Below are 72,089 nucleotides of genomic sequence, written 5' to 3' on the forward strand. Positions count from 1 at the left end.
ATATTTGAGATATTTTAATTTATTTTTTTAATTTTTTCCCTTAAATTGATGATATGATGAGTATTTCATCAATTAAGACAATTAAGAATACAAAAATATATTTAAAAAATAATTTATTTATTATACTGTAATGTATTCTTGTTTTTTTGTGTTTACGTTGATAATAAAAGGAATTAATCTTTATAAGAATTAATCTTTATTTATGCAGTATTTTTTTAATCACAGGGGATAAAAAATAATAGCTCTTATAATTTTTTTAACTGTTATATTTATATGTAAGTGAGATATATTTTAATTTTATTTTTAATTTTTTAAAAATATATATCATTACCAAAGCTCTAAAATATGAGAACATAAAGAATTTAAAAAAATTATATTAAAGTGTTGTTAAAAAATTTAATGTTACATTGATTTATTACTTTAATATATAAATTTTATTTTTTTATTATAAAATTATTATGATAAATTTTAATATAAGAGTACTTTTTATCATTAGTCTTACATGACATTATTTTTTTATTATTTTTTAATATAAATATAAATATATAAATATTATATATTACATTATATATTATATTATAGGATGAAAATGAAATAATAAAAAATTATTATTATTATTTTAACCATTAACTTATTTTTAAATTATTTTTATGGATGAATGATGTTTGAAAAAGTTGGATATCAAATTTTTAATGTTAACTTCATAACTTTATATATTGATTGATGTGTTGTTTGATTAAAAAAGACACTGCAGTATAATTTCGTGATATATATATAAAATAAACTTTGTATAGTAATATTAATTTGATTAATTTTGTTACAGAATATCAATGATAGAATAACAACTAAGTATATTATTTTGATTTCTGTTACTTGTGGCCGTTCTATTGTCATGCGTATTTTTGAAAAGTAAAATATAATTATTAAGAACTAATTCAATTCATAACAAAGAAATTTAAATTTAGTTATCGTGTTACCCGTAACAAATTGATGATAGGTGGTAGCTCTGACCATTTGTCTAATTGTAGTCAATCTTGCTATCCCTATGTTTGTAGTTAATCGGTACCTCCACCTATGTTTGGCATTGGAGTTGGAATTGGAGTTGTATCAGTTGATATGGTAATTTATTTTTCTTGTCGAATCATCTCCCGATAACTTCTACGTCTTCTAGCTAGGTGTTGTTTTTGTTCTTCGATCATGTTCTATCTTATTCGCCTATCATAATCTGTCCAAGTGGGTCGACATTGACGTGACTATTGATTTCGTGAAGTTTAAAATTTCTGTCTCTGTCTCTAAAATTTCAGTATTTCGGTACCTCCAAAAAGTAGGGACACAGGGGACTGAAATTTTTAGAGATGGAGACTGAAACTTTAATAACATTTTATACCCAAAATACTTTCATTTCAATTAATTAATTCCAATTTTACATTTTGTGCAAATTAAATTAGAGTTTCATTCTTGTTTCAATTCCTGTCTCCCATTTTGCACCAAACAGAATACTAAAATTTATTTTAATCCCTGTCTCTTAGTCTCTGTCTCTCAATTTCAGTCTTTCTGTCTCTGTCTCTCCACCAAACGCTACCTTATATATTGGTATAGATTTGATTAATGAGTGCACTTTTATATGTAATTTTTTTAAAAAATGTATATTGGACATAAAAAATATGTAAACCATGTGTTGTAGATTTAATTATTCCAATAACTTTAGTTAATAATGATTTATTTTTCTTAATAATTTAAATACTATTATCTCATTGAAATAACTATGAATAAAATAATTATATTATATATACTATCAGTTATTGTACTATAATGATATATTGATAACTTATATACTATTGTATCATGGGCTATTATGTATAAAAAATACTAATAAAAAATAATAAATAATTAATATTTTGTTGACGTGATTTTATTTATATCATTATTATCATTATAATATAATGTTATTTATATTAATTATTTATATTTTAATAATTTTTAAAAAATATTATAAAAAATTAAAAATAAAAATATAATTAATAAATTTAATTTCAAAATATCATATATCCTGAATATATATTACATAGTGTCAGTTTTCTTTATTAGAAGTGGTTCAGTTTTTAAATTCTGTCTCAACCCATTTTAAAAAAAAAAAAAAAACAGGGACAAAAAAAAGAAAGATTTGGATATTAAACCTGTGTATCTCCATTATATATTGGTATAGATAAAGGCAAATAATTAAATAATACATGTTCATGTTCAAAATATGAATCTAATGATTACTTATTACCTATAGTTAATTAACTGGTACATAACAATTCTTTTTCTATTAATCGACATTTAATAACCTACAAAATTAACTTCTCACCAAAAAAAAAAGTTTAACAAAAAATAACAACAATAAACAAGTGTCTGGGTAACAATAAATTGAACTGACTATATGTACTCGACATCTTTTATTTCTATTAAGCATACAGCACTTTCTTTCTATATAAACAAAAATAACCTAATCTTGACTTAATACCCTCACTAATAGTTATATTATATATATTGATTTTTTTGAAAACTAAAATTATATAACTAATAATATCATAAATATCAAATATTATTTTTAATAAAGTAAAAAACAAGAGACAAATATACATATGCCTATATATAATTTTTCCCTGTTTTACTAATTTACTGAAGTAACGAAATAAAAAACAATTTTAAAATAAAGTATTATTTTGATCTTGAATATGTAGTGATTAATTAAAATATGAAACAATACATGTTCAAATAAGACATGTAAAAAATAATTACTAGACTTTGAGTTCAACTACCTTCTTTTTCTTTCATGTTACCAAACTTTTATATTACTATGAATATTTAGTATTTTAATTATTTTTTTATTGTTTCTACCATACGTAATAATATATTTGTATATTTTTGCACGCAAGTATTATTCAAGTTAATGTAAGACTCTCATCCCCTAACCACGTTAAGAAATTAAATTACTAATAATATATTTTATCTTCATGGATTTATTAACAAAAGCTATTTGGTCTGTGCAAGATAAAATAAAATAAAAAATATCCCAATCATCCAATTTAAAAATATTGTTCTATAAATAAGATCTATAATGTCAAAGAGAAAAATATTGATTCAATGATATAAATTAAATGTTTCATGAAGAATTTTTTTTTTAAATTAATATGTTCGTGTCAATAAAAAATTTTCAATATGTGAAAAAATATTAAGAAATTAATATTGTCCATACCTCTTCAACCTTAAGAAGAGAATGACGTATTGGAATAAAAATTTTGTCATTCATAGCTCTTTCTTAGCCATAGTTTCCTTAAAGGAGGAAACACAAATTTAATCATCTCTCTTAGCCATCTTTATCAACTACTTCCTCAATCTCACAATTTGATACTTTAAAATCTTCAAGTTGGGCCATATTTGTAGCTATAGAGAATGGAAAGAGACTTTTCAAACATGGACAATGTACAGTCTTTTACATCTAACTCTTCCAAATTCACAAGCAGGCCAATTATATCTGAAGAAAATAGCACACCGGATAAAAAGGCACGTTTGTGAACTAATAGCTTCTTCAATTTGCTAAATATATTGTTCTGAAATCGGTCATATCATAATTCTTTTAGCTCAGAATACTTTGATAGATTCAAATTCTCGAAACTACAAAAACATACCTGTGTACGTTCAATAAAGTTTGTAAATTTATAACTGTGTGACTAAATGTTAATGATATTTAATATTACTATATTTTTTTTACTATTAAGCTATGTTTTTGAAAACAGAATACTAACTAGAATATACAACAAAAACTCACAACATGCCAAAAGAAGAATGCAAATTCAAAATGGTCAAACTGTCATGTACTTTTAGAATAGCAGATGTTATTTTAATCAAATTTTATTTTGACCTTTTTTTAGATGATTGGAAATGATGAAAATGAGAAGGTAGTGAAACTGAAAACAATGACCATTCATTCTTATCTATGCAATTTCAATATATTCATGTAAAAGTGTAAGCAACAAATTCACCGACTTGTAATAACTTATATCATAAAATCATAAATTTTTAATATTCATGTAAAAGAGAAAAAAAGAAGGTAGCCTTTATAAATCAATGTTAATATAATGTTTCATGACATGTTAATATGATTTATAATAAGGATTTATGCCCCTTAATTTATTGTTTTCATTTTTCTTTAGTTTCGGGCAAAAAAGGGATAACTAATATAATAGATAGTAATGAAGTTTCTTTTGTTTTTTAAAGTCACGAGTATTGTACAGCAACATTAGTCATCTTGCATCCAATTTAGAAAAAACAAAGCAAATCTAATCAATAAAATAAATCATACCTCATCTTCAAACATGTTTTTTAAGGTTCCATTCAAGTCTCCTTTCGAATAAAATTCTTTACTATTCTCTAGTGTTAACACTTTTTGAAGCTTTGGAGTACTTATTATACTGTTCCCCGGAAATACTTCATGTGAGCACATTCTCTAACTACTACATCCTCCAACATTGGAAACCTTAAGAAGCACTTTTGGGAGCAAAATCTACCGAAACTTGGTAAACAATCCAACACCAAAGTTTCTAAAGAGAAAAATGCAATGTCATTTGTTATCTCCTCTCCCTCGCTCTTTGGATAATATTTCCACAAGTGAATAACATTGCTTTACCTTCATTACAGCGAGCTTGGCCAGATTTCTTGCTATATGAGGAGAAAATAAGTATATCATCCTATAACTATTGCAATTTTCTACTTCAAGATAGGTTAAATGACAAAAGGTAATAGAGGAAGGAACAATGTTTATCAAACATGAACATCCATCAACATATAAATATTCAAGAAGTTAGAGTGTTGAACAAAAATTAGAGTGTGTTTCCTTACGGACAAAAGAATATATGCCAACCAAAATTCCTATCAAATAATGGAGGTTTTCATAATACCTCTAGAAATTAGGGTGGCTACTCTTGTATGTCGAGCAAAGTAATAAATTAGATTATCACCAAAATAAATTACTCATTGAAATAATAAAAATTAGTGAATGAAGACAGTTTAATTATTATTTGATGATAATTTGATAGTCTAGTAGATTAAACAAATTAAATCCTAGTTTTAATTTTAATAAGTACTAAAAGAATGTTCATTATATTATGTTCTTATGAGTACTTTCTTGGTAAGCAATAAGTATATATATATATATATATATATATACATACTATGATGCACGGACACGGGACACGTATATATATAAAATATAAAGTATCTTTTAGATAAATCGCAATGATATTTTGATATTTTACTGATATTAAAATAGAAATTAATTTTTTTAATTATTTTTAATATTTTATTTTAATTATATTAAGTATTTAAAATATTTTTTGTTATAATAAATAATAATATATACTATATCTAAATTTATTTTAAGAATATATGTTACGAATAAGACTGGACACGCTGACACGTAATGATATCTAGGTGTGTCCAAATATGTCCAAAAAAAAATTTATTTTTTATTAAGACACGATTTGGACACAACAGACACGCGTGTCGGACAAATGTTAGTGAGTGTCGTGTCCGAAATGTGTCCGACACGTGGACACGGCAACTCAGCGAAGTATCCGTACTTCATAGTGTGTGTATATATATATATATAAACAAACCACCGATATCAAGCATAATGCATGTATGGATCATATTCAGAAATTGAGGCTTGGTTCGATAATATTTTTTGTAGCGATGTTTGTATCGTTTTATGCTTGATAAATAAAAAATTATATATTTGTGTTTATAATTTTTAAAAATATTTAATAAGAATGAATTTTTTAAAGTTAGATGATTATTTATTAAAATTAAAAAAATTTAATATATATAATTAAATATTTAAATTTATTTTTATGTTTATATTTGTTATAATCTTTTTAAATTTTAAAATTTGTCATACATACCAAATGCAATTACTGTTCTTTGTTTTTATTACATGTTATTTTTTATTTGATTTACTAAATACAAATTTTATAATTTTAAGAAGTCATCTTTTAAAAGTTAATTTTGATAAACTATTTTTTTTAAAAAAATGTTATCAAACCGGCACTAACTAAAATTACTTTTATAGTGTGTAATGTAATGCATTGTCTTAGTAGGGATTTTTTTAAATAAATAATTTAATTATTTTATTTATTGAAATATGTAATTTATAACATATTTATCGATTTACATCACATTGATTTATCTCGTTTACACTGTAAACAAAATATATAGAATTTGAATGAATCTACAAAATGATATCGGTTAAACAAAATTTAAATATCAAAAGATCGTTAATCATATTACATGATACTATTTTCTTTTTATTTTTAATTACTAATCTATATTTTTTAAAAAGAATATTAAATAGAAAATTCAAAACTCGCAACATGCCACAATAAGAATGAAAATTCAAAATGGCCAAATTTTTATGTATTTTAATAAGCAGAAATTATTTTAATCAGTTAGATTATTGGAAATGATTACAACGAGAACGCAATGAAAATAATGACCATTATTCATATCTATGTAATTTAAACATGTTTACCTTTTAAAATATGAGTAACAAATACATCATCTTGTAATGTTCAACAATGCTAGGGAATCAAGAGAATATCAGCCAAAAACCAGCCAAATGTCTCTGGGTGAATCTAAAATCTCTACGTGGATGGTGCTTATACTAGGCATTAGGATGTTTCTTCTACTAAGTATCAGAATGTTTCTTTTTCATACTAAATGGATGTTCTTTTATATATTTTATAAATTTTTTTATATACTAAGAATCGGGATTGTTGGAAGTTTCGTGATCCCCACCCCTATTTCTCCAACGTATCATTCAAAATTTTAATTTGGGGTGAGAAGCAATTAATATCAAATATTATAAATTAAAAACAAATAAAATTAATTAAATATAATTATAAATTAGTTAAGTTGTTTACTTTTTGGCTGATCATCTCTTGGTTCCATATATTTTTCCATGTTAATAAGATTTTTTTTTCAAGGCATGGCAATGTGATTTAGAACAAGGATTTATACCCTGACTTTATTGTTTTCATTTTTCTTTTGTTTTGGCAAAAAAGGGATAAGTAATATAATAGGTAGCCTTGAATTCTCGTTTCTTTTTGAAGGCACAGGTACTATACAACAAAGTTGGCTATCTTCATCAAATTTAGAAAAAATAAAGCAAGCCCAATTAGTAAAATAAAAACATACCTTATTTTCAAACATGTGATTTATGGTGCCATTCAAGTCACCCTTCCAATAAAATTCTTTACTATTCTCTGCTGTTAGCACTTTTCGAAGCTTTGGTGTGCTCACCCTGTCTGAAAAGTCCTTCATGCCAGCACATTCTCTGACCACTACTTTCCTCAACAATGGGAATTTTAGGAAGCACTTTTGTGAGCAAAACCAGTCTTGGTAAAGAATCCAACTCCAAAGTTTGCAAGGAGAAAAATGCAATGTCATTTGTTATCTCCTCTCCCTCTTTGGACAATATTTCCTCAAGTGAATCACATTGTTTTACCTTCATTACGGTCTGTATGAGGAGAAAGTAAGTTTATCATGTTATTGCAATTTGCTACCTCAAGATAGGTCAGATGGCAAAAGGTAATAGAAGAAGGAACAATGTTTATCAAACTTGAACATCCATCAACATCTAAATATTCAAGAAGCTCGAGATCGGGGTGAATTTACAGTCCTTCTTCCACTATAAGGTTTTTTTTTTTTTTCTATTTGTGGAGGTTTCAAAGCCCCACAAAAAGAATTGTGACAGTTTTAAAAACTCCCAAAATTTGAGGTGCCATGAGTTCCTTTGTGTCAATTTTTCACAACTCCCACAATGTCATTTAGTGGCGGTTTTCTATCCCTTTTATGGGGTTTTGTGCTAGCATTTTGTAGCAGTTTTTGGTTAATGTTTGTGGCGGTTCAAAACCCCCACAAAAGAAATTTTCCATTTTAAAAAAAACAGCTATGCTGTGGGGGTTTCAAACCTCCACAAACCTGTCAATATTATTCTTAAAATATTAATCTGGATGTTAGAATCACATTATTATACTAATCATTTACTATTTAAAAGAAATACTTAAGCAAGACATTAAAAATGTAAAAAAAAATTAAAATATTACATATTTAAACAAAAGAAATACTTTAAAACATCATCAATATAATACATTACCATTATTTTTCAATCACATTAATTACAACAACAAAATATTAAAAATAACATGTATTAAACATATAATAATTAGAGAACACTATGTACATAAATATATATCTCAAGTGAACTAGTGTCCAAACCAGTACTAACCATTTCTGATTTTCTTCTATTCTTTTTTGAATCTGCAGATTACATATTTTCTATTTCAGCTACTGAAAAACAATAAAGAAACAAATACAAAAGGCTAAGAATAATTAACATTAAAATTGAAAAAGGTACAAGTACAAACCTCAGAGATGCATGTTGTTCGAACTCATTTTCAAGGGTTTCAGATCACAAATCAGTTGCATTTACATGTGATTAGTGCTGAAATAGATGTAGGAGGATTATGCATTAGCATTTGACTTATCATTAAAAGGCAAATAGATGAAATTATTTATATGCCGAAAAATGCATAATAATAAACATTGTGCAAGTGACACATTAACATGTGACTAGTGCAAACTAATTAGCATGCTCTGTTCAAATCAAGATATCAAATTATCATAAAACTATGCAAGAAAAGTATTGTCAATGAACTGTTTTAGGATCCAATGGTATAACACGAAATCTAGAAGGGAGTAGAAGAGCATCATTAGCAAATGATTCATCAGTAGGTGCAAATACCAATTGAGCACAAGCCCAAATTGCATTTTCATCAACCCCACAGCAAAGCTGCCAAATCAAATTGCATAATAGAAAGTTAAAATAAGAATCACTTACATAAAAAATATAAAAAAAAAATAAGACAAAAAAGAAGTATATTGGCTATATTATATTATAAGGGAAAATGCATGACCCTCTATCCGAACTACCTCCAAGAACTGCACAAATTAAAGTAAGTAGTAAATTAGCATACAAAAAACTATATTATATTATAAGAATACTAATTAAGATTTAAGATTAGAATAAATTTAAATTAATACCTCCTCATGCTCAATAGTTTCGAACAACAAAAGCTGGATTGATTAGTGTCTTATAGACACGAAAAAAAAAAGGCAAGCCTATCTTTCAGAATATTCAACACCTTTAGCAGCTTCTTGCATGTAGATATTCCATTTCTTGCTTCCTTCATAGGGTTCTTGAATCCAACCCTGCATTTGCCACAACTCTCCTTGGTTCTTATTTGATTCCCTTCCTATTGAACATTTCAAACATTAATTATTGGTAAGAATCTTCAATTATTGAACCAGATCTAGATATTTGCTTTTGCATCATGCTATTAGTTTTTCAATGAAACCAAAATTTCTAGTCCACACACTGAAAAATCGAAATCATGTGAATGGCATAGCTATTTTGAAACTGATGATTTTGAGACAAATTTGTTTGCTGGTACCTCAATGAAATTGAGAGTAGAATGAACATCATCCATGTCCTCCAAGAAGTAATTAGCCAAGTGAAATTGATGACATGAGGCAAAACTCTTCTTTGTGCCGGTCTGAAACATAAAAAGCATTCAACATTAAGCTGTACATGAATTGAAGAAACTATTATAGTACTCAATTAAAGAAGAAGAAGAAAATGCTAACTATGATGCTAATTGGAAAGTACCTTTAACATTCTCTTGTGTTAATACTGAATTTTTGGTTTCTTGAAGCCTATTAGAAACAAATGCACCATATAATCAAGGAAAAGAGATTTATTACTTGAAGGATTTAGCTAAAATTCTTGGTATAGGGCCACTGATGTTGTTGTAGGACAAGTCATTGAAATTGATAATCACAAAAACCAGATAACCATAATTAGAATAAGAGAAAACTTCAAAAACAGAATTATTAATACACAAAAAGAAACAAAAGAAAAAGTTCAATGAATATTACAGAAAAGCAAGTTGTGTCATATTAGCCAATGATTCTGGCAATTCACCATTAAGACTGTTATTATTGATCCTCCTGAAAACAGTTTAAGCAAATTAAACTCTTGAGTAGTTAGACATCAAAATCAAAGACTATTAAGCTTCCAAAAATCTTAGCTCATATTTAAATTTTATAAATTAACTATTAAGAAAAATTTTACAATCAAAGACTATAAGCTACCCCACCCCATGTGACTCACTCTCTTCCTCATTCCTTCCCTCTTTATTTCACTTTCCTCTGTTTCTATAAAATCATCCAATTTTTCCACTCCTTAGTTACACTATTAATTACACCTTATAATGAACACATTTTATATCAAATATTTCTAACACGGTTACCATGTTTGAGTGTCCAATTAAATTATAATTGTACACTGAGCACAAATTGTTCTGTACTTTTACACTTTAAACTATGAGGTGTACAGTACTATGAACTTAATGAAGATTGAATCCTATTAGTAACCAAAAAATGAAAAGTTCCTCTGAAAGAAGAACAAAATAGTTATAAAAAAAAGGGGACCAGAAAAAAATGCAAACAAGCATCAAAGAGGACTAGAATGTAAAATTCTTTTTCAAAATATGAAATTTAGAATTTAAAATATTATCTAGAATGTAAAATTCTTTTTCAAAATATTAACAAACATAACATTGATAAGAGTTCTTCAGCGAACATTGCGAGCTTTCTCTTCCCGTCCTATGCCCAATGATTTCTGGGCATTTGCAATACCTTCAGGATCTGCAAGTTTATTAAGTGACAACCATATTAACAAAAGGGATCAAAATCTCAGGTTTTATGGGTATTTCTTCTACCCAGTTAACAAATACTTAATGTGCAAGATAACCAAAGTATACTAATCCAGATAACAGAGCAGGATTGTCACCAGTAATTTTGATTTTGACAATGATACTATAGACCTCAGTTCACCATGAACTCTACACATATCATGATATTATCCATTGCTGTCTATAATATTGGCATACTTGTAATCATTAGAGAGTTTCGAATAGATTGTATCATGTCATTTGTAGGTTTTATGGCAACCCCTATTCAGCTACTCTATAATATCAGTACTCTTTGATTTTTGGCTATTAAAACACTACTATTGTCAAATGCTAAATATGACACAAAAATCTCACCTAATCAATTTAAATTATATATAATTAAGATGCAACAACAATAACATGTTTACAATAATCAAGAGTTATCCCATTAGATAAAGTCAACTACATGGATCAAACAATACATCAGTGCTTTATCATAAATCATATATGCGTTTAAACTATTTATACTTAATTACTTTTAATAATTTCCTCCAAAAATTTATAGGTCTTCCTTTTCCGCTAGCTACAATACTACCCTCTGTAGTATAATACAAGATTCTATCATGTTCTCTATATCTATGGTTGGCATTACCCCAACTCTCTCTCTAATGCAATCATTCCTAATTATGCCTATTTCCGAGTGAGAACCCATCCATCTAAGCATAATTGAGAGTATACATATAAACTATAAAGTAAAGTTTAGCACTGAAGAAGAGATGAGATGACTTCAAGGCAATTAAGGCAGAAGGGAAAAAAAAATGGAAATACAAAATGACAAGGGTTCTCTCCTGTGTCCTTCCTGACTCCTATATATCACAGACATCCCTTCTCATTCTAGTACAGAGTCATACACTTTACCTGCACAAATTGACACGGTACTATTCTTAGCAAGCCCCTTTCCCCTTCTAAAAGCGATCTTTACAACTAAAGCCTAAGGGCCTATCATAAAGAAAAAGGTTCAAGTTAAGCTGTTAAGGGAAACTAGGATGCATAAAAGCTGAAGCTAGAAGAGCAAAAGGGAAGAAAAACTGATATGGAGCTATATTTAATAAAAAACCCTGAAAACAATTGGTAGAGTTTTGATTTTATGCATTATTTTTCCATTTAATCCTCAACTATGGATAAATGTACGTTAACTCTTAACATACCAAAGAATTGTGTGAAGATGCGGGTGAAGAAGGTCAAGTTGCGAGAGACATCGTATGCCTTGGCAGGAGGAAGAGGTTTCACCAGAGTGTCGATGCTAAAAACCCGTTGCAGAAACTGCATTACAAGAGTTGAATTATATTTCAAACTTAGGGACTAGAAAATTATATGTACAAGCAAGAAGGAAACAATTAAATAAGTGATTTAATTCTATAATATCAGAAAAGAAAACATAAAACGAGGCAGCATAACATCGAATATCATCTTCGTATACATAATACCGAGAATGATACCAAGTTAACAAAGCAGTGAAGATTACGAGCAATCCGAAGCTCTGAACCGATCACTTCACAACAATAAAATGAACGAATTGCATGCATTAGATTCATACAAACTTTTCCCACATTAAAAATTGCCGAGCAGTATCTATGTATAGATTCTAGACAACGGGATTCATGTATTTCAGTCATAATACCTAACTTCATAAAATTGAACATAGCTAACAGTTGACAAAGACAATCTGTTTCATAATAATGTTATCTTCAGTGGCTCCTGCACCCTCTTCGAGCTTCACTAAGCCCTCATTCTTAATTTTTATATCATATAAATGCTCCAAGAACATACAAAGAGAAACTTTCAAGGGAAAGACCATAGTATTATAAACCCTACTTGCTTTTACATTTTTAGTACTTCTTTCTTTCCATTTTCATGATATCTGAAACCTTAGTCATTTGCACACCAAAGAGAGAACTGAATATTATTTATCAGAATACCCTTATTTAATTAAGAAACATATAGTGAAACCGCTACTTATTATGTTTAACATTGCTAAAAAGATAAAGTAACAAATATCATGAACTAGGGTTGGTAATCGACAAGGACATGAAACTCAACTCTCTTGGAGGCGCCACATGAACAATTGAACGAATAGGTTCTTAACAAAGATAAATGAAGTTGTAAATTAATAATATTGTCTAACTTAATCATCATCATTATGATTTGTTCAAAATTTGACTAGTGAAATTGAAAGGAGAAGAGGGGGAAAACAAGTAAACCTGAAAATTGCGCTGGAAACTGTAGCGAAGCTCAGGGTCAATCTCGATGGAATCGTCGCCGTCGTGGTGATGCTGGTGGTTGGACTTGGAGCGAGGAACGTGCATGGTGGAAGTGCCATTACCGGGCTGGGTAGTGACTTTGAGCTTAGCATCTTGGAATTCTGATTCAGTGTTGTTGTCGTCGCCCCTCCATGGCGCTGACGTCATCAGCTGCTTCTTCCCCTTCTTCGCCATTTCACAATTCTGGATTATCCTTCTTCCCCTGCCACTTACAAATAAGATAAGATAAATGGACCTCTTTTGTTATTCTTTAAATTTCACAAATAGTTTTTTGGTTTCCATTTTTTTTTTGGTCCATGGTTACTGCTTTCTGTATAATCGGGTAAGAAAATAACCAAAATATATAAATAGAAAAATATAAATTTTAATCATCCTGGAAATATAAATTTTATTAATGCCTGGCTTCTTCATTTTAATCTGGGTAAAACATGTAAAGAAACCAAACACATATTAATATTACCTGAAAAGTCTCAAAACAAAAAGCATTACATACAAGTCTCATTTGCAATTTATATGTAAATTGAATTTACTATATTCGATTTAATAGGTTAAGTGTAAAATTGAGTTAGATAGCTTCAATTTGGTTGGTTAGAAATATTGGTTTGACTAGCACATGGTAATTCGTATCGATGGGTTTCAAATTATACCCATAGTCATAGTTGTAAGAACCGAACTGGTGATCAAACCGGTCAGGTTACTGGTTTACTGGTTCAACTGATAAATCGCTGGTTGAACTGGTAAAACCGGTTTCACGTAAATAAAAAATATAAAATACTAAAAATAGTCATAAACTTAAAAAATTCAAAATACATATCTTCAGTTCTTCCCCAACATTTTAAAAACAACCAAGTTTTTGCTCTATTATTGTTTTTTTGAGTTCCAATTGATGCATCAGGAGTTGATCCTTGTTCTTGAAAAGATGGTGTTTCTAATGGTGTATTCAGAAGCCATTCTAAAAGAATATGGAGTAGCAAAAGTATAAAACAATAGTAATCCTAAATTCCCTATTTCCTATTCCCTATTCAGCAAGACAGCAACCTTAAAGGCTTAAATAGTGTTAAATTCACAGCAACCTTAAATAGTTAAATTCACAGCACAAGCATATTCATAGTCTCAAGCTTTCAACAAGCATATTGATCCCAGAAATTTCAAGTTTTCATAACAGAACAGAATAACATAACAACATTAGTCATAACAGCTTCTTAATTTCAAGTTTTCAACAAGCATATTTAACACAGAACACATCAACATAACAACATTATTCATAGTTTCAAGCTTTCAACAAACATATTCATCCCAGAAATTTCAAGTTTTCATAACAGAATAGAATAACATAACAACATTATTCATAAGTCATAACAGCTTCATAATTTCAAATTTTCAACAATCATAGTCATAGAGCAGAAGTGCAGAACAGAGGAGAACAACATATTCAACTAACCTGTTTGACACAGCAGAAGACCAAGACGATGGCAACGGCGACGGCGCGGCAACGGCGAGGCAACGGCGAGGCAACGGCGACGGTGATGACAGACAGGGACGAAGCGGAGCCGCGGGTCTGTTCTGTTCCTTCAGACTTCAGAATGGGTGTCCGGCGGTGAGACGAAGAAGACGACGGCGGGCGGCGGTGGCTCGGTGAGTGACAGAGTGAGGTGAGGAGGTGAGGGGGACTGGGGGAGGGTTAGCCTTTGTGGTTACTGGTTAGGGGATTAGGGTTGGGGAACGTGGAAAGTGGAAAGTGGAAAGTGGAAACAGGGATTTGGGGGTATACCGCATACGAGACTTGAGTTTTTTTTTTTTTTAAATAAACCAAAACGAGGTCGTTTGGAAAATGAATTAACAAAAAAAAGCTTCCAAACCGGTCGGTTGAGCAAAAACCGTCGGTCTCCGATTTTCATCAGAACCGGCCGGTTCAATCCAGATCTCAACGGTTCTCTTTTTTGTCTAGTCATATTGATCAACTGGATCGGTTAAAGATCCAGTTTACCGGTTTTTCAATCGAACCAGCCAGTCCGATCCGGTTTTTACAACTATGCCCATAGTAAATCGAAACTAGTCATCCCTACTAAATCGAATGTAATAGCTTCGATTTATAGCCATTGAACAGTATAGGTAAATCGAAGCTAATGATTTCATTGATGCAATTATGGGGTGGTGTTAGAATTTTCACTTGACCCTTTGTCATGTTCACAATTTCACTACTTCTTGTGATGAGAGTTTATACTTGGATCTTTTTCATACTTGGATTTGTTGAGTGATTCTGATTGGAAAGTGCTCTGAATTCACAGTCCCTTGACGTGCAAGTTATATGTTTTTTTTGTTGAATTTTTGAAGAGAATAATGTTGGGAGGATTCCCTGTCCCGCTATTTGTAATATTCTTCATAGTTAGATAAGGACTTGGTTGGTGTAAAGGCTCTCTAGAAATTATCAAATTTGATCTAACTTGTTTAGTTGTCTTTGTCAGTGTGTTCTTGAACTGAAAAGAATATGCAGATAAATCCTTTTGATTTTAACTTTCAGATCGGTTTTAGCTGAACCAAATCAATAATTTGACTCTGTTAGCACCTTTTTCGTCAACCAAGTGTGCATTGCTCTAATTTAATTGTTGTTTTGATCTTTATTTTTCTTAAAGTGGAAGAAAGTTGTGAAAACTTTGTAACCGATGACCTGAACAAGAGATCTTCTACAGTACTCCTGCGGAACGAATTTCGTTATCCAAAAAGTATCTCAACCATTGATTATCCTTTTACCCATTTTTATTTTCCCTTCCCTTTCTTTTTAGTGCTTATGGCTAAGATTTTTCCAATTCCTGCTTTTAAGCTGATATCTTTGTCAGCAAGGAGTGAGCCTTTTACAAGTTCGAATACATACTTGAATCGGAGAGTTGTATCATGGATCAAAATGCAAAGCTGATAAGAGGTCATGCTTATTTAAGTTTGCCCTTTCAACATCATAACTGCAATTGCAACACAAAGATAGATATAATTTGAAATAATATCAGATTTTTAATGATCACGGTTGGCGTGAATTTTTTTTGGTTTCCCACGGTATCCTCAAACCCGGCAGGTCAATGACTAATCCGTTGCGAATCGGAGCTCCATTTAAGGGTTTGTCCCTGGCCAATGGGTTGCTGCATGCACCCAAGGCGTGAATTAACTACATTTTTATCTGATATTAGCAGCTACTTATTCAACAGAACAACAAAAATTGCAGTTGTTGATCTTCAATTCATATCCTCTAGTGCTTGGCGACATTGGGATTTTCCTCTAATGTTACCGAAAGCTCTTGTTTATCTGTCTTTTTCCTTTTTCCTCCTTTAGTTCTAATAGCTTATAACCTTCAACTACTATTCACCTTCGTAACGCATAAACCTTCGTGACCAAGTCATCAAGAATTTGATTGTATAATAGAATCTCAAGATCTAAGTAAAGTTTGTTTTCTTTGTGTAACATGAGTAAATGTTAGCCAAATTAGTTTTGTAAATTAATCAAATTTTTACTTTCTGTTATGTCTCAAACTTATAGTCATGTCTAATGGAAATTGTTTAAAGCCAAATTCTCTGCTTTCTATTTATTCGGAATTTGATTATCATTTAATTCACATATTTCGCAGACATTGAGCTCTTAGAAAGTAGTTGTTTGTATCCAATGGGGGGAAGATTGTGACAAATATGGATCCTCAGGCCTTCATTAGGTTATCAATAGGCTCTCTTGGGCTACGATGTGCCGGAATTGAGGGAAGCAGCGGAAGATCTAGAACTCAAAAGCCACCTTCTCCTTTTGTTTGTGAGATACGGCTCCGGGGTTTTCCTGTTCAAACATAATTAGTCCCCTTGATATCCTCTACCGAAGCTATACTTGAAGTCGAGAATGTTGCTACTAGCTTTTACCTTGAGGAATCTGATCTAAAAGCATTGTTGGCTCCCTGTTGTTTCTATAATACTCATGCTGGTTTGGAGATTGTTATTTTCTCAGGTAGGAAGGGCTCCCATTGTGGAGTTGGCATCAAAAGGCAGCAAATTGGGATTTTTAAAATACAGGTAGGCCCTGAGTGGCGCGAAGGAAAGCCACTGACTCTTTTTAGTGGGTGGATAGGTATTGGGAAGAGAAAACCAGAGAACGGATGGCCAGTTGCCGAGCTACACGTAAGAGTTAAGCTAGATCCCGACGCTCGATACGTATTCCAGTTTGAAGATGTTACCACATTGAGTCCTTAGATAGTTCAACTGCAAGGGTCCATCAAGCAGCCAATCTTCAGTGTCAACTGTCAAGTTTACTAAGGACAGGTGAACTGAAAATTTTAAATTCATTTATGATTTATCTTTCACTTCTTTAGGCACTAATGACAATTCGTCAAATGAAATGCATCCCTTTTACAAAATCATACTGAATATCATGTTTTCAGAGAGCCATATCCCACCAAATCTCGGCCCCAAATAAATATTGCTTCAGGTGTCTGCATGAATTGAAAGTCTAGTTTGTTGCATCATAAATGGTTATTCATTAATTAACATGTTATTATAAAATTACCACTGAATATGGAAGGTTTTAATTTACAAATCTCCCCAAAAAAGAAAAGAACTATATGTTACATAAGAACTTAAAGCCCAAAATTTTTGCTAATGAATAAAATCTTTCTCCCAAATCGAATAGTCTTAATTGGAAACTGTAGTGTGTTAGCTTCACTATTTCTGTCTGTTGGATCTGAATCTACAAAATGTTCAGATTTCAGTAAATTTGTTCTGTTGTTAATAAAGTCTTTGATAGTTATGAAATAACAGGATTTCCCAGATTGATCCATTGAGCAATTATTGGTGTGGTTCTACAATTTCCGACTTGGAGATCGAGAGGGAGAGAGAAAAGGGTGGAAGGTGAAGATACATGATCTATCTGGCTCAGCTGTAGCTGCAGCCTTCATAACAACTCCCTTTGTTCCATCTTCAGGTTGTGATTGGGTTGCAAGGTCCAACCCAGGAGCTTGGTTAATTGTTCGTCCGGACGCTTGTAGACCAGAGAGCTGGCAGCCGTGGGGAAAGCTTGAAGCTTGGCGCGAACGCGGCCTCCGAGACTCTGTCTGCTTTAGATTCCATGTCCTATCTGAGGCTCGGGAAGGCGGTGAACTTCTCATGTCAGAAATATTTTTAAGTGCTGAAAAGGGTGGTGAGTTTTTCATAGACACTGAAAGACACATGCGGACTGCAAACGCCTCAGCAAATCCAGTACCTAGTCCACAGAGCAGTGGGGACTTTGGTGCGCTGACTCCGGTAGGCGGAGGCTTTGTCATGAGCTGTAGAGTTCAAGGGGAAGGGAAACGAAGTAAACCGTTAGTCCAGCTGGCATTGCGACACGTTACGTGCGTGGAGGATGCTGCCATCTTCATGGCACTTGAGGCAGCTGTTGACCTCAGCATTGAGGCATGCCGGCCGTTTCGTAGGAAGATTAGAAGAGGTTTCCGGCATTCTTTCTAAAGAGAGAACAATGCAAATGTAAAATAGTAGCTGTCAATCATGTGGATTCTCCAACTTTCTAACTCAAATAGCTGCAATAGTTGGAAAGAAAAAAGTGCACAGCATAAGTTGTTAGAGAATTCAACTCTCAATATTTGGATCTTTAGATACTTCATGGGATTGTGAAGGAACAAGGAAGGAAGTAAAGTTTAAAACGACAAATCAATTCAGTCATTGTAAGAAGTAAGAACTATATAAAATAAGAAAGCCTTTTAATTTAAGAAGTGTTCTTTGAAAAAATTGGTTTTGATTTGAGAGCGCAAAAGGCTTGATAGTTGATATTGAAGGATTCTTCAAACATTTAGATTAACACAATTAACCTAATTAATTGGGTAACACATGACAACTGAAATTAGAAAAAGGAAAGAGTAGCAAAAGACATTGTGTTTGAGTGCTCAAATAGCCACATATCTGATGAGAGACTATAAAAGACATGGTTTTCTATTAGGTTCAAGAGAAGTTAATGCAGGATCATTTACTAATTCACTAACATCTGTCGCCTCCTCATTTTGAAGATCTTCTTTAGTTTTGAGACTTTTTTATGAGTGTGCCGCATTTTTCTCAAAAAAATTACTAAGATGCTACCTTTCTATATTATTTTAATTAATTATAACAATTCTACCTATGTTACACTTGCAGTACATAGCTGGTCCCAAGTCCGGATAAAGGAGAAGGGTTGTGTTAAGCCTTCGACTGCCAACATAAAAACTTAGTCGAATCTTCATGATATGGATCAAAGACGTTATTACACTAAAGCTAGGTCGTTACCCGGAAGCAACGCGCTGTATGGCTCACGTATAGTGTCAAATGAGCAAGAGCCGCTGCATCGATGTCTGGGTGTAGTGTTAAATGAATAAGGGTTCCTGCGTTTTCGTGAACGAACGAAGGTAAATAAACTAGTTCACAAAGAAAAAGGTAAAGGTAAAGGTCAGCGCGACAGCAGATTGAGATATTACGGCCTCTAAAATAATTTTATATATATATATATAGTTGAAAGAATTCATACCTAGGAGTCTTGAAGAAAAGCTTAAGCAAAAAACTGCAAAAAGAAAAGCGCGTCGCACACGTAAATGTATAGCCTAGTAAAAAAGAAAGGATAAAGCTTATCAAATATACAAAATATCAAGCTCCAAACTTGACATGCGTAGCCAAGGCCGGCTGGAATATAAATACATATATACATACAACCCAAAATGTCCCAAAATAGAAAACTGACAACCTATTTTTCCATGTCAACCTCTAAGAGAGACAAACATAAAATACATATATATATATATATATATATATAGCATAAATACAAAATACAGCATCCCAAAACACCAAACTTCACTTGCACATAAAACTCTATATGTTCAGCGAGGTGCCTCTCGATCTGCATTTGAAAACAACAATATATGTATGGAATGAGAATCAGGAGTTCTCGAGAAATTCAGAGGTATTCCTAGAACACCAATGCTCAGAATTAAACTTAAGAAGTATACTAAACCAAAGTTTGGTAAGTTATCTAAGGTATTCTCGTCCTAATTATAACTTTAACCTAACATTTCACTTTCCGTCTCCTCCAACCCTCCGAAACACCGGTGGAACTACCATCATCACACCTTCGCCAAACAAGGGATATCTCAGATGCAAAGACATACAAGACAAGTAAAGAAAATACAAATAGGTTGTAATTACAGCAAGTAAAATAATTAGCAGTTAAGCATGGCTAGTCAATTAGGCAAACCAAATAATGCACACTCAAGCAAAACAGACAAAAGCATATGATGTGTGTCTGCCCTATTGTTGATGAGTCTCATATGTCGGTTATATAACCAAACCCGACATGTCCGGTAGCTAACCTTGGACAGTCCTTCCGTGCGTGCATCCCCAAGAGTCTATGCATATAATCAAAATCATTCTTTTATCATATCATTGGGAGAATTTCCGGAGAGTTGAAGTGCTCGGCCACATCTTGTGGCGTAGGGTCAACAGAGTATCGAGTCTCAAACCTGGAACGAGTGGTAGCAAGCCACTGCGTCTACCCAGAAAAACTCGTATCTCAGATAATAAAAGTGCATATGCCATTAGTCATTTAATATCAATCAATCATTATCAATACCACCTTTATTCATTTCACATTCAACATTTGTCTGCACTTCTCAAATATTAGAAATACAAATAGAACGATTTAAATGTTAAAAACACAAATAAAATTTATCTCAAACGTTTGAGACAAAAATAATACTTTACTAAAAAATAATAGAGTAAAGTATCGTTTTTGTCCCCAACGTTTGGGGTAAGTCCCAAAGTTGTCTCTAACGTTTCAATCATCCTATTTAAGTCCCTAATGTTTTAAAATTGACTCAATGTTGTCTTGCCGTTAGGGATCCGTTAACAGAATTGATGGCGGGACAAAATTGAGACGATTTTGAAACGTGAGGGACTTAAATAGGACGAAAACGTTAGGGACAAAAATGATACATAAAAATAAATTTTAATTTAATTTTATCTTTCAATAATATTAATTTTTTTACTGTACATAGTATTCAATTATTTTTTAATTACATCTAAATAAATTACACTTAATCACATTACTTTCATTTTAAATAAATTTATTTTTTATAATTTTAAAGAATTTTGATACATTAGAGACAAAAGGTATAATTTATATTTTATTGTATATATATTATTTTTTTCTTTTCTGCAAGTTTATATACTAGTCATTCTACAAACATTTCATGATAACTAAAAATCTTTAAGAATAAAATTATAAAAAAAATTAATTTATTTAAAATGAAAGTAATATGATTAAGTGTAATTTACTTAGATGTGATTAAAAAATAATTGAATACTATGTATAGTAAAAAATTGATATTTTTGAAGGATACAATTAAAATTTATTTCTATGTATCATTTTTGGCTCTAATGTTTTCGTCTTATTTAAGTCCCTAACATTTTAAAATTGTCTCAATTTTGTCCCGCCATCAATTCTATTAGCGGATCCCTAATGGCAGGACAACATTGAGTCAGTTTTGAAATGTTAAGGACTTAAATAGGACGATTGAAACGTTAGGGACAACTTTAAAACTTACTCCAAAAATTTAGAGACAAAAACGATACTTTACTCAAAATAATATGTGAAGATGTTTGCAAAGTAGTTAAAAGTTTCTTTGCCAGGAGATATAGCTTATAAAGTGAATTTGGGATCCCCCACACTTTTTTTTTATAGGAGACTCGAACCCGCAACCTCTTAATTGAGTATGGAAAAACTATGCTATTTAAGTTATAACTCATTGGCTTGCGATCCCCACACTTCTTTATTTTATTTCTGTCCTAAATTATGGACTACATTGTATTCCTTTGTTATTTAGAATATAATTTAATATGTTTAAAAAAAATATATGATAATTGGATTCGCATATAGATATTAAACATATTCTTCTTTGTAATCTTCTTCTTTTTTTTTTCTTTCATAAATTTACATCGTTTTATTTTTTGTTAGACTGGTGTATATTATATTAAAAAAATAACATATGTATTTAAATTTTTATTCTTTTAAATATTAAGAAAAAATTAGGAGATGAACTAAGATTTATAATTATTATTTATCTATAACAATATATAAAGAGAATACAGAGAGAATGATATCCAATTTTTGTATTTCCATTTTAACCTTATTAATAAAGAGTGATTGAATTTTAAAAACTGGTGTAAAATGTAATTATTATTCACTTTTCTTCATTCATATTGTGGTTACCTTTTTATTTTACGCACAACTCTCATTCATGGCGTCCTCTTCTTCGTTCTACTAAGTACAGGTAGTACTCTTTTTTATCTTTCAGGTAATCCTATTAGTCTCATATTTACAAAGTATAGTTATCAAATTCAGATCTCTTATTGTGAGAATAAAAGAAAGGCATAGAGAAAACAAAGGGAGGCAGACAAAGGATGGAAGAGAGAAAATGGTGGATAGTTAAGGAGTTTTTATAGGAAACTATTTTATAGTATGCTCTCTTGTTATTTACAGAAGTTAGGAAACTATATAAATGAGTGAAATTAAAATGTATTCAATTCAATTAAACTTAAAGGAATTCACATCCATAGTAATTATTCATTTTCTTTCTTTTTTCTCTTTAATAATTATATAGCAAGTGTATTATTATGAGTAATGTTCAATTTCATATTACTTTCTATCTATTAGAAGTCAAAATTTCGCTGCAGACTCAACAATTGGTATCAAGAACCAACGTTATATTATTCATTATTTGAGTGGTATAATTCAATTTTGAATATAATGGCTTCTACTAGTAGTAATGTCAAAGTAGGCAAATATGAAATCGAGAAGTTCAATGGAAAAAACGATTTTTCCTATTGGAGGGTGCAGATGAAAAATCTGGTTATATCACAAAAGTTACACAAGGCACTAGCGGGAAAAGAGAAAAAGCCGGAAGAAATGAAAGATGAGGATTGGGAAGAATTAGATCTTGAGGCACGGGCTGTAATAATCTTATGCCTTGAGAGGGATGTTGCTTTCTTGGTAAACGAAGAAACAACTACAGCAGGCGTCTGGACAAAGTTAGAGAGTAACTTCATAACGAAGACTCTAACTAACAGGATCTACTTAAAATCCAAATTGTATACATGCAAGATGGAGGAAGGCACCTCAATCCGAGAATATATCAATAAGTTTGATAGGATCATATCAAACTTAAAGGATATAGATGTGAAGGTTGATGATGAAGACCAGGCACTCATATTGTTACTTTCATTACCAAAGTCCTATGAAAATTTGGTGCAGACATTGATGCTGGTGGGTGACACTCTGACCATGGATGAGACGAGGGCATCACTTTTAGCGGATGATCTACGTAAGGTTGCTACAAGTGTAATGTCATCTTCAAATGGAAGAGAGTATAATGATCAAGCACAAGGATTGTTCGCGGCTAGAGGAAGGACTAATGAAAGAGGAAAAGGTAATAAGCGTGGAAAGTCTAGGCCAAAATCTAGACCTCACGCGGAGAGAACATGCTTTAAATGTGGTGAGGCTGGACATTTCAAAGCAAATTGTCCAAATAAGAAGATAACTTTCAAGAAACAGAACAACGACAACCCAAAAGAAAAGAAAGAAGCAAGCTACGTCTCAAATGATGAGGAGGATTGTTACTCCATAACAGAACAATCTTATGAAATCTCCAGTAAATGGATTCTTGATTCAAGAGCCTCTCACCATATATGTCCAAATAGGAAGTGATTTACTACCTATGAAAGCATAAATGGTGGCACAGTTTTAATGAGCAACGATCATGCTTGTAAAACTATGGGGTTAGGTACTATAAGAATCAAGATGCATGATGGAGGAGTAAGAACCTTAAAGGATGTGAGGCATATTTCAGACTTGCGGAAAAATCTTATCTCCATAGGTTTGTTAGAGAAAAATGGCTGCAAAATAGTTGCAAAAAATGGGGTACTAAAATTTGTTCGTGATTCTTTGGTAGTGATGAAGGGAGTTCGTCATGGTAATCTTTATTCTCTTTTGGGAACAACAGTCACAGGTGAGTTAGCAATTGGAATCGGTAGAAGTAGAGATCAAACAAATTGCACAAGAATATGGCACATGCGGCTTGGACATATGTCAGAGAAAGGTCTATCATTGCTTTGTGGACAAGGTTTGCTGAAGAATATGAAGAAACCACAAATGAAATTTTGTGAGCATTGTGTGTATGGAAAGGTACATAGGGTGAAGTTTTCTACAAGCAAGCATAAAAACAGAGGGTTGTTAGACTATGTGCATACTGATATTTGGGGCCCGGCTAAAGTTACTTCCAAGGGTAGTTCCAGGTATTTTGTTACTTTTGTTGATGATTATTCCAGGTATGTTTGGATTTACTTCCTCAAACATAAGAATGAGGTATTTGATACTTTTAAGCAGAGGAGAGCAATGGTTGAAAACCGAACAGGTAGGAAGCTGAAAACTCTACGATCTGATAATGGCACAGAGTACACGGGTGGGGCTTTCAAGGAGTTCTGTGACCGAGAAGGCATTGCAAGACATTGGACAGTTAGAGAAACACCACAACAGAATGGAGTCGCCAAACGACTAAATCGTACGCTACTTGAGAAGGCAAGGTGTATGCGCTCTAATTCCGGGTTAGGCAGAGAATGGTGGGCAAAATCGGTTGCTACAGCTTGTTACATAGTGAATCGATCCCCACATTCTTCTCTAGATGGAGACACACCTTATAAGGTGTGGTCAGGGAAACATGCAGATTACGAGAAACTCAGAGTCTTTGGATGCACAGCCTATTATCATGTCAAAGATAATAAGCTTGATGATAGAGCTAAGAGGGCAATCTTTTTGGGGTATCCAAGAGGGTTCAAGACTTTCGCCTTTGGAGTGTAAATGATTCTAAGTTTGTAATTAGCAGGGATGTTACCTTTGATGAACGATCTATGGTAGCTTTGTCTAAAGATATGGTGCCAAATGATGGTGATGTTGGAAAAAACTTTAAATACTCAAGTGGTAGAGATAGAGTCTAAATACCAACAAATAGACTCTAGTAATGCTCAGGTGGAGCATCCTAATGCTACTCGAGATGACGCAGAGGATGAACTTGATCATGAGAAAATTCAGCGAGAAAATGCACATGCATTACAACATCAGCAGCAGGATTCTTTGGCATCTACTAGGCCAAAGAGGAATTATAAATTTATTCAGAAGTTCGGGTCAGACAAGCCTTTGAGACATTATGGGCAGGTAAACTTGGTAGATTATGCACTCTCAGTGGAGGATGATGAGTCGGTCACCGTCAAACATGCTATCGAAGACAAAGATAGAGAGAGTTTGTTGGTCGCTATGGAGGAAGAGATGCAATCTCTTCATAAGAACAAGACATGGTATGTGGTCCCATTGCCCGTGGAAAAGACTGCAATTGGTTGTAAGTGGGTGTATAAAAGAAAAGAAGATCCTACTAAGTCAGATGGTACAAGATTCAAAACTAGGTTAGTAGCAAAGGGATTTGCACAGAAAGAATGTATTGATTACAATGAGATATTTTTCTCCTGTGGTGAAACACACTTCCATACGGGTGCTTTTAAGTCTTGTCGCTCATAGTGATCTTGAGTTGGAATAACTAGATGTGAAGACTGCATTCTTACACGGTGACTTAGAGAAAGAAATCTACATGCATCAACCTGAGGGTTTCAAGGTTGAAGGTAAAGAAAGTCAGGTATATCGCTTGAGGAAATCGCTATATGGATTGAAACAATCTCTTCAGCAATGGTATAAGCGATTTGACTCCTTTATGTTAAAACAAGGTTTTTCCAGAAGTAATTATGATTGTTGTGTATACATTCGTAAGCTTCCTAGAGGTGATTATATCTATCTTCTATTGTATGTGGATGACATGCTTATTGCCTCTAAGAGCAAGGTAAAGATAGATATGTTAAAGGTTCAACTTGGTAAAGAATTTGAAACAAAAGACTTGGGTGCTGCACGGAAAATATTAGGCATGGAAATTAAAAGAGAGAGATCAAGCCAAAATTGTTCTTGAGCCAAAGAGGATACATTGAGCGCGTCATTGAAAGGTTTGAAATGAAAAATGCTAAATCGGTGGTAACATCGTTGGCTCCACATTTTAGGCCCTCTAGTAAACAATCTCCCACAACAGCAGAGGATAAGGCTTACATGGAAAATGTACCTTATGCTAGTGCAGTCGGTAGCCTAATGTATGCTATGGTGTGTACACGCCCAGATATTTCACAGGCAGTTAGTGTTGTTAGCAGGTTCATGGCAAACCCAGGTAAGGCACACTGGGAAGCAGTCAAGTGGATATTTTAAGATACTTGAAGGATACCATTGACATAGGTTTATGCTTTAGTGGAAAATCATGTCAAATTAGCGGCTTTGTTGATTCTGATTATGCTGGTGATCTAGATAGAAGACGTTCTACGACTGGTTATGTATATAAAATACAAGGTGCTCCAGTTAGTTGGTAATCGATGTTACAAGCTACAATGGCACTATCTACTACAGAGGCTGAGTATATGGCAGTAGCAGAAGGGGTAAAAGAAGCATTGTGGCTAAGGGGTCTTCTAGATGATTTGGGGTTGAAGCAAGATTGCGTGAATCTGAGTTGTGATAGTTAAAATGTAATTCATTTGGCTAGAAATCAGGTTCATTATGCTCGTACCAAGCATATTGATGTAAGATATCACTTCGTGCGTGATGTTATAGAGAAAGATAACATTTCTCTTATAAAAGTACACACAGATGAAAACTCTGTTGATATGTTGACTAAAGTAGTGTCAGGAAACAAGTTCCAACACTGTTTGGAATTGCTCAATATTGGTTCATGTTAGGCATTACATGGAGAAATAGAGGAACTACGATTGGTTTGATCCTGAACAAGGGTACGTAGGCAGTCATTGTAAAAATGATGCAACCGGATATGAATACCACACTTTGATCTTCCAAAATTTGAGTAGATTTCAAATTGTGAACGAGGTGGAGAATTATGAGAATCAAAGAAAGGCAAAGAGAAAACAAAGGGAGGCATACAAAGGATGGAAGAGAGAAAATGGTGGATAGTTAAGGAGCTTTTATAGGAAACTATTTTATAAGGAGCTTTTATAGAAAACTATTTTATAGTATACTCTCTTGTTATTTATAGAAGTTAGGAAACTATATAAATGAATGAAATCAAAATGTATTCAATTCAATTAAACTTAAAGGAATTCACATCCATAACAATTATTCATTTTCTTTCTTTTTTCTCTTTAATAATTATATAGCGAGTGTATTATTATGAGTAATGTTCAATTTCATATTACCTTCTATCTATTAGAAGTCAAAATTCTGCTGCAGACTCAACACTTACCGTATCTAACACATAGTTTTTCATTGTGTCAACATTTACATAATTTTTTTTGTCTTCTTCTATCTGTTGGATTATGTAAGTTTTATTTTTTTTCTAACCATGAATATGAAACCTTCTCAATATTGGACGAGAAATTCTATGCCTATTATTCTAGGTCGTCATAAAACTTTAAAGTATATTCAGTTTGAATGGTATCAACAATTTGAGAAAATAGATTTGAACTTAAATAACTATTCTTAATGAAGAGTATTGCGTATATATTTATTGAATTATTTTAAAGAAAAAAATTTGTATATTTATATGTCATCTTTTATTTTTGTGGTGGTGAATAGCAGTAGTGCTCACATCACAATTTCAAAATTTGTTTTATATTTATGTCAATTTACAAAGTATTTTACAAAAATTATGTTTAAGTAAAATTTTATCTTATAATTATTTTATATTTTTGGGATTTAAAATTTTTATTTTTATTTTTATTCAAGAATTATTTTTGTATTTTATTTTAATTCTATTAGTCTAAAAGTACTAATATTAATTTTAATTTTTTTATTTTTAGAATAAATAAAAAGATGTGACTTTTTTTTAATAAATTAGATAATTCAAAAATTACTCATTATAAAGGAAGTTAACTTTAATTATTGACATGTTAAATAAAAGATAGTTTAATTAGATAAAAAAAATACAAAATTAATTAATAAGAAAATATAAGAACATATATCAGATAAAAAAATTTTTTTTACATCAAATTGATAAAAGAAAAAGACAGAACTATTTTTGACGTGAAAAGTTACCAATGAATTAAAAGGATAGAAGAATGACTAAAAATATAAATTAAATAAATAAACTGGAGAAAAGAAAAAATATAAGTGGAAATTATGCATGAAACCGAATGAAATTTGCAGCTGCAGTGGATGAAGGCAATGGAAGATGATGGACGCAGTGCAATTGAGGGTGTTGAAAAGAGGAGAAAGGCGATAGTAGGAGCGAGAAACACCAAAAAAGTGTGCGTGAAAATAAAATTGGTAGATTTTTCTAAAAAATTAAAAAAAATTCAATAAAATAATTAGAATGAAATTAAATTACTGGTGAGAGTACAACGTACTCAAAACAAAAGGATATAAACTAAAACTAACCTAGAATTAAACAAAAACATAAAGATGGTGAAAAATGTAAAGACATTGATAAAATAAAGGATATTAACTAAAACTAACATAGAATTAAACAAAACATGAAGATAGCGAAAAAATGTGAAGACATTGATGTTCACTTAGTCTATTTTCTGATTTATTAACAATTTGTAGACACTGCATTTTTTGTTGGGAGATGTGTTATAATGCTTAATTGACTATAGGATTAATAAAACTGTTTTTATTTTAGTGAGAGGTCATTGGATTTATCAAAATAAATTTTATGGCTATTTTTTCTTTATAATTTGTTTTATGAAATGGTTTGTTAGAGGGTAAATATAGTTTAAAAAAATTAGAAACTAAGTCATGGTCAACTCTTTGTATTGGCTTTATAGATTTTCACCTTTTGTTATATGGTACAAAAATTATATATAATATAATAAATAGTATATGTTCTCATATATAAGAATATGAGACTTAATATTACCATTTCATGGAATTTCTCTGCCTTATTAAAGAATTAATATCATTTAGACTTAACGTTTATTTTTGTACTAAATAAAAAAACTAATATCATTTAACTTTAATTTTTAGCTTTCAAGATACATGAAAAGATGTAACCTTCTATGGATTAGATAATTTAAAAGATACTTATTATATAGGAAGTTAAAAATATTCTAAACTTAAAAAAATTATTTAATAACTAAATTAAGTTTGTCAAAATCGTAGGGAGAGTTAGAGAGAGAAAGAGAAAGTTGAAACTTTTTAACTAATTACAAAGAATCACCACCATCAAAGCTATTAAATTTGAGTATATTAATTGGGCCAAGGATTTGTTACACCCACATTTTTGTAGGTTTATCATTAACCATCATAAAATAATTACAAAATGTACCCCCTTTTTTTTTTGAAAAATTTACTAATTAGATTTTGACCCCTCAAATTATTGGTTTTTAACTTTGTCCCCTTTCTCTTTCATTTTCAAATTCAAAGGCATTTAGAGAAAAGAGGTCTGCTAGAGTTTTTCTCTTTTTATCAATTTCTGCTAGAATTATCAATCCATGTCTCTCTCTCCCTCTTCCCCTACTCCAAATCTAAATAACTTCCTCTTCCCCTCGCTGTCGCAACCTGCGCCCGCCGCCGCACAAGACGACGCCGCCGCCGCCGCGCGCAAGACGCTGCATCAACACTTGATAAAATCTTGGTGTTTTCCTGTCTCCTTACTTTTGCAGCCTTCACCAATTAAATCTTGGTGGTTAAGTTGCTATTATCGTTGTGATTTTATTGTCGTTGTGATTTTATTGCTATGTTGAAAAGATTGTAACGTTTCAGAAGTCAGCTGGTTAGATTCTCTTGGATTCTCCCTCTCTTTATTTCTTTTACCTATTCGCTTTTCCACTCTTTTCTTTTGCCTTGGGCTTTAACTCGGTGGATGAGGAAATGGTACTTTAGAATAGATGAATACTTTGGTTGTTCTTTTTTGTAGGTCATTGGAAAATGATGGAAGATTGTTCATTAATATTAGCAAATTTTTTATGCTTCTGCAAATTTATTTTATTTTTAGCTTTTTTGTGTATTCTACTGTAAATTTCATCATGTATTTACAAAACTGTGTAGGCTTTCAGGCTCTCATCCAGTATCAATCACGTCAAAGTGCTGTTACCACTAGAAGTACACTTCAGGTTGTTTACAATTTACTAGGAGCTAGGCACTAATCAGCTTGTTAATTCTGATATTGCCTTGCTAATATTATGGTTATATTTCTGAAAAATTCTAGGGACGCAACATATATGATGGTTGCTGTCAACTGGACATTCAGTTCTCGAAGTAGGTTAAATTTATCTGAAGCAATTTTATCATTAATTGGTTTCTGGGTTCTAAAACTTACTACTTTTGGATGTTAAATTCATTGTTAATTGCAGCCTTGATGAATTACAAGTGAACTACAACAATGATCGATCAAAGAGATTTTGTTGGTTCTTTCTTTTTTAACATTTAATTTTTCCTACTTCAATATCTTTTATTTACATTTCGTATTCATTGTTTCTGTATTTTTTAATAATGTTCCGCAGGGACTTCACAAACCCAAATCTTCCAACAGAGCAGAAAGGCCGATCTTCACAAGTATGCTCTGCGTGACTCTTTTCTTTATCTATTTATCAACCAAAATTTCTTGTTAATCTTTTGGAGAGCCCATTCTAATATATTTTTCTTCCTTCATCTTCTACGAAATAGCCTAGATATGGTGATGCAGGGAGCATGTATGGTGTTCAAGGTTCTGGAGGTAGAGGAGGTGCTAAACCTTTTAAGTTGCTTTGGTTGGTTTGTCGTATTTGTATTATCTTTTTCTCTTTTTTCACAGCTGGAGGATATTCACAGGTGGGGTACCTTTCAAGCCAAGTCGAAGTCACTATTTGCTAATTTTAATGCACTATTGAATATATGAGGAAGTCATTATCCTTTTGGCATTTCATGCAAAGTAGCATTTGAAATGCCTAATGGTTTATGTCTCCTTTTTTTTTATTTAATTTTGCATTTGAAGAAACATTGGTGAATGTACTAAACACCAGGCTTGCTGGATTATTCGTAACTGATTTTGGAGATTGAGTTTTCTGATCTTGAAACTATTATTAATTTGAGTTTTTACCAATTTGTTTTGAATTTTATAGATGGCCAATGCTGCAGCAATTGTAGCTGCCTTTGGGGGAGGCTTGCCTCCTGGGGTAACCGGAACAAACGACAGGTGTACAATTCTTGTTGCAAATCTCAATCCTGATGTAAGCATGTTGTCCTGGAATTTCTGCGTTCTGCTATAAAGTTCTCTCTCTCCTCTTTTCCCCTTTTTTTCTTTAAAGTTGGCTCAAACTCTGTTTAAAATTCAGAGAATAGATGAAGATAAACTGTTCAACTTGTTCGCCATTTATGGGAACATTGTCAGAATCAAACTTCTTAGGAACAAACCAGATCATGCGCTTATCCAAATGGGGGATGGTTTCCAAGCCGAATTGGCAGTACATTTTCTTAAGGTTTGTTACTTAGGTGCTTATATCTTTACTAGAGGTTCTTGTGATTTTTATGGTTAATACTATCTCTCCAATGTAGGGAGCTATGTTGTTCGGGAAGCGATTGGAGGTCAACTTCTCGAAGCATCCGAATATAACCTAAGGTGCCGAAACACACGAGTATGTGAATTCAAATCTCAACCGGTTCAATCGCAATGCTGCTAAAAACTACCGGTATTGCTGCTCGCCAACCAAGATGATCCATTTGTCAACCCTCTCACAAGACATCACTGAAGAGGACGTTGTAAGCCTTGTGAAGGAGCACGGAACCATTGTCAACAGCAAGGTCTTTGAGATGAATGGAAAAAAGCAGGCTCTTGTTCAGTTTGGACTGAGGAGCAGGCTACCGAGGCCCTTGTCTGCAAGCACGCAAGACCACTTTCTGGCCCGGTGATTCGAATCTCCTTTTCTCAGCTGCAGAACATTTGATCGAGACTTTTGCTACCGACTCGAGCGCTACCGTCTTACGGTTCTTAAGCTTATTTGGGACAAGGATTATGAACTTGGGAAGGATAATATTTATGCAGATGATGCCACTTTCATTGTCTTGTAATGGTCGAATTGCTTATTAATATACAGATAAAACCTGTTCTCACTTCTCATTTCACTTTTATATATATTGCACTCACTTTTTAGGTTGAATTGGCATGATACTAGTAAGATCACTAGTTTTTGCACTTTCCGAAGATTGCACAACTACAGTAGGATCCAATATGGAACTACTATTTACGGAAGTTCTCTGTTGTGCCATGTTCACATCAATTTTTTAGTGTAGAACATGAATGAGCGACTCTAAGTTTTCTATCCTTTTTGTTATATCGTTAAACATACTCTTGACCTCCATATTTTTCATTGGAATAATCTTTTACTACTTACTCAAATAGTATTTTGTCTTGTACGGTACCATATAACCCCTTAAGATGAATATATAGTAAATTCGGTGATAAAAGATAAGATAAGATAAAAATAATACAAATTTTAAAATATTTTATTTCTATCTTTTTTTCAAAAAAAAAGTTATCTAATTAGAGTAAGAAGATAAGAAGTTAAGAATAATAAGATTATATAAAATAATCTAATTTTATCTTTTTTAAAAAGCTAATATTTAAAAAATAATCTCAAATTTATTATTATTTAAATACAAGATAAAGGGATAGTATCTTAAACGGTGGAAAGTTGTTATATTTTGGATAAATTTTTATTTTTAATTTAAAGTTAAATGACTAATTATTGATTATCATATTTAAATTATTAAAATAGGAAGTGAAATGAGAAGTGAGAACATGTTTTATCTGTATATTAATAAGCAATTCGACCATTACAAGACAATGAAAGTGGCATCATTTGCATAAATATTATCCTTCCCAAGTTCATAATCCTTATCCCAAATAAGCTTAAGAACCGTAAGACGGTAGCGCTCGAGTTGGTAGCAAAAGTCTCGATCAAATGTTCTGCAGCTGAGAAAAGGAGATTCGAATCACCGAGCCAGAAAGTGGTCTTGCGTGCTTGCAGACAAGGGCCTCGGTAGCCTGCTCCTCAGTTTCAAACTGAACAAGAGCCTGCTTTTTTCCATTCATCTCAAAGACCTTGCTGTTGACAATGGTTCCGTGCTCCTTGGTGCACGAAATTGTGATCTCCAGGCTTGAACAAATCCTGGTAATGGCTCCAGAGCTTGGTGCTCTGATCTTAATTCATAATTGTCACAACTTCGATACAACTAACCAGCAAGTGCACTGGGTCGTCCAAGTAATACCTTACGTGAGTAAGGGTCGAATCCCACGGAGATTGTTGGTATGAAGCAAGCTATGGTCACCTTGTAAATCTCAGTCAGGCAGATATAAATGGATAATGGTGTTTTCGAATATTAATTAATAAAATAGGGATAGAGATACTTATGTAATTCATTGGTGAGAATTTCAGATAAGCGAATGGAGATGCTTTTCGTTCCTCTGAACCTCTGCTTTCCTGCTATCTTCATCCAGTCAGTCTTACTCCTTTCCATGGCTGGCTGTATGCAAGGGCATCACCGTTGTCAGTGGCTACATCCCCTCCTCTCAGTGAATAATATGCTCACGCACCCTGTCACGGCACGGCTATTCATCTGTCGGTTCTCGATCATGCTGGAATAGGATTCACCCTCCTTTTGCGTCTGTCACTAACGCCCAGCACTCGCGAGTTTGAAGCTCGTCACAGTCATTCAATCATTGAATCCTACTCGGAATACCACAGACAAGGTTTAGACTTTCCGGATTCTCTTGAATGCCGCCATCATTCTAGCTTACGCCACGAAGATTCTGGTTAGGAGATCTAAGAGATACTCATTCTAGCTTATTTCATGTAGAACAGAAGTGTTTGTCAGGCACGCGTTCATAAGGGAGAAGGATGATGAGCGTCACACATAATCATCACCTTCATCACGTTCTTGGGTGCGAATGGATATCTTAGAAGAGAAATAAGAAGAATTGAATAGAAAACAGTAGTACTTTGCATTAATCTTTGAGGGACAGCAGAGCTCCACACCTTAATCTATGGAGTGTAGAAACTCTACCGTAAAAAAATACATAAGTGAAGGTCCAGGCATGGCCGAGATGGCCAGCCCCCAAAACGTGATCACAGGATCAAAATATAATCCCAAGATGCCTAATACAATAGTAAGAGGTCCGATTTATAATAAACTAGCTACTAGGGTTTACATGAGTAAGTAATTGATGTACAAATCCACTTCCGGGGCCCACTTGGTGTGTGCTTGGGCTTGGGCTTGAGTGTTGCACGTGTAGAGGTCCTTTCTAGAGTTGAACGCCAGCTTTTGTGCCAGTTTGGGCGTTCAACTCTGGTTTTGGCTCCTTTTCTGGCGCTGGACGCCAGATTTGGGTAGAAGGCTGGCGTTGAACGCCAGTTTACATCGTCAATTCTTGGCCAAAGTATGGACTATTATATATTGCTGGAAAGCCCTGGATGTCTACTTTCCAACGCAATTGGAATCGCGCCATTTTGAGTTCTGTAGCTCCAGAAAATCCACTTTGAGTGCAGGGAGGTCAGAATCCAACAGCATCAGCAGTCCTTCTTCAACCTCTGAATCTGATTTCTGCTCAAGTCCCTCAATTTCAGCCAGAAAATACCTGAAATCACAGAAAAATACACAAACTCATAGTAAAGTCCAGAAATGTGAATTTAACATAAAATCTATTAAAAACATCCCTAAAAGTAACTAGATTCTACTAAAAACATACTAAAAACAATGTCAAAAAGCGTATAAATTATCCGCTCATCACAACACCAAACTTAAATTGTTGCTTGTCCCCAAGCAACTGAAAATCAAATAGGATAAAAAGAAGAGAATATACTATAAATTCCAAACTATCAATGAAACATAGCTCCAATCATATGAGCGGGACTTATAGCTTTTTGCCTCTTGAATAGTTTTGGCATCTCACTTTATCCATTGAGGTTCAGAATGATTGGCATCTATAGGAACTTCAGATTTCGAATAGTGTTATTGATTCTCCTAGTTCAGTATGATGATTCTTGAACACAGCTTCTTTATGAGTCTTGGCCGTGGCCCTAAGCACTTTGTTTTCCAGTATTACCACCGGATACATAAATGCCACAGACACATAATTGGGTGAACCTTTTCAGATTGTGACTCAGCTTTGCTAAAGTCCCCAATTAGAGGTGTCCAGGGTTCTTAAGCACACTCTTTGTTTTTGCTTTGGACCTTGACTTTAACCGCTCAGTCTCAAGTTTTCATTTGACACCTACACGCCACAAGCACATGGTTAGGGACAGCTTGGTTTAGCCGCTTAGACCAGGATTTTATTCCTTTAGGCCCTCCTATCCACTGATGCTCAAAGCCTTGGGATCCTTTTTATTTGCCCTTGCCTTTTGGTTTTAAGGGTTATTGGCTTTTTCTGCTTGCTTTTTCTTTTTCTTTCTATTCTTTTTTTTTTTCGCCCCTTTTTTTTTCTGCAAGCTTTGTTCTTTGCTGCTTTTTCTTGCTTCAAGAATCATTTTTATGATTTTTCAGATTATCGAATAACATGTCTCCTAGTCATCATTCTTTCAAGAGCCAACATATTTAACATTCTCAAACAACAACTTCAAAAGACATATGCACTGTTCAAGCATACATTTAGAAAACAAGAAGCATTGTCACCATATCAATATAATTAAACTAAGTTCAAGGATAAATTCAAAACTCATGTACTTCTTGTTCTTTTGAATTAAAACAGTTTTTATTTAAGAGAGGTGATGGATTCATAGGATATTCATAACTTTAAGACAAAGTTACTAACTACTAATGATCATGTAATGAAGACACAAACATAGATAAGCACATAACATAGAAAACGAAAAACAGAGAAAGCAAGAACAAGGAATGAATCTACCTTAGTGATGTCCTTGAGCTCTTCTATGTCTCTTCCTTGTCTTTGCTGCTCCTCCTTCATTGCTTTTAGATCTTCTCTGATTTCATGAAGGATGAAGGAGTGCTCTTGATGTTCCACCCTTAGTTGCTTCCAATAATTGTGTGGAAGAAAATGTATCCCCTGAGGTATCTCAGGGATCTCTTGATTTGCAGTCAAATGTTCTACCACTGAGCTATAGACCCTTGATGGAAGCTTTTGTCTTCCCTTTCCTCTTTCTAGAGGCTTCTTTGGCCTTAGGTGCCATCAATGGTTATGGAAAAAACAAAAAAGCTATGCTTTTACCACACCAAACTTAGAATGTTGCTCCCCCTCGAGCAAAAGAAGAAAGAATAGAAGAAGAAGAGGATATGGAGGAGATGGATGGCTGTGTGTATTCGGCCATATGGGTGGGATTGGGTGGGGAAGAGATGTTGAATTTTTGAAGGTAAGTGGGTGTATGGGTGTGAGTGGTAAATGGAAGACAGAAGGGATGAGTGTTTATTGGGAATAGAGGATGATTGAGAAGAGAGAAGAGAGTGAGTGAAGGTAGGTGGGGATCCTGTGGGGTCCACAGATCTTGGGGTGTCAAGGCATTTACATCCCTGCACCAATTTAGGCATGCAAAATGCCCTTGCACACAACTCTGGGCGTTCAGCGCCAGGTTGGTGCCCATTTTGGGCGTTCAACGCCCCTTTGCTGCCATTTCTGGTGTTGAACGCCAGAACCATGCTTGTTCTGGGCGTTCAGCGACAGGATGCTCCCATTCTGTGCGTTCAGCGCCAGAACTATGCTCTGTTCTGGCGTTTGAACGCCAGACAGATGCTCCTCCAGGGTGTGATTTTTCTTTTGCTGTTTTTGATTCCGTTTTTGATTTTTTTTTTTTTTGTTTATTTTGTGACTCCACATGATCATGAACCTAAGAAAACATGAAAAACAATAAAAATAAGAATTAGATAAACATTGGGTTGCCTCCGAACAAGCGCTTCTTTAATGTCAATAGCTTGACAGTGGGCTCTCATGGAGCCTCACAGATGTGCAGAGCTTTGTTGAGACTCTCCAACACCAAACTTAGAGTTTGGATATGGGAGTTCAACACCAAACTTAGAGTTTGGTTGTGGCCTCCCAACACCAAACTTAGAGTTTGACTGTGGGGGCTCTGGTTGACTCTGCTTTGAGAGAAGCTTTTCATGCTTCCTCTTCATGGTTGCAGAGGGAGATCCTTGAGTTTTAAACACAAGGGAGTCCTCATTCCATTGAAGGACTATTTCACCTCTATCAACATCAATCACAGCTCTTGCAGTGGCCAGGAAAGGTCTTCCTAGGATGATGGATTCATCCTTTTCCTTTCCAGTATCCAGGACTATGAAATCAGTAGGTATGTAAAGGCCCTCAACCTTTACTAATACATCTTCTACTTGTCCATAAGCCTGTTTTCTTGAGCTGTCTGCCATCTCTAGTGAGATTTTAGCAGCTTGCACCCCATAGATTCCCAGTTTCTCTATTACAGAGAGGGGCATGAGGTTTATTCCTGAACCAAGGTCACACAGAGCCTTAAAGACCATGGTGCCTATGGTGCAGGGTATTATGAACTTTCCAGGATCCTGTCTCTTCTGAGGCAATGTCAGTTGATCCAGATCACTTAGTTCATTGATGAACAGGGGAGGTTCAACTTCCCAAGTATCAATGCCAAATAATTTGGCATTCAGCTTCATGATTGCACCAAGAAACTTGGCAGTTTGCTCTTCAGTAACATCCTCATTCTCTTCTGAAGAGGAATACTCATCAGAGCTCATGAAGGGTATAAGGAGGTTCAATGGAATCTCTATGGTCTCTAGATGAGCCTCAGAGTCCTTTGGTTCCCCAGAGGGAAGCTCCTTATTGATCACTGGACGTCCCTGGAGGTCTTCCTCCTTGGGATTCACGTCCTCTCCTCTCCTCTCAGGTTCGGCCATGGCGCTTATGTCAATGGCCTTGCACTCTCCTTTTGGGTTCTCTTCTGTATTGCTTGGGAGAGTACTAGGAGGGATTTCAGTGATCCTTTTACTCAGCTGGCCCACTTGTGCTTCCAGATTTCTAATGGAAGACCTTGTTTCATTCATGAAACTTACAGTGGCCTTAGATAGATCAGAGACTAGATTTGCTAAATTAGAAGCATTTTGTTCAGAGTTCTCTGTCTGTTGCTGAGTTGATGATGGAAAAGGTTTGCTATTGCTAAACCTGTTTCTTCCACCATTATTAAAGCCTTGTTGGGGCTTTTGATCCTTCCATGAGAAATTTGGATGATTTCTCCATGTTGAGTTATAGGTGTTTCCATAAGGTTCACCTAAGTAGTTCACCTCTGCTATTGCAGGGTTCTCAGGATCATAGGCTTCTTCTTCAGAAGATGCCTCTTGAGTACTGTTGGATGCAGCTTGCATTCCATGCAGACTCTGAGAAATCATATTGACTTGCTGAGTCAATATTTTGTTCTGAGCCAATATGGCATTCAGAGTATCAACTTCAAGAACTCCCTTCTTCATAGGCGTCCCATTACTCACAGGATTCCTTTCAGAAGTGTACATGAACTGGTTATTAGCAACCATGTGAATGAGTTCTTGAGCTTCTGCAGGCGTTTTCTTTAGGTGAATGGATCCACCTGCAGAAGTGTCCAGTGACATCTTTGATAGCTTAGATAAACCATCATAGAATATATCCAGGATGGTCCATTCTGAAAGCATGTCAGAAGGACACTTTTTGGTCAACTGTTTGTATCTTTCCCAAGCTTCATAGAGGGATTCACCTTCTTTCTGTCTGAAGGTTTGAACATCAGCTCTAAGCTTGCTCAGCTTTTGAGGAGGAAAGTACTTGGCTAAGAAAGCCGTGACCAGCTTATCCCAAGAGTTCAGGCTGTCTTTGGGTTGAGAATCCAACCATAATCTAGCTCTGTCTCTTACAGCAAAAGGGAAAAGCATGAGCCTGTAGACTTCAGGATCTACTCCATTAGTCTTAACAGTATCACATATCTGCAAGAATTCAGTTAAGAACTGAAAAGGATCTTCAGATGGAAGTCCATGAAACTTGCAGTTCTGCTGCATCAGAGAAACTAACTGAGGTTTCAGCTCAAAGTTGTTTGCTCCAATGGCAGGAATGGAGATGCTTCTTCCATGTAAATTGGAATTAGGTGCAGTAAAGTCACCAAGCATTCTCCTTGCATTGTTGTTGGGTTCGGCTGCCATTTCCTTTACTTGTTCGAAATTTTCAATCAAGTTGTCTCTGGATTGTTGTAATTTAGCTTCTCTTAATTTTCTCTTCAGAGTCCTTTCAGGTTCTGGATCAGCTTCAACAAGAATGCCTTTTTCTCTGTCCCTGCTCATAAGAAAGAGAAGAGAACAAGAAAAGAAGAAGAAATTCGAACACAGATAGAAGAGGGGGTTCGAATTTTGTGATGATGTGAGGAAGAGATGTTAGTTAATGAATGAATAAATAGAATAGAATGAGAGAGAAGGAGGGAATTTTCGAAAATAATTTTTGAAAAAGAGTTAGTGATTTTTGAAAATAGTTTTTGAAAAAGGTTAGTATTTTTTTCGAAATTTTTTTTTTAAATAAAAATAATTAGTTAATAAAAGAGAAATTTTTGAAAAAGAGGGAAGGTATTTTCGAAAATTAGAGAGAGAGAGTTAGTTAGGTGGTTTTGAAAAAGTTAAGAAACAAACAAAAAGTTAGTTAGTTAGTTGAAACAAATTTTGAAAAGATAGGAAGTTAGGAGGTTAGGAAAGATATTTTGAAAAGATATTTTTGAAAAAGATAAGATGAGAAGATATTTTTGAAAAAGATATGATAGAAATTAGTTTTTGAAAAAGATTTGATTTTTAAAATCACAATTAATGACTTGATTCACAAGAAATCACAAGATATGATTCTAGAACTTAAAGTTTGAATCTTTCTTAACAAGCAAGTAACAAACTTCAAATTTCTGAATCAAAACATTAATTGATTATGTTATTTTCGAAAATTTGGTATAAAAATAAGAAAAAGATTTTTGAAAAATATTTTTGGAATTTTCGAAAATAACTAAGAGTTTTGAAAAAGATTTGATTTTTGAAAAAGATTTTGAAAAAGATAAGATTTTCAAATTGAAAATTTGATTTGACTCATGAGAAACAATTTGATTTTAAATATTTTTGAAAAAGTCAACTCAAATTTTCGAATTTGATGAGAGAAAAAGGGAAAGATATTTTTTTGATTATTGAAATTTTTATGAAAAACATGAAAATTATGCAATGCATGAAATTTTTAGATCAAAACATGTGATGCATGCAAGAATGCTATGAATGTCAAGATGAACACCAAGAACACTTTGAATGTCATGATGAACATCATAGACACAATTTTGAAAAATTTTTAATGCAAAGAAAATATGCAAGACACCAAACTTAGAATTCTTTAATGCTTAGGCACTAAGAATTCAAAAATGCATATGATAAACATGAAAAGACACAAAACAAAAAATCATCAAGATCAAACAAGAAGACTTACCAAGAACAACTTGAAGATCATGAAGAACACTATGAATGCATGATATTTTCGAAAAATGCTAGATGCATATGCAAGTGACACCAAACTTATGATATGACTCAAGACTCAAACAAGAAACAGAAAAATATTTTTGATTTTATGATTTTCTAAATTTTTTTGGATTTTTTTTCGAAAATTATATAAAAAAAAAAAGAAAAAATAAGGATTCCAAAATTTTTAATATGAATTCCAGGAATCTTGCCATGTTAGTCTAAAGCTTCAGTCCAGGAATTAGACATGGCTCACTAGCCAGCCAAGCTTTCAATGAAAGCTCCAGTCCAAAACACTAGACATGGCCAATGGCCAGCCAAGCTTCAGCATTTAACACGAGAGTATATTGCTCTTTATAACAAATTGTAAGCCTCAGTCCAAATAAATTTAGACATGGCTTTACAGCCAGCCAGGCTTTACATGCTCCCTGAAACACTAGAATTCATTCTTAAAAATTCTGAAGAAAATTTTTGAAAACATTTTTATTATTATTTTTTTTTCGAAAACAGATGAGAAAATTTTGAAAATATTTTTGAAAAATTTTTGAAAAGAAAACGAAAAGAAAGTTACCCAATCTGAGTAACAAGATGAACTGTCAGTTGTCCAAACTCAAACAATCCCCGGCAACAGCGCCAAAAACATGGTGCACGAAATTGTGATCTCCAGGCTTGAACAAATCCTGGTAATGGCTCCAGAGCTTGGTGCTCTGATCTTAATTCATAATTGTCACAACTTCGATACAACTAACCAGCAAGTGCACTGGGTCGTCCAAGTAATACCTTACGTGAGTAAGGGTCGAATCCCACGGAGATTGTTGGTATGAAGCAAGCTATGGTCACCTTGTAAATCTCAGTCAGGCAGATATAAATGGATAATGGTGTTTTCGAATATTAATTAATAAAATAGGGATAGAGATACTTATGTAATTCATTGGTGAGAATTTCAGATAAGCGAATGGAGATGCTTTTCGTTCCTCTGAACCTCTGCTCTCCTGCTATCTTCATCCAGTCAGTCTTACTCCTTTCCATGGCTGGCTGTATGCAAGGGCATCACCGTTGTCAGTGGCTACATCCCCTCCTCTCAGTGAATAATATGCTCACGCACCCTGTCACGGCACGGCTATTCATCTGTCGGTTCTCGATCATGCTGGAATAGGATTCACCCTCCTTTTGCGTCTGTCACTAACGCCCAGCACTCGCGAGTTTGAAGCTCGTCACAGTCATTCAATCATTGAATCCTACTCGGAATACCACAGACAAGGTTTAGACTTTCCGGATTCTCTTGAATGCCGCCATCATTCTAGCTTACGCCACGAAGATTCTGGTTAGGAGATCTAAGAGATACTCATTCTAGCTTATTTCATGTAGAACAGAAGTGTTTGTCAGGCACGCGTTCATAAGGGAGAAGGATGATGAGCGTCACACATAATCATCACCTTCATCACGTTCTTGGGTGCGAATGGATATCTTAGAAGAGAAATAAGAAGAATTGAATAGAAAACAGTAGTACTTTGCATTAATCTTTGAGGGACAGCAGAGCTCCACACCTTAATCTATGGAGTGTAGAAACTCTACCGTAAAAAAATACATAAGTGAAGGTCCAGGCATGGCCGAGATGGCCAGCCCCCAAAACGTGATCACAGGATCAAAATATAATCCCAAGATGCCTAATACAATAGTAAGAGGTCCTATTTATAATAAACTAGCTACTAGGGTTTACATGAGTAAGTAATTGATGTACAAATCCACTTCTGGGGCCCACTTGGTGTGTGCTTGGGCTTGGGCTTGAGTGTTGCACGTGTAGAGGTCCTTTCTGGAGTTGAACGCCAGCTTTTGTGCCAGTTTGGGCGTTCAACTCTGGTTTTGGCTCCTTTTCTGGCGCTGGACGCCAGATTTGGGTAGAAGGCTGACGTTGAACGCCAGTTTACGTCGTCAATTCGTGGCCAAAGTATGGACAATTATATATTACTGGAAAGCCCTGGATGTCTACTTTCCAACGCAATTGGAAGCGCGCCATTTCGAGTTCTGTAGCTCCAGAAAATCCACTTTGAGTGCAGGGAGGTCAGAATCCAACAGCATCAGCAGTCCTTCTTCAACCTCTGAATCTGATTTCTGCTCAAGTCCCTCAATTTCAGCCAGAAAATACCTGAAATCACAGAAAAACACACAAACTCATAGTAAAGTCCAGAAATGTGAATTTAACATAAAATCTATTAAAAACATCCCTAAAAGTAACTAGATTCTACTAAAAACATACTAAAAACAATGTCAAAAAGCGTATAAATTATCCGCTCATCACTCCTACACAAGGCTTACAATGTCCTCTTCAGTGATGTCTTGTGAGAGGGTTGACAAATGGATCATCTTGGTTGGCGAGCAGCAATACCGGTAGTTTTTAGCAGCATTGCGATTGAACCGGTTGAGATTTGAATTCACATACTCGTGTGTTTCGGCACCTTGGGTTATATTCGGATGCTTCGAGAAGTTGACCTCCAATCGCTTCCCGAACAACATAGCTCCCTACATTGGAGAGATAGTATTAACCATAAAAATCACAAGAACCTCTAGTAAAGATATAAGCACCTAAGTAACAAACCTAAAGAAAATGTACTGCCAATTCGGCTTGGAAACCATCCCCCATTTGGATAAGCGCATGATCTGGTTTGTTCCTAAGAAGTTTGATTCTGACAATGTTCCCATAAATGGTGAACAAGTTGAACAGTTTATCTTCATCTATTCTCTGAATTTTAAACAGAGTTTGAGCCAACTTTAAAGAAAAAAGGGGGAAAAGAGGAGAGAGAGAGAACTTTATAGCAGAACGCAGAAATTTCAGGACAACATGCTTACATCAGGATTGAGATTTGCAACAAGAATTGTACACCTGTCGTTTGTTCCGGTTACCCCAGGAGGCAAGCCTCCCCCAAAGGCAGCTGCAATTGCTGCAGCATTGGCCATTTATAAAATTCAAAACAAATTGGTAAAAACTCAAATTAATAATAGTTTCAAGATCAGAAAACTCAATCTCCAAAATCAGTTACGAATAATCCAGCAAGCCTGGTGTTTAGTACATTCACCAATGTTTCTTCAAATGCAAAATTAAATAAAAAAAGGAGACATAAACCATTAGGCATTTCAAATGCTACTTTGCATGAAATGCCAAAAGGATAATGACTTCCTCATATATTCAATAGTGCATCAAAATTACCAAATAGTGACTTTGACTTGGCTTGAAAGGTACCCCACCTGTGAATATCCTCCAGCTATGAAAAAAGAGAAAAAGATAATACAAACACGACAAACCAACCAAAGCAACTTAAAAGGTTTAGCACCTCCTCTACCTCCAGAACCTTGAACACCATACATGCTCCTTGCATCACCATATCCAGGCTATTTCGTAGAAGATGAAGGAAGAAAAATATATTAGAATGGGCTCTTCAAAAGATTAACAAGAAATTTTGGTTGATAAATAGATAAAGAAAAGAGTCACGCAGAGCATACTTGTGAAGATCGGCCTTTCTGCTCTGTTGGAAGATTTGGGTTTGTGAAGTCCCTGCGGAACATTATTAAAAATCACAGAAACAATGAATACGAAATGTAAATAAAAGATATTGAAGTAGGAAAATTAAATGTTAAAAAAGAAAGAACCAACAAAATCTCCTTGATCGATCATTGTTGTAGTTCACTTGTAATTCATCAAGGCTGCAATTAACAATGAATTTAACATCCAAAAGTAGTAAGTTTTAGAACCCAGAAACCAATTAATGATGAAATTGCTTCAGATAAATTTAACCTACTTCGAGAACTGAATGTCCAGTTGACAGCAACCATCATATATGTTGCGTCCCTAGAATTTTTCAGAAATATAACCACAATATTAGCAAGGCAATATCAGAATTAACAAGCTGATTAGTGCCTAGCTCCTAGTAAATTGTAAACAACCTGAAGTGTACTTCTAGTGGTAACAGCACTTTGACGTGATTGATACTGGATGAGAGCCTGAAAGCCTACACAGTTTTGTAAATACATGATGAAATTTACAGTAGAATACACAAAAAAGCTAAAAATAAAATAAATTTGCAGAAGCATAAAAAATTTGCTAATATTAATGAACAATCTTCCATCATTTTCCAATGACCTACAAAAAAGAACAACCAAAGTATTCATCTATTCCAAAGTACCATTCCCTCATCCACCGAGTTAAAGCCCAAGGCAAAAGAAAAGAGTGGAAAAGTGAATAGGTAAAAGAAATAAAGAGAGGGAGAATCCAAGAGAATCTAACCAGCAGACTTCTGAAACGTTACAATCTTTTCAACATAGCAATAAAATCACAACGACAATAAAATCACAACGATAATAGCAACTTAACCACCAAGATTTAATTGGTGAAGGCTGCAAAAGTAAGGAGACAGGGAAACACCAAGATTTTATCAAGTGTTGATGCAGCGTCTTGCGCGGCGGCGGTGGCGTCTTGCGCGGCGGTGGGCGCAAGTTGCGATAGCGAGGGGAAGAGGAAGTTATTGAGATTTGGAGTAGGAGAAGAGGGAGAGAGAGAGACAGGGATTGAAAATCCTAGCAGAAATTGATAAAGAGAGCAAAACCCTAGCAGACTTCTTTTTTTTAAATGCCTTTGAATCTGAAAATGAAAGAGAAAGGGGACAAAGTTAAAAACCAATAATTTGAGGGGTCAAAATCTAATTAGTAAATTTTTCAAAAAAAAAACGAGGTATATTTTGTAATTATTTTTATGATGGTTAATGATAAACCTACAAAAATGTAGGAGCAAGGAATCCATGGCCTATTAATTGAGGTTTACGAAGTGTAACACCCTAATATTCAAATCCTTATGCTCGAGTCATAAGTCAATGATATTACGGTGGTACGACTCTCAGGTGGATTTTTAATATATAAATATAGGTAATTTTCGAAAGGAGTATTAATCGAGAAGCCTGAAAAGAATAGAAATAAAATCGCGAAGACGTATCACTCACGTTTCGACAACGAAAAGTTAAACTGCTAAGCCGAACGCAATATATGGACAAGGCATAAAGGAGATTAAGAGATAGATAACAGATAGATATTTATAGCATAAGTAAATAGCCACTAGTCGCGACCCGCGAAGTTTAGGCCGGCTAGGGTACAGTATGAAAGTAGATGACAACAATATATCCTAATCTCTCCCAAAGGAAACATAAGAGCCTCTATAGGCAAGTTCCAAAAGAGTTCAATATATAATATAATCTTTTCAAAACAAAGGTGTTGAGATTCTAAGCAAAACACAAAGTAGAGAAAATAAATATCTTCGCCGTCTCTCAGACGAACCACAGCTCACTTCTGAGCACCTGGACCTGTATCTGAAAAACAAGAGATATATACGGAATGAGAACCCCGGGCCCATGGGTTCCCAGTACGGTAAAAGTGCCAAATAAATTCAATGTACTGCAATAAAAACTCACTAAGCATCCTAAACTTCTTCACCAATTATTCATCCTAGGTTCTCGCTAATCCATGAATAGGCAACTGTCATAAGGGAGTGCTAAATTCAATTCATGTTTCACATGTTTCCCAACTCGCTGACTCTTCCACGAATCAAACTCGGAATTATAAGCAAAACCATCACCAGTTGTTCTGCCTCAGCAATTCTATATCAATACATCATACACTCGCCTGGAGCTAGTGAAACCACATCACTGCGTCTACCCAGGGAGCTCCAGTTATCTCATTCAATAATCATCATCATCATGCAATCGCATCATCAATTCATCCCATCAAGAACAGCCCTCACACCCACCGACACCAGCATGAGGGGCCTCTCAGTTGTACAAACACAAGCAATACAGGCAAGTAATACACAAATATGGCACAAGTAGAACAAGTAGCATATAGTTAGGTAACATGGCATATATGATGTAGAAATCCAAAACAAATGGCAAACCCAAACAATTCAAACATATGCAAATGATGAATGCCTGCCCTATGGCTGATGATATCATCTGTCGGTTATATAGCCAACCCGACATGTCCTGGTAGCTAACCATTGGACAGAAACACCCATTGCGGAGCAAGTAGGTTTGAGCTACAACCCCCTTGCTACTACCCGCTCAACCCAGAGCCAGTGGAATAACCACTACTGCGGCTACTACCCAGGCGGGTGTTTAAAAGCTCAACCTGGAGCGAGTGGATTCACCACTACTGCCGCTACTACCCAGGCGTCACAATCTCTGACCTGGAGCAAGTGGGACGAACCACAACCCTTGCTACTACCCAGGGTCTCAATCTCTGTCCTGGAGCAAGTGGGACGAACCACAACCCTTGCTACTACCCAGGATCTCAAAACATACCTTCGTTCAGTTTCGAAGTAATCATCACTATTATCAAATCTCAAACATTAACCTGGAGCAAGCGGGACGAACCACAACCCTTGCTACTACCCAGGATCTCAAAACATACATGTATTCAAAACTCCATAATTAAACTCATTTATCATAAACATCCTTTCCCGTCTCATACCCGGAGCAAGTGGACAACGCCACTGCCTACTACCCGGGGTCACACATCACATTTCAACCTTTTTCATTGTTATCCGTGTAACACATTCATTCATTAATCATATATGCATTTATACTCAGCCATAAACAATAATGGCTTTGCCCCGGCAATAACTCAGCCATCCGGCCCATGGTTCAATCAAGAACCGGCCATTTATCAACAAATATAGCCCTTCGGCTCATGGCATACACGGTACTCCCACCGTCATCCTCCATATCCCATATAATCATCCTTGATCATCATTGATCATAACTTTTTCCCTTGCTTCACTCGCAAGTTACCACATCCCCTAGCTCCTATCTCATTGCTAGGCATATCATAATGATTTAATACATAAGGGGTGAGATCAGAGGCTTAGAAGTATGAGATTTGGCTTTTAAAACTCAAAAATCAACTTTGGCATGAAAATAGGGCCACGCGTACGCGCACTCCACGCGCACGCGCGGATGGCCAAAAACTCATCGACGCGCAAACGTTATACGCGCGAACGCGCGGGTTGAAAAATATCCAAACGGCGCGCAAGCGTCAGCCACGCGTACGCGTGGGTGCTCTTGCGCCCAGGCACAAAACTGGCACAACTCTGGCACAACTCTCTAGAAAATAGCTGGGCATTGGGTGCAGCGCATCGACGCGCACGCGTGGATGGTGCCTTCTTGAAGAACGACGCGTACGCGCCAAGTGCGTCTACGCGTGGAGGGTCATTCTGCTAAAAATTTTCTAAGTTAAAAGCTGCAGAATTTACAGATTCAACCCCCAATCTTCCGATGGACATAACTTTCTCATTTTAAATCATTTTTCACCCGTTCTTTGAACGGCATGGACATCCCGGATCCAATTTCATTTCTAAACAGATTTGGCACAAAACAGAGATCCGTAGTCCAAGTTATGTCCCATCAAAGTGTGCCCAAAAACCATGTTTTCATACAAAACCACAAGGTGCCATTTTCAAAACAAGCCATTTTCAACTCTTTTCAAAATCAACCAAAACATGCCAATTTCAACCCTTTTTGAAATCAATCAAAATGTACCAAAATTCACATCAAGCCATCCTCAACTCACACATTGACACTTTACCAAAAATTCCCAAAACCACATCCAACCATTTTAACACTTCTCAATCAAATGGCTAAAGGACAAACACAATATCATGTCATACATCCTTCTTCATCCCAATTTCCAATAATACCATTTCCAATCAACCATCATTATACATAATCAATATCATACTCACTATCACGTGATTTCACCCACAAATCAACCTTAATCATTCCCCAAGCATATATCACAACATACATATCTCTAATGCATCATCATACCATCAAGGCATCAATAATCATAATCACATATATGATCACATAATATATCTCAACCGAACCAAACATACCTCATCTACATAAATTCACCCAAAATTACCAAATTCCACAATTCAACTTCTCAAACCTTATTATTCAATAACCAACCTAATCATTCATATATTCATTATCTGAAATTCATCCAATCACTTGTGCCATCATACAATGCACACATCGACTTACCTTTCTTACCTCTTTCCGGCCTCCGGCCCAAAATTCACGGCCTCCGGCCCAATTTTCACGGCCTCCGGCCCAATTTTCACAATTTAAATGCATAAACCACAAAATCAATACTCATTACCCAGTACATCAAATTCTCAATACACCAAGCATACAAGGTCACACAATTCTCAACCCAATCATTAATTCACGTTACATATCAACTATGCATATTAGCACCAACCATTTACATAATCCAAACTTAATCCTAGGGGCATCTAGCCTAGGAATTCTCATCACAACACATGGTACTTAAATGAAACTTATACCGTACCTCTTGTAGCCAAACCAATTGAGCCTCTTCTTTGGAATTCTTCACCAACCTTAGCTCCAAGCCTTACCAAAGCTCCTCAAGCAATATCAATCTCCCAATTGTGCACCAACATCACCAAATACACTAACATAACCAATATCACATACATACATCAACTTAGGGCTCATAAAAATGACAAATTACAAGGGTTTGAGCACTTCTTACCTCAGTTCATATGAAGTAGGGATAGAACCCACTTAGAATCCATGTTGGAGTATCCCTAAATACCCAAAATCATAAGATTTCAACACTAACTACCCAAAAACGTGTAACAGTGGGGAATTTCGAAAACTGGGCAGAGATGAATGGAATACTCACCACCAAACTTAGATAGAATTGTAGAGGATGAGAAGAGTGACGCGTGGCCGCAAACGGCTCGTCAATCGGAGCTCCGTAGCTCAAGTTATGGTGGTTTGAAGATCAAAGAGAGTTAGGTTTTCTCTCTTCTCTTCTCTCTTCTCAAATCAGCGCCCCAACCCTTCTTTTTAGGGTAAAATGAGCTGAAATGCTCACAACTAATGTTTATATATGTTGGGTCTTGGGCCCATTTAGGCCCGGTTCACTTATTTTTGCCCATTGGCCCAATTTTGGGCCAAAACCTTTAAGATTAGCGCTCTAAATCGCACTTTAAATATTTCTACCTTCCCTAATTATAATTCCTCATTTCTTAATCCTACTTACTCATAATCAATTTTCTCAGCTGCAGTACCAGACAGGTCTCAGCCGGTACTGCCGGTCAAAATTCCACTGCGCGCTTTTACGCAGAAAACTATGTCTTCCGACTCGGAAAAATTCACTGAATCCAAATATCATATTTAAATCATCAAATTCCAATTGCCAAATCTTTCAACCGTATTCGCTCCTATTTAACCTATTATTTAATTAATTTCGGTTAGACCGGGTATTACATTCTACCCCTCTAACAGAAATTTTCGCCCTCGAAAATTCCATCCATCACTACGAGTACGCGCACGTAGTTTGCCTTTATATCCAACACATAACAGATCCAAGGTCTTTTTACTCTGCACGCTTCCGTTGTCGCGCTCTGATTTCTCTATCCCTGAGGGTCTCGGTCGTTCGTTCAACGCCGACCAACAGCCTCGTTCCTTACTTTTATCGTCTCATCAACTCACACCTTATTAAATCTCGAATCATGTCATCAATAAGATTGCCATCATCGTTAATCATAGCCATTATCCCACATCACTATAATCAATCAAAGCTTTCTTCGTTTTTAGAATTCAATGAGTTTGGACTAACAAGCTGACAAACCCTTAAGAATCCGCTTTCCTTTAATAATCTATATAAAGCTTTCGAGACACATCTCTTTTGTTGAAGTTACTCAGATCAAAAATCATTTTCAAAAATATAACCAACACTCCTTCAAATTCTTGGGAAAATTTTTTCAGCAGCACCTCCCTAAAAATTGGAGTTTACCACCCGTCACGGGTTCCCTTAAACCAATCTCAGTACCGCATCAACATTTCAATTTAATGGTTTTCACATTCGTCTTTCAAAACCAATCATTATAAATCCCAAACTAAATCCAAGGTCACTATGACCAAACATCATAGTACTCATCTCTCAAACACGACAACTTGCACTCTCTCATAATCTAAATCAGATTACGCATCAATGATAATTTCCTCATCCGTTTCAGAACCATCAAGGCTCACAGTCACAATTAATTCCAATTATCTAGAATCATTATATGCATAAGCTCACTAAATTTTTAAGTACTCAAAGCATAAAGCATTTCTAATCATACCCCACTTTTCCTTATTATTACCATACTATGCTAATGCTTTAGCAAGCTTCCGCTATGCCACTTTGATTTCTCGTCAAGTATTAGTTCCATCACTTATTTCCTCAAGTACTCAACCACAACTTAGCATGACTGGCATTTCAAATCAACGTTTCCAAATCCATCATTTAGGACCGTACCATTCCTTATCTATTTAAATCAAAGGAACTAAAAGTCACAGGTTCAATCCATTTCACCAAGAATCCAGAAATCAACCAACTACATAACAAACACAACACATCATTCTCAATAGAAAATCATTTACATCTCAGGCATTTATCCATTTGTATTAAGGTAAATCCTTACTCGGACCATCTGGTTTGCTTCTCAGTCTAATATTAAGCTTGACATTCCCAGTTTTACTGTACAGGCGGTATTATAAAATCACGCACTGTCCTTTAAGCCTGATTATTGCAATTACCTCAATCTTACTGTTGCAATCGGCCCGCATCCTAACTCTTTCCTTGTTGGAAATTTCTTGATACATGCCCTGGTAACCCGCACTTGTAACATACACCTAACCCCAATCGGCACGGCCTATATGGGTGATGACTTCCACATCTCTGACAACTCGAAACATCAGAAGCAGCCACTGCCCGTTTTCCCTTACCGTTTCTTTGGGACTCCTCACTCTTCGCAAAGTTATTCCGTCCTTGGGGAAAGTGTTGTACATATCCTCTCCCCTTAAACTCTTGACCCCTTGTTGGGTATTCTTGATTGTGCTCCCTGCGGTGGGACTCCCGACGGTCATTCTTCGCCTCAACAGCCTTCCTCACACATTCTTCAGCAATACGGCTCTTGTTTACTAACTCTGAAAAAGTTCGGATCTCCATTGGTCCCACTGAACTTAAGATGTCGCTCCGGAGCCCTCCTTCATACTTAATGCATTTCCATTCCTCGAAGCCTCCCGGAGCTCCTTGACACATGCGGAAAAACCTGAATAGCTCCTCAAATTTGTCTGTATACTCAGATACGGACATAGCACCTTGCTTTAGCTGCAGTAACTCCAATTCCTTGGCTGTCCTGGCGGAATTCGGAAAGTACTCCTTATAGAATTCCACCTGGAAAGCATCCCAAGTGATATGATCATTCCCCTGTTGCAGGAGACGTCGAGCCCCTTGCCACCAATGCGATGCTTCCTCCGTGAGTAGATAGGTAGCAAATTCAACACGCTGCTCTTCAGGCACCAACTGCGCTTGCAGTGCTCGCTCCATGGCCTGAAACCAAGTATTAGCTTCAGTCGGATTGGTGGTTCCCTTGAACTTAGGTGGATTAACCTTTAAGAAGGTTGCCAGTGTCATCGGGCCCTAAATTTCCCTTCCGCCATTGCCATTATTGTTCATCTGTTGCCCAAGAGCCTCCGCAGTGGCCTGCATAGCAGCAACCATATTCTCCAACACCACCATAAGGTTTACCGGGTTATTCGGGTTGATTTCCGGTTCCTGCGCATTACTACGATCTCTTTCACGTCCCCAACCGGGTCCACGAGGTGCCATCTGGTTCCTATACATACCAAACAATCGATATCAAGTTGATCAGTCTCAATATCGGAAGTATAGTGCTTTAAAGTACCAAAGGTACACTCATGGACTTCATGCTAGATGTATCAGTTAGATACCCTAACTAGCACAAGCACAGACTCAGAGTATGCATTGAAGCATAAGCAGTTCCATCCCTCAGGCTCACGAGGACGAACTGCTCTGATACCATAATGTAACACCCTAATATTCAAATCCTTATGCTCGAGTCATAAGTCAATGATATTACGGTGGTACGACTCTCAGGTGGATTTTTAATATATAAATATAGGTAATTTTCGAAAGGAGTATTAATCGAGAAGCCTGAAAAGAATAGAAATAAAATCGCGAAGACGTATCACTCACGTTTCGACAACAAAAAGTTAAACTGCTAAGCCGAACGCAATATATGGACAAGGCATAAAGGAGATTAAGAGATAGATAACAGATAGATATTTATAGCATAAGTAAATAGCCACTAGTCGCGACCCGCGAAGTTTAGGCCGGCTAGGGTACAGTATGAAAGTAGATGACAACAATATATCCTAATCTCTCCCAAAGGAAACATAAGAGCCTCTATAGGCAAGTTCCAAAAGAGTTCAATACATAATATAATCTTTTCAAAACAAAGGTGGAGAGATTCTAAGCAAAACACAAAGTAGAGAAAATAAATATCTTCGTCGTCTCTCAGACGAACCACATCTCACTTCTGAGCACCTGGACCTGTATCTGAAAAACAAGAGATATATACGGAATGAGAACCCCGGGCCCATGGGTTCCCAGTACGGTAAAAGTGCCAAATAAATTCAATGTACTGCAATAAAAACTCACTAAGCATCCTAAACTTCTTCACCAATTATTCATCCTAGGTTCTCGCTAATCCATGAATAGGCAACTGTCATAAGGGAGTGCTAAATTCAATCCATGTTTCACATGTTTCCCAACTCGCTGACTTTTCCACGAATCAGACTCGGAATTATAAGCAAAACCATCACCAGTTGTTCTGCCTCAGCAATTCTATATCAATACATCATACTCTCGCCTGGAGCTAGTGAAACCACATCACTGCGTCTACCCAGGGAGCTCCAGTTATCTCATTCAATAATCATCATCATCATGCAATCGCATCATCAATTCATCCCATCAAGAACAGCCCTCACACCCACCGACACCAGCATGAGGGGCCTCTCAGTTGTACAAACACAAGCAATACAGGCAAGTAATACACAAATATGGCACAAGTAGAACAAGTAGCATATAGTTAGGTAACATGGCATATATGATGTAGAAATCCAAAACAAATGGCAAACCCAAACAATTCAAACATATGCAAATGATGAATGCCTGCCCTATGGCTGATGATATCATCTGTCGGTTATATAGCCAACCCGACATGTCCTGGTAGCTAACCATTGGACAGAAACACCCATTGCGGAGCAAGTAGGTTTGAGCTACAACCCCCTTGCTACTACCCGCTCAACCCAGAGCCAGTGGAATAACCACTACTGCGGCTACTACCCAGGCGGGTGTTTAAAAGCTCAACCTGGAGCGAGTGGATTCACCACTACTGCCGCTACTACCCAGGCGTCACAATCTCTGACCTGGAGCAAGTGGGACGAACCACAACCCTTGCTACTACCCAGGGTCTCAATCTCTGTCCTGGAGCAAGTGGGACGAACCACAACCCTTGCTACTACCCAGGATCTCAAAACATACCTTCGTTCAGTTTTGAAGTAATCATCACTATTATCAAATCTCAAACATTAACCTGGAGCAAGCGGGACGAACCACAACCCTTGCTACTACCCAGGATCTCAAAACATACATGTATTCAAAACTCCATAATTAAACTCATTTATCATAAACATCCTTTCCCGTCTCATACCCGGAGCAAGTGGACAACGCCACTGCCTACTACCCGGGGTCACACATCACATTTCAACCTTTTTCATTGTTATCCGTGTAACACATTCATTCATTAATCATATATGCATTTATACTCAGCCATAAACAATAATGGCTTTGCCGTAACCCGGCAATAACTCAGCCATCCGGCCCATGGTTCAATCAAGAACCGGCCATTTATCAACAAATATAGCCCTTCGGCTCATGGCATACACGGTACTCCCACCGTCATCCTCCATATCCCATATAATCATCCTTGATCATCATTGATCATAACTTTTTCCCTTGCTTCACTCGCAAGTTACCACATCCCCTAGCTCCTATCTCATTGCTAGGCATATCATAATGATTTAATACATAAGGGGTGAGATCAGAGGCTTAGAAGTATGAGATTTGGCTTTTAAAACTCAAAAATCAACTTTGGCATGAAAACAGGGCCACGCGTACGCGCACTCCACGCGCACGCGCGGATGGCCAAAAACTCATCGACACGCAAACGTTATACGTGCGAACGCGCGGGTTGAAAAATATCCAAACGGCGCGCAAGCGTCAGCCACGCGTACGCGTGGGTGCTCTTGCGCCCAGGCACAAAACTGGCACAACTCTGGCACAACTCTCTGGAAAATAGCTGGGCATTGGGTGCAGCGCATCGACGCGCACGCGTGGATGGTGCCTTCTTGAAGAACGACGCGTACGCGCCAAGTGCGTCTACGCGTGGAGGGTCATTCTGCTAAAAATTTTCTAAGTTAAAAGCTGCAGAATTTACAGATTCAACCCCCAATCTTCCGATGACATAACTTTCTCATTTTAAATCATTTTTCACCCGTTCTTCGAACGGCATGGACATCCCGGATCCAATTTCATTTCTAAACAGATTTGGCACAAAACAGAGATCCGTAGTCCAAGTTATGTCCCATCAAAGTGTGCCAAAAAACCATGTTTTCATACAAAACCACAAGGTGCCATTTTCAAAACAAGCCATTTTCAACTCTTTTCAAAATCAACCAAAACATGCCAATTTTAACCCTTTTTGAAATCAATCAAAATGTACCAAAATTCACATCAAGCCATCCTCAACTCACACATTGACACTTTACCAAAAATTCCCAAAACCACATCCAACCATTTTAACACTTCTCAATCAAATGGCTAAAGGACAAACACAATATCATGTCATACATCCTTCCTCATCCCAATTTTCAATAATACCATTTCCAATCAACCATCATTATACATAATCAATATCATACTCACTATCACGTGATTTCACCCACAAATCAACCTTAATCATTCCCCAAGCATATATCACAACATACATATCTCTAATGCATCATCATACCATCAAGGCATCAATAATCATAATCACATATATGATCACATAATATATCTCAACCGAACCAAACATACCTCATCTACATAAATTCACCCAAAATTACCAAATTCCACAATTCAACTTCTCAAACCTTATTATTCAATAACCAACCTAATCATTCATATATTCATTATCTGAAATTCATCCAATCACTTGTGCCATCATACAATGCACACATCGACTTACCTTTCTTACCTCTTTCCGGCCTCCGGCCCAAAATTCACGGCCTCCGGCCCAATTTTCACGGCCTCCGGCCCAATTTTCACAATTTAAATGCATAAACCACAAAATCAATACTCATTACCCAGTACATCAAATTCTCAATACACCAAGCATACAAGGTCACACAATTCTCAACCCAATCATTAATTCACGTTACATATCAACTATGCATATTAGCACCAACCATTTACATAATCCAAACTTAATCCTAGGGGCATCTAGCCTAGGAATTCTCATCACAACACATGGTACTTAAATGAAACTTAAACCGTACCTCTTGTAGCCAAACCAATTGAGCCTCTTCTTTGGAATTCTTCACCAACTTTAGCTCCAAGCCTTACCAAAGCTCCTCAAGTAATATCAATCTCCCAATTGTGCACCAACATCACCAAATACACTAACATAACCAATATCACATACATACATCAACTTAGGGCTCATAAAAATGACAAATTACAAGGGTTTGAGCACTTCTTACCTCAGTTCATATGAAGTAGGGATAGAACCCACTTAGAATCCATGTTGGAGTATCCCTAAACACCCAAAATCATAAGATTTCAACACTAACTACCCAAAAACGTATAACAGTGGGGAATTTCGAAAACTGGGCAGAGATGAATGGAATACTCACCACCAAACTTAGATATAATTGTAGAGGATGAGAAGAGTGACGCGTGGCTGCAAACGGCTCGTCAATCGGAGCTCCGTAGCTCAAGTTATGGTGGTTTGAAGATCAAAGAGAGTTAGGTTTTTTCTCTTCTCTTCTCTCTTCTCAAATCAGCGCCTCAACCCTTCTTTTTAGGGTAAAATGAGCTGAAATGCTCACAACTAATGTTTATATATGTTGGGTCTTGGGCCCACTTAGGCCCGGTTCACTTATTTTTGCCTATTGGCCCAATTTTGGGCCAAAACCTTTAAGATTAGCGCTCTAAATCGCACTTTAAATATTTCTACCTTCCCTAATTATAATTCCTCATTTCTTAATCCTACTTACTCATAATCAATTTTCTCAGCTGCAGTACCAGACAGGTCTCAGCCGGTACTGCCGGTCAAAATTCCACTGCGCGCTTTTACGCAGAAAACTATGTCTTCCGACTCGGAAAAATTCACTGAATCCAAATATCATATTTAAATCATCAAATTCCAATTGCCAAATCTTTCAACCGTATTCGCTCCTATTTAACCTATTATTTAATTAATTTCGGTTAGACCGGGTATTACACGAAGCAAACCAGAACGATAAATCTAAAAATTTTCTCTCTCTCTTTATATAGTGTTTCACCTTAAGTAACTCTTTTTTATGGATAGTATTCAAATGATGAACAAAATAATAAGAAGATTCTTATTAGATTATGAAAATTAATCTCATCCTTATAATACGATGGCATTATTTCAGAACATATAAAATGAAATAATAAATTATAGTTTAATTGATGTGCATAATAAAATAAATATAAAACTTATAAAATAGCAGTCAAATGTGGATAGCAATGGTTGCCTTCTGTCTTAAGGTACTATATTAACTGCGACTTAAATTTATAATTATTAGTTAAAAAACTTATAATTATGTACTATTTTTTATTATTTTAGTTGAAAATAATATATTTTGATATTATTTTTTAGGATTATTGACATCAAATTTGATAATTTCAAAAAATTTTAAATACTTTATGTCTTAAAGACAATATATAAAGGGAGTAGGGAAGTTTGGTGTCCAATTTCTGCTTTCCCATCTTAACCCTATTAATAAAGAGTAACTGATGTATCCTTTTATTTCGAATAAGGTCAAAAAAGTAAATTATCAATTAACTTTTTTTTCATTCATATTGCGGTTACTTTTCCATTCCACGCATAACTTTCCATCACTTTGTCTTCCTTCTTATTCCATTTTCTTCTTTCAGGTATTTGTCTACTTTTATTATTTTTTTTATTTCTTTGTATCTTTTTCTCTTTATTAAATTAATTATGTATTACTTTTATTTTTTTTTCTAAAAAATTGCAAGAAAAAAATGATTCATAATTAACCATACGAAAAATTTTTCCATTTTTATGATAACTATAAGAAAAGTGGTTATAACTTTTTAACAATTTGTGGTAGTATAAAAGATTATTTATACTGGATTAAAACACAGTCAAAGAAAAATTGAGAATAGATAGAGTATATATTTTTTTGCATTCATATGGTTTACATAAAAAATTAAGAATTGAACGATTTTTAAGAAAAAAAAAGTATACTTTAGAAGGGAGGAAGACAAGAAAAAAATCTTAATTTATATGGTTTAGTACTCACTACGTACTCTGTGATACACTGTACTCTGACTTGCAATTCGACCTCAATTTTTAACAAACATAAATAGAGAATTCATTATATGCATACATGCATTTTTTTAAAGATGATATTATAAAATAATAAATTAAATTTTTTATTTATAATATTATTTAATTGGTATATATCTAACTTTTTCTTTCTCATTCTTTTTACTATTTCAACTCTTAGAATTTACAATTATTTTTTATTTTTTTTATTCTTCCGTAATTACTTATTGACTATCCTAATGTTTATACTTATCTTCACATAATATTTTATGTACCTGTTGATTCACATAAGATTTTTGAATTTTTTTAGTTATTTTTAAAGTGTTATTCACTTTTAAATCTCGAATCACTGTGAGTGTGTTTGTGAAACACGTTGGAGAAGATAAGAGTGCGTTTCAGTGCTTTGAACGCTGTTCTTTGATTTTTGGCAACTTTTCTTCTTTAAACGCCAACGGGATTCTACATCCCAAAAGCTCGTTTACTAGAAGTAAGAAATTATAACTTTTGCGTTTATTCAACCTACGTTTAGGTTTGTTGCTAGTTATTATTGGTTTTTTCATAATTTTTTCTAAATAAATACTGAGAATATTAAAATAATTATTCTAATTTTTGTGCATTATTTACTATTTTAATTTTTTCTAATATGTATTATTGTACCTATTAGAAATGATAAATTAAATAAAAAATTAATTATAAATAATAATAAAATATAACTTGTAAAAAATTAGAACATAAAATAATAATAAAAATAAAATTATTAAGAATACTTAAAAAGGGTACTAAAATATGTTATTTTATATATTATTTTTAATTTAATAAATAAATATTATTTTTAATTTTATAAATAAATATTAATTTTTATTATAATAATAAAAAATTATAATATACTAAAATAGAGGACTATAAAAAAATACTATATAAAAAATATTAAAATAATATAAAAATATTAAATATATTTAAAAAAATAATATTATAATTTAATATTATATTTTTTTAGTAATTAATTAATTATTTATCTAGAAGTGATTTTAACTAGTATTATCCAAATAATATTTATTTTATCAAAATTAATTTTAGTAAAAATTACCAAACATAAATCATGTTGACACAAACTCACTTATACTCAAAATCAATTCTACAACGTCGCTTCCATTCAAACTCCCGTTTACCCAACGTAAATCCAAACACACACTGTGTTGGATCGTCCTTTTCTTTTTTTTTTCATCTTCTTCAAATTATAACTTGACACACGATTCACGATTTCTAACTATATTATGCGATTCACAAATTGAATTGTTCGATACTGAAGATTATCCAATTCTTATCATTGATTCGAAATTATCAGAATACTGACTCGTATCAAATCGTGCGATTTACGATTCGCATGACTCTTCTACCATGCTTTGAGCCATTTTTAGAGATTACACTCCAATTGTCAAACATTTAAAAAAATAAAGTTTTTCATGTGGTTGTTATTCGTACCAAGAGCGAGTTCATTAACTGAGGGGTTAGAGATCGGAAATTCTAGCTTTAGCCTGCATAGAATCAAGTCGGAAAGATAACCTACAAGACACTCTGATACTTAAATTAGCTGAGTGTTTAGGTAATATGTGCTTGTTTGTGCACCATTATTTTGATAAAAGAATATCTTTTTTTCATTGAAAAAAATTTTTTTTTTTATTTTTTAGCGTGTTTGGCGAATTTCTAGTAGTAAAAGTAAAAGCACTAAAAAAATAAAAAAAAAACATCTTTTTTGAGAAGCTCTAATTTACATCTTTTTTTAAAAGATCTTTTTCTCTTAAAAAAAAGAATGTTTTTCATGTAATAAATAAACAAAAAGTACTTTTATATTGTTATACCCAAACATAATTGATAGATAAAAAGATCTTTTTGCATGAAATACCCAAACATAAAATTACTTTTACTTTTTCATAAGATCTTTTAAAAAAAGATAACTCGAAAAAAGATCTTTTTTTAGAAGCTCACCCAAACAAGCTCTATGTAAGATTTGAAATTTACTTATTGAGTGTCTTTCTCTTTTATTCCCTCCCCTTGAAGCTGCAGTTACATAGGTTTTAATGCCTTTATATCTTGGTCTTATCGAGATATGGCGATTTCTCAAAACGGCATTCCCGTTTGTGTTATAATTGGACAACATCCCATAACGTTGGATTCTCATTTAATGGTTATTTTCTCACGTGACTATTTGTCCGAAACAGTTGTAGTGCTAAATCTCACATAAGTGATTTTCTTCTACTTTTTTTATCTATATGTAGTCCTTTTACAAATTTATTAATAAATTACGAACGGCTGGATATCTCCATTATTTGTTAGAAGAGACAATATAGAATTGTCACACTTTCAGTTTGCTGATAACACTGTGTTGTTCTGTCCACCAGAGGAGGAGACTATTAAGAACTATAAGAGGCTTCTATGATGTTTTGAGTTGATGTCGGGGTTAAGTATCAATTTTGACAAATCCAGTTTGATCCCAATCAATTGTGACCAACGGTGGATTCGAAGTATGTGCAGCTTGTTGAGGTGCAAGGAAGCGACTCTTCCGATCAGATACCTTGAAATCCCTTTAGGAGCTAATCCGAGATTGGTTAAGACTTGGAAGCCAATTATAGACAAAGTGGAGGAGAAGCTCAATTTATAAAAATCTAAGATACTCAACAAAGCGGGAAAGTTGGTGCTCATTGAAGGATCACCATGTGTTCATAACACGCAGCAGAAGAAAAGAAAGTAATCTTAAAAATCTATTTTGTGCCTAAATTTTATTCAAATAAACAATATATAGATCAGATCTAAATACCTGTGTATACTAGTAAAAGTCACTTTCTCCTTCGATGGTACAAAGGCGCGATGCGTATCCACATCGAGACCAACATTTGCTGTCAACTCCTTGACCAATGGACATTTGATCTAAATTGAGAAAACTCTTACAACTCTTTGCACGCCATAAAATTCTTCTCTAAGAATTAGGTTCACATACCTTTATGTGTGTAGAAGTAAAGGAATAAGACTCGTGTTTTATTCTCATCAGTTCTTCCTCTACTCTTGGCATACATATATATAGTATGAGATTTGTTACTGATTTTAAATTTGAATCTCAATTCAAATTTAAATTATATCTTGTTATTTTAAACTTGAATCTTTTAAATTTATGAATCATATCATAACTCAATTTGAAACAGAATCAGTTAGGATCTCATCCAAATTTAGAATTCAAATTTAGAAATAGAATAATTAATCATTCTCAAATCTCACTCAATATTCTCAATTATCATACTATTATTATATTTTTGGTGCTAGTAAAGAATACAATAATATTTCATTTGAATTAATATAATTATTTATTTGATCAAATAAAAACAATAATTAAATAATTCTACAGCAAAGATTAGAACACTCGTTAGTGTGTGACCCTATAGGTTCAATAACTAAGCGGGTAGTAAATTAGTCATACTAAATTTACTAATTAAGGTTGGCGTCTAGCAACACTCCTTAACGACTCGATAGTATGAAATAATATATTTTTACTAAGAACCAAGAAGTAGAACAAAGTATAATTTCTTCCATCTTTTCAGCTCTTGGTTGACCCTTAGAGTATGGTTTAATTGTCAAACTCTAACTTGTTACCATCAGTGACGGATCCAGAAAAATTTTGTTGTGGGGGCAAAAAAATAATAAAATTTAGGTATAGATATATTTTGTTTGGTTTTTCAAAATATCCAATAAGTTAAGAATTAATCTATTATGACTTTGAGTTTCATTTAAGAGGCCAATGAGTTGCTACATATACGAAATGAAATTCGAACTCCTAACACTTGTTTAAGCGGACAATTAAGCTAATTATTCGACTAACCCAAATTTGTTTAGACATATTTAAAATTTTATATTAGAATTATCTATATATATTGATAAGAATTAAAAACATACACACAATTATTTATTATAATATTTAAAATAATAAAAAGGTGATTTCATTCAATATAATATTTAAAATAATAAAAAAATAATTTATAATAATTTTTTTATTTTTAATATAATTAAATATTATTTTTTATATATGTTTTTAAACAATTATTTTATTTTTTATTATCTCATATTTAATTATAAAATCTACTTATTATAGTTTTTATGGTATAAATAAATCTTTTATCTAAAATAATTACTATAATCAAGACCATTTTAATAATAAATATTAGTAGAGTATATTAATATATAAATAATATGTTTTTTTATGTTAAATATTTTTTAAAAAATTACTAATAATTTAAGTTGTATTTAATTAAAAAACTAAGTTTCAATTTAGTTATCAACTAATTAACTAATATAATAAAATTAATTATCACTATTTTTTAAATTTATTTATTTTTTATTTTTATAATAAATCAAATTTAACAATATAATTATTATTAAATGTTAAGTTTAACAAAATATTTTTTTAACATAAAATACAAAAAAAGTTATTTATATTTTATTTTAAATAAATATAATATAATAAAAAGCATATATATATATAGGTATTAGCTTTTTTTGTAAAACTCTGTGGAGGCAGATGCCCCCTCCTCCTTCAATGTAGGTCCGTCCCTGGTTACCATTATTATAATGAACCGTGAATGACTTAACAAACTAATTTCTTCATTCATTCAAGTCCCTTGGCCAAGGTTTTATTCATCTCAGTCATTATAATCATAAAGCTCAAACTCTTTACCGAGAGTTGATGGATTCCTTATTGACTAATCATTAATTCTACAAATATTTAAATCATACCCAATATCCATTCAACTAGCACCCTAGGGTATTAGATGTCTGGAATCAAAGTATAATAAATATATTGTTAATTACTATGACAGTCGTAGGTCATAGAAAACTCTATTACTATGTTCATCTTAAGAATATCCTATTGACAAATATGCGGTAATTATAACCATTACGATATATTTTGGTTTGATTTGAGTGGATTTCATCACATAAACCCACATTTATTCATCTAAATAGCATGCTTTTGAGATTTCTCCCTAAATTGTGCTTGAAGGTGAAGACATGCTTTTTTGTGCTTGATTTGGTCAATTTTAATTCACTTTAATCCCATTTGGTACCTTGATGTGTTTTTTAAGTGATTTCAGATTTTCAAGACAAGTTTGGGTTGAAGAAGTGAAGAAAGAGCATCAAAAAGGGGGAGAAATCATGAAGAAAATGAGATTTAGAAGCTGCTGCAAAGATGCGTACGCGCAGTGATGCGTGCATAAGCACAACGGTGACTTCGTGCAAGGATGCATACACACCAAATGTCGTGCGTACGCACGATGGAAATTCTGCGCAACCGTGCGTACGCACAGTAGGTCGTGCGTACGCACGCATGCATGCACGTGAGGTCATTAATGCAAATTGCTGGAGGTGATTTTTGGGCCTCCAAAATCCAGTCCAACTCATTTTTTGAAGCTATTTGAGGCCAAAATAAAGAGGAATGAAGGGGAGCAATTAGGTTTAGCTTTTATGATGTTTCCTCTTAGTTTCTAGAGAGAGGAGCTCCCCCCTCTCTCTAGAATTAGGGTTTTTAACTTAGTTTTCTTTTAATTTCAGCACTTTAATTCTTGTTTTAGTGTAGTTTCATTTATGTTTCTATGCTTTCTTGTCTTTATCTTCTTCATGTCTTTTGTTATTTTCTCTTTTATGTTAATTTTCATGTTATGAACACTTTTGTTATTTTAATTCCAATTAATGCAAATTTATGTTTCCATGTCATTGATTGCTTCCTTTAGTTGTCATTGTCATTTTTTTGCTTTTGGTATTTTAGAATTTATTATTAATATAATTTAATATTATTTTATTTTCATGCACACCAAGTGTTTGATAAAATGCTTGGCTTAGTCTTTACATAGTTTTTCTTAACTCTTGGCTTGGAATTGTTGACTTTGGTGTTCCTTGAGTCATTGATATCCATTCTTGTTTGATACATTAGAGTAGTTAGTTAATTTGGTCTCCCTTGACTCTATGTAACCCCTTAGGGTTGACATAGGACTTAGGGATTGAAATTAACTATGCCTATTTGACTTATCTTTGATGTAAGGTTAACTAAGTAGGATTAAATCTTCATAATCATCATATGTTTGTGGTCAATGGTTAGGATAGGTAGCCTTAGCTCTCAATTATTTTCCAAGATATTTTTCTGCATTTGAAATTTCCTTTCTTTGCATTTCATTGCTTTGACTTTCATTGCTTTGATGTTTAATTTCTTGCATGTTTAGTTTTCACACTCTTGGTTGAGAAATTGGGTGTTTGGGTGGAATTGAGTTGTGGATGTCCATTTCGCATTGTGTGAGAATAGTTAATTGGTTTGGTTTCCATTGACGCTAGCCTTTCACTAAGTAATTAGTGAGTTGACTAGGACTTATGGATTGATATCAATTATACCCTTTGACTAATTCTCAAGGAGGATTGACTAGTTTGGATTGATTCCACACAATTGCCATGTTTGTGGTCCATAACTAGGATAGGAAACCTAGACTACCCAATACTTGCCAAGAGTCGCCATTTACATTCCTTGCATGCTTGTTTGCTTTCTTGCTATTTATATTTCTTGCTCTCTTGCATTCATAATCCCGATGCTCTCTCATAGCCAATAATTGTACATTTCATTGCAACTCCTAGGGAAGATGACCCGGGAGCTAAACACTCTCGATTTATATTTTATTTTGTGTTGTGATAACATTTTATTGATGGCCAATTTGTTGGGTTAGGACTATACTTACAACAACAATTCTATTTTGATAATCAAATTCCTAACCTATGCAAATTGCTCATTGTAATTTGGCTCTAGTTGTCAATGGAACATACGTATATCTTACACCGAAAGTAGAAAAAAATTGGAGGTGAGGAGATATAGTGGTCCTCATACTTGCATGCAAACATCAATTTGGCTAAGACCATGGAAGGTTGGACTTGAAGATAATTACTCAGCACATATTCACAATGGTCAAAACAAATCTAACCATAAGAATAATGGTTCTATAAAGAGGTGTGGAGAATCAATTTGGTTACAAGGTGTCGTACAGAAAGGTTTAGCTTACAAAGCAGAAAATCATTGCTAGGATATATAGAGATTGAGAGGAATCATAAAATGAGCTTCCAACATGCCCGTGCATCTCGTCGATGTTCAATGGGCTGGTCGGAATGCTGGAGGCTACCAAAGTGTCGCATCACGTGGTCTACCTAGTGTCACTTGACAATGGCAAAGTACAATAGTGGACATACTACTGTAGCAGAGGCTTCAGCCTCAGTGGTCCTCCGTGAAACTATATTCTGGATGAGTGGGTCAGAATATGGCTTCCAATCAACCTGTTGACAGATACCAAGAAACATGATATACATTATAAATAATTATTTATAATTTAAATATGTCTTAATTATTTATTACTTACATTATAAATTCCAATGCTATTAAGGACATGCTTCCATTATTGAAGCCTCGTCTTAATGATGCTTTGGCATTTTTAGTAGTATTTTTTTAGCATTTCTTTTAATAAAAATTAGTAGTTTTCTTAGAATAATTAAAGTTTTTACAACTAGTCTATTTTATTTGAAGTTGTGTCAGAGTTGTTGTGTTCTCAGGATATTTTCAAGAAAATTTACATGATGAGAAGAAAATCCAGAAGCAATCAGGGAAGGTGGGGCACCCAACGACCACACACTGGTGCCCAACGCCGATGAAGTATCCAAAGGTGGCATGAAGAAGCAAGGGTGGGTGCCCAGTGCCCACACACTGGCGACCAACATCCATGAGGAAGCAAGGTGGGTGCTCAGCGCCCAACGCCTACGCACGGACACCTAGTAACTTTTTTCGGCGCCCAGTGCCACTTCCTCATACTTAATGCCCAAGATTTTCTTCACGTCCAGGGCTCCAATGCCAAGCGCCCAATCTTGGCGCCTAACGCCTTCGAAGAAAAATAAAGTAGCACCACAACTGGCGCTCAACGCCCATGGTCAGAAACACATCAAAAAGCCATGGGGCCTAGCGCTATGGGCCAGCGCCTAGTGCCTGTGCATTCATTCAAGTCCTAGTTTTTTTTAGAAAAAATAACATGGGCATTTAACACAGACCACACACTCCAAGGATTTATCAAGATTTTATTTTTAGTTAATTTAAATTAGAAAGATTATGTTTGGTTTATCTTAATTTTTTTAAAAAAGATAAGATTAGGTTTAGTTTTAAATTTAAAAGTTAGGTTAGGATAGAGGTTATAAATAAGTTGGAGAAGAGTAGTTTGGATATGTAGCCGACATTTATTAGTATATTTTCATCTTTTGTTTTTGTTTGTTCATGAGTCGCTAATTCCTCTGTGTTAGGAATAGGAGTGTTGTTTAATTATATGGATTAATAATGATTGTTCTTTTATCTTTATTAATGCATTGATACTTTTAAGAAATTGGATTTTATTTTATTATAAATGATTAGAGATATTAAATAATATTTTTAGTTTGTTTTGGATTCCTTTATTATCTTGGGAAGGTTATTATTGTGATTATTTGGTTGAATCACTAAATTAGATATTTGTTTTTATTTTTTATTTTTTTCTTTTATTTTATTTTGTACCGTGCCTCGAACTCCCTTCATTTTGACATAGGAAATTCTAACCTTCATGCTGTGATTTTTTATTTGTATTTGTGCATGCAAGGTAGTGAAGATTTCACGCCTCTCTAATTTGATCCAGAAATAGAGAGAATACTAGCAGAATTAAGAAAAAAATCAATGGCTAGGAGAGAAGTAGAAGAGCAAGAAAGAATGGTAGAAGGTGACAACAATGGCAGGAGAACTCTAGGTGACTATACCACACCTACCACTAATAGATGTAAAAGTAGTATAGTGACATCTAGCATCCAAGCCAACAACTTTGAGTTGAAGTCCTCACTCATTCAACTGGTACAGCAGGAGCAGTTTGGTGGTAACTCCTAGGAAGATCCTAATATCTACATAGCTAGTTTTCTGCAGTTATGTGACACTGTCAAGAGTAATGGAGTTTCCACAGAAGCCATAAGACTGCGTCTATTCCCATTTTCATTGAGAGATATAGCAAAGTAGTGGTTTCATGCACAACCTCTAGAAAGCATAGCAACGTGGGAGGATTTAGTTAGTAAATGTTTAGCTAAATATTTTCCACCACAGAAGTTGGCTCGATTAAGAAATGATATTAATTCCTTCTTCCAGAAAGATAGAGAATCACTCTATGAAGTCTGGGAAAGATATAAGGAGATTTTAAGAGAGTACCTTCATCATTCATTTTCGGAGTGACTACAAATTCAAAATTTTTATGATAAAGTCTCTCAAACCTCTAGAATCATGATTGATGCATTAGTAGGAGAATCATTGCACAGAAAGACACCTAAAAAAGTTTGGGAATTGATTGAAACAATAACATCCAATAATTACATGTACTCAACTGAGAGAATAATGAAGAGAGGAGTGATGTGGTTGAACACACTGAACACACTCTTAGCACAAAACAAAGTCATGTCTCAACAACTCACTTCACTCACTAAACAAATAGGACAAATGCAAGTTTCCGCCATTGAGACACAAGTTATCATCTATGAATAATGTGGAGGAGCTCATAAAAATGAATAATCTGAACTATTTAAGGACGTCTAACCTTCAACCGAGCAAGTGAAATATATGGAAAATTATTCAAGACCACAAAATGATCCTTTCTCAAACATATAATCCTGGATGGAGGAACTACCCAAATTTTGGTTAGGAGAATCAAGGATAGGAAAACCTCAATGCTTCGTACCAATAGCAAGCACCTCATGTGCAATCACAAAATCCTCAGAAACCTTCATCTCTTGAGATTTTCATGAAAAAATTATCTCAATCAACCTCCATGTTTATTCAATAGACTTCTAATTTTATGCAAGAAATATGAGCAAACTTCAAATATTAGGAAGCTTTCTATAAGGAACTTGGAGGTGAAAGTGAGACAAATTGCTAAACAATTAGCAGAAAAAACCAACAAATTCTTTCTCAAGTTATAGAGTACCTAATCTTAGAGAGAAATTCAAGGGTATTAATCTTAGGAGTTGAAGAATGGTTAGTAAAGAATCTCCAAAGAACAATGAAGAACAAGCTGAGAAAACTTTAGAAACAAAAAAGGAGAAGGAACTAGAGAAGAACAACACTCCTACACCTAAAGTCAAGAAAGAGAATGCAAAAGAGAAGACCTATGCACCTAGACTTCCATTCCCTCAAAGATTACAGAAGCATAATTAAGAAAAACAATTTTCTAAATTCTCGGAAGTGTATAGAAAGTTGCAGAATAACATTTCCTTCGCAGAAGTTTTAGAGTAAATGCCTCTCTATGCTAAATTTATGAAGATTTAAGAAACTATTATCCAATAAAAGAACTCTCAAAGAAGACGAAATAATGATACTCACCAAGAAATGTAGTGCCATCATCCAAAGAAAACTATCACAAAAATTAAAAGATCCAAGAAGTTTTCAAATTTCTTGCACCATTGGAGACATCACCATTGAAAAGGCACTATGTGATTTAGGGACAAGCATTAATTTGATGCATTTGTCCGTGATGAGAAAGCTACAAATAAAAGAAGTAAAGCCAACAAGGATATCTCTACAATTGTCAGATAGATCAATAAGGTTTTTACATGGAGTAGTGGAAAATGCCTTGGTCAAAGTGGAAAAATGCATCTTCCTTGCAGATTTTTTAATCCTTGATGTGAAGGAAGATGAAGATGCTTCAATCATCCTAGGGAGGCCATTCTTAGCCACAGGATGAGCTCTCATAGACGTCCAAAAGGGTGAGTTAATATTGAGGGTTCATAATGAACAAATGGTCTTTAATATCTTCAAAGTCATGCAGTCTCCAAGTGAAACAAAGAGTTGCATGAGAGTTGATTTAATTGATCTATTAATTCAAGAAATTCTTGATGAAGAATCTCTTGTAAACTCTTTGGAAACTCCATGGTACCCATGTTCTGAAGCAATGGAAGAATTGGAAGTAGTGAATTCAATAGAAAATACACCTATGTCCACCTCATTCATGCAAGAAGGAACAAACAACACCAAGAAGAAAGATGATAAAGGGCAAGACCCACCTAAACTGGAGTTGAAACCCTTACCTCAAACTTTCAAGTATGCATTTTTTGGAGCTAATAAAACTTATCCTGTTATTATAAATGCCTCATTGAGTGAAGTAGAAGAGGAAGGATTATTGCAAGTGCTGAAGGAACACAAGACTGCCATTGGATGGACAATCAGTGATCTCAAGGGAATAGTCCCCACGATGTGCATGCACAATATTTTATTAGAGGATAATTCTAAACCAGTTGTACAAACACAAAGAAAGCTTAATCCAACAATGAATAAGGTTATTCACAAGGAAGAGATGAAGCCATGGGACGTAGGAATCATTTATCCTATTTCTGACAGTCTGTGAGTCAGTCTAGTGTAGGTTGTGCAAAAAAATGGAATCACGGTAGTTTCCAATAAAAAAATGAGTTAATTCCTACAAGAACAATTACAGGGTAGAGAATGTGCATTGTTTTTGAAAGCAAAACATGGCAACTAGGAAGGATCACTTTTCTTTGTCATTCATTGATCAAAAGCTGGAGAGACTAGCTGACCACACCTTTTACTGTTTCTTGGATGGATATTCAAGGCACAACCAAATTGTAGTTGATCATCTCGATCAAGAAAAGACAGTTTTCACATGCCCCTATGGATTTTGTGCCTACTTAAGAATGCCTTTTGGGTTGTGCAATGAATCCGCCACTTTTCAAAGGTGCATGCTTTTCATCTTCTCTGACATGGTAGAAAAATTCATAGAGGTATTCATGGATGATTTTTTTTTTGTATTTGGTGACACTTTGACACATGCTTAAACTAGTTGTCTTTAATTTTGAGAAGGTGTCAAGAAACAAACCTGATTCTGAATTGGAAAAAATGTCATTTTATGGTAATAGAGGGTATTGTTCTTGGACACTGAATCTCAACTAAAGGCATAGAGGTTGATAAAGCTAAAGTAGAAGTAATTGATAAATTACCATCATGAGTAAATTTGAAAGCAATTTGGAGTTTTCTAGGAAATGCCAAATTTTATAGGAGATTTCTAAAAGATTTTTCAAAAGTTGCAAAACCATTGAGTTGGCTTTTATTTAAAGATGCCTCATTTGTGTTTGATGAGGAATGTCTGCATACTTTTAAAACTCTGAAAGCTAAACTTGTGTATAATTATCCCACTAAATTGGTCTGCACCCTTTAAGTTAATGTGTGATGCCAATGACTACGCAATAGGCATAGTCTTGGGATAGAGAAAAGATAAGTTATTGCATGTCATTTATTATGCAAGTCGTGTCTTGAACGACATGCAAGAGAATTATTGGCTGTAGTGTTTACTTTTGATAATTCAGGTCATATTTAATTGGATAAAAAGTAATAGTTTACATTGATCACTCTACTCTCAAGTAGCTTTTGCCTAAGCAGGATGCCAAACTCAGGTTAATTAGGTGCTTAGAAAATCCTGTGGTAGACCATTTATCCAAAATCCAACCTAAGGAAAAGCAAGCACCTCAAATCCTAATCAATGAAAAATGTTCAAATTAGCAACTTTTGGATATCCAAGTGACTCCATGGTTTGCTGACATGGCTAACTATAAGGTTGGAAAGGTTATTCCAAAAGAATTGAATTGGAATCAAAGAAGGGAATTGGTTCATGATGCTTGTTACTTCCTATGGGATGATATTTACCTTTTCAAGAGATGCTCAGATAACATAATCAAGAGGTGTATCACCGAAGAAGAAGTACAAGGCATGTTATGGCATTGTCATGGTTTAGATTATGGCAGTCATTTTAGTGGAGAGAGGACATCAGCTAAGGTTCTCCAAAGTCATCTTTACTGGCCAACATTCGTGAAAGATGCACGAGCTTTTGTTGAGAGATGTGATAGATGCTAGAGAATTGGAAACTTGTCCAAGAGGAATGAGATGCCATAAAATTTCATCCTCGAGATAGAACTATTTGATGCATGGGAAATAGATTTCATGGGACTCTTCCCATCCTCATACTCTAACCTCTACATATTAGTGGCCATTGATTATGTATCTAAGTGGGTGGAAGCCATGCCATCACCCACTAATGATGCTAAAGTCATTATTGGATTTTTAAAAAAGACAATCTTCAACAGACTTGGTGTGCCAAGAACACTAATCAGTGATGGAGGAACTCACTTCTATAATAAACAATTGGAAGCTCTTCTTCAAAAATATAGAGTAAGGCTTAAGGTTGTAACTCCATACTATCCACAAACCAGTGGATACATTGAGGTGTCCAACAGAGAGTTCAATAGAATTCTGGAGAAAACAATGAATATGCTTCTAGCAAGGATTGGTCCACACTACTAGAAAACTACTTGTTATAGACAGATATTTCTGACATATTTTATCCTACGAAAATATAGACATATTTTGAGAAGGAATTTTTTGTCAAAAACAAAGGAAAATGAATTATCATAAATTACAGACGGAAAAGAGAATCTGTCAATAATTCTGTCGAAAAAATTATTTTTTTCATGGAAAATAGTTATCGACAGAAAATCCGTCGGTATTTAAATGAATAAAAACACTGCATTTTATTAAATTATTACAGACAGAAAATCCGTCTGTAATTTAAAATATTCCGTCAGAAAATATTGAGTTTAACCTAACTTTACCCCCACCCTATCGAGCTCAATTCACACTCCACACAAATCAAACGAGCTTGTTCTTCGCTCCGTCAACAAGCTGCTTCTTCTCTCCGTGGCACGAGCATCTTCCACCGCTGTTGCTCTCGTCGTGTCTGCTCCTTT

General features: G+C 34.4%; 1 protein-coding gene, 2 long non-coding RNA genes, 2 other non-coding genes and 1 pseudogene across 9 annotated transcripts; 2 read left to right on the top strand and 4 right to left on the bottom strand.

Moving 5' to 3' along the window:
* Window positions 1-8,150: 8,150 nt before the first annotated feature.
* Window positions 8,151-14,904, bottom strand: LOC107625535 (uncharacterized). Of its 5 annotated transcripts, none has more exons than XM_088503599.1 (8): window positions 14,598-14,904; window positions 13,097-13,358; window positions 12,044-12,158; window positions 10,721-10,809; window positions 9,770-9,816; window positions 9,555-9,656; window positions 8,469-9,356; window positions 8,151-8,361 (listed from the first exon to the last, which is right to left on the bottom strand). In XM_088503599.1, exons 2-4 carry the CDS (start codon window positions 13,328-13,330, stop codon window positions 10,736-10,738), a joined length of 423 nt encoding a protein of 140 aa, XP_088359725.1. In that variant the 5' UTR covers window positions 13,331-13,358; window positions 14,598-14,904; the 3' UTR covers window positions 8,151-8,361; window positions 8,469-9,356; window positions 9,555-9,656; window positions 9,770-9,816; window positions 10,721-10,735. The 5 variants fall into 5 exon arrangements, with proteins under 5 accessions (XP_088359725.1, XP_088359723.1, XP_016183674.1 ...); XM_088503597.1 differs by having other exon boundaries at window positions 10,039-10,809; window positions 14,598-14,903; XM_016328188.3 differs by having other exon boundaries at window positions 8,469-8,545; window positions 9,145-9,356; window positions 9,770-10,809; window positions 14,598-14,903.
* Window positions 14,905-16,827: 1,923 nt separating this feature from the next.
* On the top strand, window positions 16,828-18,624 carry LOC107628418 (uncharacterized; annotated as a pseudogene).
* Window positions 18,625-38,824: 20,200 nt separating this feature from the next.
* LOC148574948 (small nucleolar RNA R71) lies at window positions 38,825-38,932 on the top strand. Its single transcript, XR_015905730.1, has one exon. It is a non-coding gene; the product is annotated as a small nucleolar RNA R71 (small nucleolar RNA).
* A 4,050-nt stretch (window positions 38,933-42,982) lies between these two features.
* On the bottom strand, window positions 42,983-43,619 carry LOC148574949 (uncharacterized). The gene is made up of 3 exons (XR_015905245.1): window positions 43,505-43,619; window positions 43,254-43,397; window positions 42,983-43,177 (listed from the first exon to the last, which is right to left on the bottom strand). It is a non-coding gene; the product is annotated as an uncharacterized LOC148574949 (long non-coding RNA).
* Window positions 43,620-44,209: 590 nt separating this feature from the next.
* Window positions 44,210-44,841, bottom strand: LOC107627479 (uncharacterized). Its single transcript, XR_015905244.1, has 3 exons — window positions 44,597-44,841; window positions 44,452-44,501; window positions 44,210-44,356 (listed from the first exon to the last, which is right to left on the bottom strand). It is a non-coding gene; the product is annotated as an uncharacterized LOC107627479 (long non-coding RNA).
* Window positions 44,842-67,406: 22,565 nt separating this feature from the next.
* Window positions 67,407-67,511, bottom strand: LOC148574950 (small nucleolar RNA R71). The gene has a single exon (XR_015906698.1). It is a non-coding gene; the product is annotated as a small nucleolar RNA R71 (small nucleolar RNA).
* Window positions 67,512-72,089: the final 4,578 nt, after the last annotated feature.

Source organism: Arachis ipaensis, chromosome B2 (assembly GCF_059453495.1).
Source record: "Arachis ipaensis isolate K30076 ecotype BB chromosome B2, ASM5945349v1, whole genome shotgun sequence".
Lineage (NCBI taxonomy): Eukaryota > Viridiplantae > Streptophyta > Magnoliopsida > Fabales > Fabaceae > Arachis > Arachis ipaensis.

Coding starts and splice junctions, on each gene's coding strand:
- LOC107625535 (XM_088503599.1), bottom strand. CDS start 13,330: ATGGCGAAGAAGGGGAAGAAGCAGCTGATGACGTCAGCGCCATGGAGG. Junction 12,159..13,096: donor GTTTCCAGCGCAATTTTCAG/GTTTACTTGTTT, acceptor CTTGTAATGCAG/TTTCTGCAACGGGTTTTTAG. Junction 10,810..12,043: donor CATCTTCACACAATTCTTTG/GTATGTTAAGAG, acceptor ATAAACTTGCAG/ATCCTGAAGGTATTGCAAAT.